At 46.3% G+C, this 72,089-nt stretch overlaps 1 protein-coding gene across 1 annotated transcript; it reads right to left on the bottom strand.

Moving 5' to 3' along the window:
* Positions 1 to 2,349: 2,349 nt before the first annotated feature.
* Positions 2,350 to 44,656, bottom strand: C11H12orf43 (chromosome 11 C12orf43 homolog). The gene is made up of 6 exons (XM_078667704.1): positions 44,505 to 44,656; positions 11,863 to 11,911; positions 11,360 to 11,458; positions 7,513 to 7,583; positions 5,378 to 5,468; positions 2,350 to 4,046 (listed from the first exon to the last, which is right to left on the bottom strand). Exons 1-6 carry the CDS (start codon positions 44,605 to 44,607, stop codon positions 3,713 to 3,715), a joined length of 747 nt encoding a protein of 248 aa, XP_078523830.1. The 5' UTR covers positions 44,608 to 44,656; the 3' UTR covers positions 2,350 to 3,712.
* Positions 44,657 to 72,089: the final 27,433 nt, after the last annotated feature.

Genomic DNA, 72,089 nt, shown 5'->3' on the forward strand with positions numbered 1-72,089 from the left:
ACGCTTGCGTGCCAGAAAGTGCTAGCTAATCCCCCAGATCATCGCATCGCATATTTGCGGGCTTGTCAAAGGCTCGCTAACCCCAGATCATCGCATTGAGATCATCGCATCACGACATCCCAGAGCGAGCGCCGTGCGTCCGCCATTTTCTTCGCACCGCACCTGGATCGTCGCTCCCTCGCGGGCGCCATTTTCTTTCGTCGCAACAAGATCGCACACGCAACAGGATCAGCGCATCATCCTCCCTCGCGGCGAGGATTCAACGCATTGCTGGCCTAGCGTGAAGAAGTCTGTCGCTTTGTCCCGCACGCACCCACAGACCGGCGCATCATACTCCCTCGTGGCAAGGATTCATACAGCTCGTTTGCGACATTTTGCTTGTTTTGCTACGAAATCCAGGTACTTTGTAAGTAAAAGGGTCGCAGAGACCCCTGCTTTGAACTGAATCCCTATTTGAACACTTTGAACTCTTTTTCCAGCTTTTCAAGAGTACCCCCCTTTTTCAGTATTGTGGCTTTCTACCGTTATTGGTCATGTGTTAAGTCTACATATAAAGATACTTATTTTTAGAACTACTTGTGTGGTGTCCCTTTGTAGTGTCCTTCACTGTGTTACTGTGTATGATCATAAATGCTTTACACATTGCCTCTGAGATAAGCCTAGCTGCTCGTGATACGTTACCACAGGGTTGAGCAGGGGTTATCAAAGGGTGTAGCCCCCTTACTCTGACTTAGGAAGAAGAGTCCCTACTTGAACTGTGGCCAGCCACTGCCAACTAGAGACCCCCATTTCTAACAGGTACGTTACAGCCAGTTTAGAGATAGCCATCTCGTAATGACGTATGGCCACTCTATGTATCGCGATTGCTGATGCACTTTCAACCCGGGAGAATGAACTCCGAAGGTTGTAGTGCAGTGAGCTCAGATATAAGGAAACGTATATCTGTCGTAAGTGATGCTAGCTCCAGCTAACACAGGATGCAATGGCAGGCCTGTAGTCTGAAATTGAGTGGTCTCCCATGGGTGGAATAATACACGCTTCAGCCCATGGAGGGCCCCTGGTCTACCTATGCCCTGGGTACCTTAGTACCATATACTAGGGACTTACAAGGGTACACCAGTAGCCAATCTGGAGTGTACCTTAGTACTCACCATGTCTAGTTTAGGGAAGAAGCACAGAGACTGGGGTCACGATTAGCAGAATCCCAGTCAGACTAGTCAGAAAAACAAAGCAACACCAGGCAAAATGTGGGGATAACCATGCAGAAGGACCCTACCTCCCTACAACAATTCAAATGGACCACATTTTTTCCCTCATGTGCGAAGGCCACACCTTGCTTCTGAACCCTAAACAACTTGACTTCCTTAATTTCTCAGTCTGAGGTTTGAATTCTTGTCCCTTTCGGTTCAGTAATATGTGGATGTAAATAATTATTTATATTACCTTAGAAGAAAGCCAGATGTCCAGGATGTGTCATGTGACAGTTATATGTGTAAACACAACCAATAGGAATGACTGATGGTGGTCATTTCCCGGCCACAAGAAAAATATCTCCAAAGAATTCAAGCACCTCTTGCATATCTTGGAGAGGTTTTTGCTATAGATAGTACAATACTCATTGATACTAAATGGCACACAGTTACCAGGTACGCCTCATGCACAAGCAAGCAAAGTGCACCAAACTATCAACAATTCACAGACCGGTAGAGCATGACTCATTGCCACCAAATCCTCCCTTGCTCTCACAGAAATATGTAATCCTGGTAGAGCGTGGCCACGGTCACTGACAATCTCGCAAACACATACACTTCTGGTCACATCTCTCTTTCATACCATCATACCACAGTCATAAAAATATGCAACTTGCCTTACACCCAGAAGTATCCAGACCACATCACTTAGAAGAACAAGATGACCCAATGACCCGTTATCAACCCATCAAACATATCAGTCCAATATGGTTTTGAGCCTGCCATTGAAAACATTCAGACAAGCCATCTCCCTCATACCACTGCATGGTCCCTTTACCTAGAGCATATTCACACACACTTTCTTTCTAAAACATTTGGGACTGCCAGCCAGCCATTTTTCAGTGACCACAGAATCTTTCTCAGAACATAGGGTTGGAGCCTCACTTTCCTGTGCTCTAAACTCTGACAGTAAAGTGTTGTCTAGATCATTACTCTAGCATAAATCATCACAGGTTGGAACAGGAAGCCAACAGAGGCAGCGCAATATGTCGGACATGCTCATCGTAATTCAGACTAGCCACTACTCAAGCTGGATTTTTTTGGTAGCCTCATGGAAACGTTCAGAAGCTCCAACAAGATTCAGTCAACAGTATTCAAGTCCAGATCCTTCTGTTGTTTATTGTATGATAGCTCTAATGTCTTCAGAACAAAATGGCTCAATCTTGACTAATTGGCAAATATAGAAACTGTATATCTTTCTATGGCATTTCGTATGTATTTCCAAATAGAAAACAAAACTGAAAAGACCCCTCTAAAGTCTTCACTCTCAAAGCAACAGTAGGCTTCCTCTGCCTTCATGTTTTGTTTTTTCAATGCTTTCCATGAATAGTTCTGTTTTACTGGCCCTGATCAAAAGAACCTCATCCCCTAGGCTGGAGAAAGCAGCAGAGTCAAGCTCAAAACAACTCCACCTCAAATCCTGTATGGAAAAACAGTGTTGCTTAGGACCATGAAATCCCATTCTAACAAACCAACTGGGAAATTGTGCCGAGTATGTAATCATGGAAAAAAAAAGAAGTGGGTAAGATGAATTTTCAATGTAAAACCAATATTACATACAGACATGCATTATTTAAAAAAAAAAAAAACAACATTACTGTGTTAAATCCCAGTCTTCTGTTTAACCAGGTCATGTCTTTACATTTAGAAATGTATAGTCGGCGAACACCTCTCTCACTTGAGTGCGTCAGAAAGGTTGGTGGCAAGAGCCAAAAGTTGTCACTTCCCACATGAAAGCTTGATGGTGGACCTACTACTGAAAGGATGAGTCAGTGCTCCCTGGTGTGGTTCAGTGCAAGCGTGAGTGGTGGAAACACGCCGACTGCCTTTCAGCAGGAGAAAAGTCACAATTTTCACTAAGTGCAAAGACTGGAACAATAAAATGGATTTTCTCTGCTGAGTACATCTGTGAGAAAGCATCATGGGTGCAGTATGTTCTGCTCTGTAGGATGAGGTTCCAGGTACCACACTGGACAAAGGTCATTATGTTTCCACTAGTAAAAACCTTAGGCTGCACTTTACGTTTGCCAGGAGGGGTTAAGTCAGAGAAAGAAAGAGCATCCAGTAGGCAGTAATTGAATACAATGCTCATAATCTGACATGCACTGAAAGGTGGGCCTCTAGGGCCAACTGGATACTTCCAAACTGCACAGTAACTCTGAAAGGCCGAAGAGCTGTAGTGTTTGTCTGACCCAGCTATTTGTTCTAGTTCTACTGGCCTTTCATCAGATGCAGTCCTCCTGCCATTCTCTTTCCTTCACTAGCCAAAAGTCTGACCATCAAATTGTCAACCTCCCACTGTTGTATTTGCATGATGGATATATTCAACATTTATATCGGACTGCTCACTCCTTCCACACAAGGAAGCGAAGTGCTGGCTAGAAACTGTGGATACAATTGTAGTGAGATTTAAGGCCACCACCACTATGGCAAGTCAGGAGCCATCAGAAGACAGACCTTCCTCAGATAGGAGCCAATAGCTTCTTCTTTTTTTTCTTTTTCTTCTTCTTCAGTTTGACTGCGTCCAAAGTGTCACAGTTCTGGGAACTGCAAACTTGCTGTTGCTGCTCTCTGGGGAATGTCTGCTCATCCACAGTGCTACTTGTCCCATTAACTTTGGCCTTCTTCTTCTTCTTCTTTTTCTTTTTCTTGGCCGGATTCTCGTTGCTGCACTCCCCACCCACGGCATCATGAGAGTCCTGTTTTGGGATGGGAATGGCACTGTGCTTTAAAATGTCCGTGCCGGATACTGCTGCCTCTCGGAATCTCTGCAGCTCTTCATCACTGTCTTGATCACTGCGGGGAGAGCCAGCAAGAGAAGGCATGTGTCAGAAAGCCCATAAGACATCTTCCTGGGATTCCTACTAAGCTGACTCCTGCAGCATTAGGATTCCCAGGTTTATGCAACCACTGCCCCAGTGTAGTCACATGCCCAACCCCTGCCAGTTACGCAGGCTCTTCTAGCATCAGTTCATAATGCGCTGTCCACACATTAATTCCTTCCCAACCCTTATTTCCTTACACCTGCTCTGATTATCTTATCTTCTTCACTCTTTGTAATCTTATGCTCTCCCAGAAGTCTGTTCTCTCTCTCATTAATACCCAATATTTGCCATCTAGGGATCTCCCTCTGTGGAACGTTCTGTCTGGATTATTCCCTGCACCAACACCTCCAGCATGTCAGTAATGTTTTGTTCTCTGCAGGACCTGGTTCTTAATGTGCAAAACTGCTATGCGCAATACATAATACAAAAGACCAATGTTGCCTTTGGAGTTCGTTTTGAGTATTTTTATGACTGTTTGGATTTTGATAATGGATCACAGATCAGATCTAGTAGAAAGATACCAGCTTTGTTATATAGTGGGCCTAATTAAACAGCAGGCAATAAAGAAGGGGAACACAGTAAAACTAATCAAGTTAGTTTATAAAGCCTATACAGTCATAATGCCAAATGTTCATTTCAAAAGCAAAATGAAGTCTGGCATTGCAAACCATGGACTGAACACCAACACCTCAAAAGGTGAGGTATATTTTCGTACAATGGAAGCCGTCAATGATTGACAACTTACGCTTTGTGAAATTTGACACAGTGACATAAAGGGGAGCAGGCAGCAGTGCATGCGACAAATTACATTATTCCACTCAATATTCGTTCACATTAAAACATTTTTCTTTTTAACTGTAGCTCCTTCCTTCAAGGGGCATGAGAAGCCACGTTGTCATACTATGGATGAGAATGCAGCAATGGAGATCTGCTGTCTGAGGCCCCAGGCCTACAACCATTCATTTTTAGGCTTATGCAAGAGCTTTTGAACTGAATCATGCCTCATTAATATTAATGGGACAAAGATTCTGTGACTTCTTTCAAATTTCAAGTTGCAGTATGGCGGATTAGTCACAAGGCAAAAACATTCTCTGGCTGCACTGCAGATGTGGCACAGAAATTGCAATGCGGACAAATACACTAAGCTCAAAATTCCTCAAACCTAACTCCTAAGGCAACATCGTTCTTTTGCTTTAAACAAACACACTTGGGTTACCTTTGGAAAACAGGCCAGCCCAATACCCCCAAAGATGTCTAGGTACAATTTATGTCACTTTTCCTGCCCCTGGTCCCACGTCTCACCCAGAACTCGATGACTGCCGACGCCTTCTAAGGGATGGAGGGTCAACATCCTCAGAGCACCCAGGAACCGACGAACAGAACAAGCGGAATCCTGTAGAGAGAAAACAGCCACAAATTAAAAATTCACCCAAAAATAAGAAAAACGTTTAATCGTAATAAGTACTCTAGGGTGTGCTCACTCTGATTGTGCCCAACACTGCTGAAGACACTCAGATGGGACCGTACTACTTGATTTGCTCTGGTAGGGGAATCAGCCGGTTTCGCTAGTACTCTCATGGAACTCTAGTTTAAGTGGACAATGTCCAAGTCATTTAGAATTGACACCAGAGCTGGGGAAAGGCCAAACTTCTGTAGCCCTTCAGGCTTGAACTTAAATTCTACTCTGACTGAGGAAGCCAAGACAATAAAGGTACATTTTCGAGCTCTTCTATTGGTTAATCATGCTACAGTTTCAAACCAAAGAATGTGCTCTCATCTGCACCAACCTCAGACCAGTTTGCTGGAGACCATGTGAGGCATGTACTAAATGCACATCCTCTTCCAGAAAGCTTATTCGCTCTCCCATGGCGAGCAAAAAGAAAATCCTCCTAATCACCAACCTGCACGTAGTTCATGATATTACCAAAACTATGTGCACGCCTATCAGCCTAATAATAGCAGATAGCTCAGAGGATTGTACGCAATACTCAAATTGGGTTGTCAAAACACACACCGGAGCAAAGGGATAACAATTTAAGTTTGCAAAGTACATGTCTTATGCAAGGGCTCTTTGAGATTAAATTCCTGCTGTGTCAACGAGCCTCTCTGTGTCAAGACATAGAACCAATTTGTGTGAAAACAAATTAAAAAGTGCATTTACTTAAAATTTACACTAATTTTAATGTTACATAATTCGAAAAAGTAATTGTAGGTTTTATCTGATCTATGGAAATCCACTTTTTTAGAATTTTTTATTCAATATAAAAAAGGAGGCAATACCATTGTGGTAATTTACGTGATTTAGTTGACATGCTTAAGTGCTTTTCTTTTCGTTTTAAAATGTTTTGATAAATGTGTAAAACTATTTTAAGAAACAATGTTAATTGTTTTATGCATTTTTTTTAAAGAATGTACATTTTGACCAGGTGCTAGAGTTTACAGATGGCTTTTGAGCAAATGCATGCCACTTTTTTCAGTTTTCATTTTTTTCATTTTTTTCCTCACACACTTTTCATCCTACAATATATTCAGAGAGACACCACAAACTGTAAAGACATCTTCAGTAGTAGAATTATCTGTTACTAAACCATGCTGTGATTCATGACCTCTTAAACAGTAACCGATAGGAGCTGAGCCCAGCCCACCGTACAAGGTCCGTGTTTCTTGGAGTCGCTGGATGTAGAACAGCCAGTAGTCTCCATACTGGGGCTCCAAAGTAGGCCTAAGAGAGACCAATCGGTTATAGATTTTCTGGATAACCCCTATGTTTTATTTAGAGTCACTGTATGTGCATTTATCTTATGAGAATGTCTTGAATCTAGACTTTCTTGGCTATCTTTCTTAGCTATATACTGTAGGAGCTGTCAACTACCTTCAACACCAAGCATCAATAAATTACTTTGGAGTGTTGTCTGAGCAGCAACGGTCATTGTTCTAAATTTTTCTTTCCAACCCCACACGATGAGTACTGGTGTCACTGAACAATCTCCGCTTTATACTGACTGGTAACACCTGAAAGAGGCAATCACTATCACAAAGCTATAGGATTTAGATAGCACGGTTAAGGATAGGCTGCTAGAAGCTCACACTGCCGGAGGAAGGTTGCACTTTGGGTTTCCACTTTGCTCACTGCTGGCAGAATTTAAAAACAGTACAGACTCAACTGCTCAGAAAGATGACAATGCTGAGGTCCAACAGACTTGATGGTTGACCCCTCAATTCTTACAGCACTGACTTGTTGCTCGCACTCATACTGGTTGAGTCGTGGGCCAGAGTCTTATAGCACTGACTCCGCACTGCCGGAAGAAGGTCACACCACTGAGCTCCTAAAACTCTAGCGAGTCACTGCTGGAGTCCAATGGAACCAAGAGTCAACTGGTGCACTGGTACCACATTTCAGGATAAACTCTGCCTAGTCCAAGATCAATCATACTCACCATCCTCCTCTTCATCCGCAGCCTGCTTCGTAATTGAGGCCTGTACTGCAGCATCTGAGACAAAAATGTAACTGAAAGACAATAGTATAACTGATCATCAACTGGAGCAACTAAAGCACTGCCTGGTTTGAGATTAAGTGCTGGAGTGAGACATGTCTAGCCAATGGGACTGGCAACATTCAGCTTTGAAAATTCTTAATGATACTAACATCCTTTCCTCCTTGCCACCCTTCTTATTAACCCTACTGCCCTTTTACCACGTTTATTTTTTCTCTCTCCTCTAATCAACACTCCCCTTCCTCTTCTCTCTGTGCTGGACTCACTGATATCGCCAACTGGATGCTGACTAACAAGCTTAAGCTGAACGGCGATAAAACAGAGCTTCTCCTGTTTGGGCCGGATTCCGCTCTCTGGGGCCCGCAACATTGGCCTCAGCAAATGGGACCTTTACCGGTCCCAGTAACGTCAGCACGCAATCTGGGGGTCCTCTTTGATAATCAGTTATCCATGAGACAACATGTGGTCAAGGTCTCGGCCACCTGTACCACCATCATCAGGTGGCTGAGGAAGATCACATGGATGCTGCCTCCAGATACCCAGAAGTCAGTGGTCCAGGCCCTAGTGACATCGCGGCTGGACTACGGCAACGTACTTCTTCTGGGTGCCTGTAAGGAGGTTACCAGGAAGCTCCAAGTAGTTCAGAACATGGCTGCCCGTCTACTCTGTAATCTCCCGAGAACAACCTCAGTCTCTTCTTCCCTGCGCAGCCTTCACTGGTTGCGCATAGAATCTAGGACCAAATTTAAAGCACTTTGCTTTATGCACCGCATCAAAGCTGGAAAAGCCCCCCACTATCTCTCCACCTTAGTCCAGCAATATTGTCCCTCTCGCACCCTTAGGTCTTCCACTCATTGCAGATTCTCTGTTCCCCGCTTTAAGCGTGCCAGAGTCGGCGGACGTTCGTTCTCCCACCTGGCACCTGCGCTCTGGAACTCACTTCCTATCCCTCTGCGGTCTGAAACATCTTACATCAAATTCCGCAAAGGTGTGAAAACCTGGTTATTTTCTCTGTAACCGATTCCTTATCTTCCGTTGTCCTCTCTTACTTCTGTTCGTTTAGCGCCGGGAAACCTACGGGTAGCTGAGCGCTCTACAAAATCAGATATAATAATAATAATAATAGCCTTGCAGGTTCTTAATAACCTTATTGCCCTTGCCCCACATTCAGTCTGGCCCCTTCTTGTTAACCCTACCACCCTTTTCCCACATGCAACATTTTATTAAACCCCATCACCCTTCCCTAAAAGACTCTAGATGGTTCCACTACGTCTCCTCCTCCTGACCCTTTCATAGGCTCATTCAATACTTCAGCATTGTTTTTCGAACAATTGACTCATGGCACTACTGTTGCTACATGCAGTTTCCAGACAATGTGTATCTAATACCAGCCCATGCAGGGGTCTTTCACATTCATTAAAAAAAAGGAAAACGATGCTGAAAGATTCCTTCACACCATTACTTTGGAAGAGGGGGAGACGAGAAGTTATCAACAAGAGAGGACGAGGCCAGGCTGTGTACAACCAGGGAATGTGTTTCTGGCTGTAAGAGATGCACAGTAATGGAGTTAGAGTGTTTTTCCTTTAAAGGGAGTGAATGGAGATATCGTCGCTGCCACCATTAAAATATTAGCAGACACATGTCAAGGAACTGCCAGAAGGGAGGTTGTAGAGAGCTCAGAGATCTTTACCCAGGTGCCAAATATGAAGAAGCACAAAAAAGGTTTGGGTTGGAAATAGGGCAATGTTTACATTATGCTTAACTAGCGAGTGGTGAGAGAATCCTGAACGAGTTTCCCACAAACATGTAATGCGAAGAAAATAATGGTGGCAAGACGTGGGACATGGAACAAACTTAACAGTCTAACCTCTAGAAATCAGATAAGATTAGAAAAGACTTAAAAGTAAGGCAGCAACAAGACACCCACATCCACAAACTGCTGACTGAAACAGAATGGAAAAAGGATTGTCTAAATGTAAAAAAAAAATTATAATACGCAGGAGCAATGCTAGATTCAAATTAGTACAATTACATTTCTTTCATAGAAACAATCTGACAGCCTCGAAGTAGAGTAAAATATACCAAGTCAAAACTAGTAACTGCCCCAAATGGCGAAAAACGGTCACTGATTTTGTACATATAATAAAGTCCTTTAGAATGGTCACAAAACAGCCCCACATCATGCGAAACCCTCCACAATTAGGAACTAAGCAATGTCTGCTAGGACTAATTCCCATAACCAAATGCAGTTAATTGAAAAGTAAATGTGTGGCCCTGGGTACACATCCGACTATGTGCATACATGCCAACAGATCGATTCAGGTGGGAGACTCCCGATTACTTAAGCCAGAAATTGCTTTATTTTAGCTGACTCCCACCTAAAATTGTCTTTGCCTCAATAGATGTCAATGGGAAAAATACATTCCCCTAATTATTTTTAAATACCCCCCTTCTTGTTCTAAAATGTTGGCATGTATGAAAGTACCGCATAGCCATACACTGGGAGGCTTGGGAGAAGGACTTTGTAGAGTGGATACTGGTGATGGACCCCAGATTAGGGTCCACTAGAACCAATATACGGTCCGAAGAAGACAGAATTGGATGGAAATAATTAGAAAACTGAAGCCAAAAGTCAGATGGTAGACCACCATGAGTCTAGGGTATATGCATGAAAAACATTTGAAACAGAACTGTAAGGAAACAGATTTGATTGATAGGAGAAAAACAAAGGGGGCGGGGGTTCAGGGGAAGCTGGAGTCCATCCTGCTGTGGGTCTGGGTACAAAAGAGTTTATTCATATACACACAGCATTGGTGAGGGTGTCTGGACAGCCTTTGTGTCTTTACGCAAAGCTTGGAACAGAGACGAAGGTTGGGACTTAAGAGAAGCAGAATGGATGAAAGTGTTAGGTTATCCGACAAACAGTGTTCACACATTCCTCCTGTGCCTCCAACTCCTCACCTCCTCCCAATCACAGACTACGCTCTCTCCAAATTTTCAAGACACACACTGTGTCCCTTCTCCAAGCCTCCTTCCCATCAAACAGGGACCTCTTCCATTCCTCCTTCAGTTATACTCTCTTCTCTACATTCAATCGTGTACATTTGGGGCCCGATTCACAAAGCCAAACTTACACACTTGTTCAAGTTTATGATTTTTAGCATTTCACAAAGGAATTTTATGAGTTGTATCTTTGCGACTGCCGAGTCAACTCAGCACATAAAAAGATAGGCAGTGTAACTTTACTTTTGCGAATCTGACCTTGTGTTCTCGCCAAAATTCTCAATCCTTCCCACTCCTCTTACACTTACAGATACAGCATCCTCAGTGCCATAGTTAAGCTGCCACCGGCCATCGTTCACGGAAGGGCCTTGGGCCCAAAGTTCATAGTTTGATAGTAGAAAACAGCTATAACTGAGGTGCAGAGGGCCCTTCGCACTTCTGGGCTCCAGTGCCACTCCACCCGCTACACTACTGATAGGTATGCCCCTGAACATTCTGGTGCTCACAGACTGCCCTCTACAGTGCTCTAACTCATGTACTCGGTCCTCTCCCCTCCATCTCATCAGACCTCATTCTCCATTAAGGGTCATTTGATGACAAGCACAGCACTACACAACAATAGATTGATGCCTCAAAGCACAAAGATAAAACTTGCAGTATGACAGCTTGACAGACCTTAAACATAAGTGGAGATTAGTACAGTGCAGGACTGATTGCGCCTAGATTGCCGGGCGCATTTGCGCGTAAAACTGAGCCAACAGTGCTCTCCACACATGGCAGGCATTACCTGTCTAGCATGGCACCCAGTTTCTTGGCCACGTGTGCTCGGAACTCGGGTGTGGTCTGGAGCTCGTTGCCATCCTGCTCATGCTCGTCGGCCTTAAATCTGTCAAGAGATGGGATAACTTCACAGTAGGACAGATGCATCAAACGGTTTATCCTCTGACATACTTCTCATCTGGACTAGTATAAATAACAAAACATGGCAAGTCAAAGCCTTAAATGATGGGGGATGATCGCCCCCCCTTTAAGCCACTGCTATCAATGGCGGGAGCCTTGGAAGGGTAAGCTGCACTATCAACAGTGCTAGCATAAAGGTGATCTTTTCCTTCTTTAGTGGATTACAGACTTCAGTGTCAGCAGCTCCTAAGAACTGACTACCTCCAATATCCCTTCTTTGAGACCAAAATAGTGGACAGTTTAATCTCTATAATATGTTATACAAGCCGACAGCAACACCTCTCACCGAGTGCAAACGCCTTTAGTACTTATTCGGTGGTCTGTACTCACCTAGTGCTAGGCTGTGCGCGACTGCAAGTGGAACCATCCTTTACAGGGGCTGAAAAGGAGGAAAAAAAAGAAATTAAAAGTGAGCACACCATAGGCTAAGATTATAGAGACACAGATGCTAAACACGGTCTCCTCCACAAAGAAAACCCTATTGTACATGTGAGAAGTACCGAATATAGAAACACATGAATTTCTACTTTTCAGATGATGAAGAAATAAAATGATGAGTAATAAACAAAGGAACGCTGACCTGGAGAACTTCAACACTTAAAATTATGATGTGATGCCCCTACTATCAAGCAACAGCGCTACTGGGAGGCCTACCTTGCCTTAGACAGACAAGTCAAAGCTGGCAGCAACCACTATTGTAAATGACTTCACCTTCACCGCAACACAGTCGCCAACATTTTGTTGCCTTCCACGTAATCCACATAATATAGTCATTTTTACCCAGTTGTCATACAAGTTGTCAAGATTGGAACTGAAAGGCAATATCAACCTCTATTTAGCCACTGTCAAAAGTCAAGCTTGCCAATTTCAAAAAGCATCACATCCACCATATTCTGAACAGATGAAGCGAAGGGTGAATTGGTGCAGCTTGCTCTGCAGAATATAGCACAGCTCCCTGGTTCTTTCATTGCATGTCTCTTGCCTGTCCATCACAACTCTTACTTAGTACACACTGGAGGAAAAGATAAGCTGCTGGTCAAAAATGGATTACTGGGGGCGTGGCTGGGCCGGCAAGCATGGCGATCACTCTGAACAGCTCCTCTCGAACAGCAGCTAATCAGTCTTTCTCCGCAACTCCACGGGGCCATCCGACCCAGGTCAAGCAGGGCTGTGGTGGTGATCCGAAGCGCCATCATGAACATGCCGGTCCGGCACGACTGACACCCCAGAGAGCCGGAATAGTCATCTTGCCCATGGCTACCATTTTACTCAGGCAGCAGTGATCGGTGGTGGCCTACCATAAAAGAGGAGCAGCAGGGCATGTTGAGATTCGTCCGTGGTGCTGCCGGTTCGCTAATTGTGCCTGTGGGGCCGACACCGTGGAGAGGTGGGGCCCGTTGGTCGCCATGGCAGTCTGCCCTAGGGTGCTGCTGGAGGCACCGGCGTACTGTTGGAGCATGACCACAATTGGGGAGCTGTCGAGTGAGGGAGGGAGCAGCAGCTGTGCCAAATTTGGCGAGGCGGGACTTGACAGCACCTTGCCCCTGCCACTGCTGGTGAATTTTCTTGGGGGGGGGGGGCGAGGGGCATTGTGGAGCTGGCATGGTGAGAGTCCGGAGGGCCACCCTACAGCTAGGGAGAAGGGGGGCCCCTGGACAAACACCCCCCCCCCCCCCACCCTCCAGTTGTACTGAAGCCACTGTTCCTGGAGACACGCCCCGGCTAAAATACGAGGTCTGGTGCTTGACCATTCGTAACTTGCCAGAGTGAGATGGTGTGAAGCCCTAGCTGGGACGGGCATTGTGGTGGCTGGAACATTTTCCAACATGCCCGTCTGGATCTGTTACACAAGACCTGGATAGACGAAGACTGCCCTGCTTGCACATAGGTCATGCCTTTGGCCTCCGGCGCGGTCGCTGCAGCTTTCTCTGAGGGAACTGAGGGGCATGGGGTCCTTCCAGGGATGCTGGAATGGACTTCGTTGGCGCTGGGGGTCACCTCCCCTGTGCCCCCTCCCCAGACATTGTGCCATTGAGGTTTCTGAAGGACACACGTTCTCTGAATGGTACCAGAGGTAACTTCGGATTGGGCCCCACTTAGACTTGATTGGTGCCTGCAGCATCGAGGGGAGTAACAACTGCTTGTAGTTCTTATCCTTCCCTCTGGATGGCTGATTCACCAAAGGATAGCTTTGCTGTGCGGGGGCCAGGGGTGTTGCTCGGGGTCCCAGTCACCCAACTTTGTAAGCTTGGCTCAGGATTATATCTGTGGGTTGGTGTGATACTCACATTTGGAGAGGGGGGGGTCCTGCCCTACCAGTTTTGGGGTGCCTGCGACGCTTCCTTCTGGTATCGTCGGAATGGTGCAAAAAGTGCTCAGGGCTTGGACTTCAAAATAGCCCAATGCAGAACTTCAGGAAAGCTCGGGAAGTAGGTGCACTTGCAAATGTGCATTGTGTTCAGGAGTTCCAGTCCCACGCCTCTCGTGATGGCTACAGGTCTCAGCTTTGCTGGGGACTCGTGTCGGCCTCGGAGATGTCTGGAAGTCTGTGTCCTGTGTCGCAGATTCTTCGGGATCCGGCGGGAGCCTCGAAAATGCAGACCGGCAAGATGCTTCTTTGTTGCCTGTTTGAACAGGGGAGATTTCTTCAGTCTTCTAGTCGATATAGAATGTCGAAAGTCCAAGATATATGTTGCAGAGTTTTGTTCAGGGTAATCTAAAGTCCTAGGGACTGGGTTCCTATACTTATACTAAGTTTAGGGGTTGGACTAACTCTAAGGTCCCACCTATTGGAGGACCTGGGGAGAGGGTGGTTACACCCCTTCCCCTTTGTCCAGTTTCGTGCCAGAGCAGGTGCTGAGCACCCCTGCAACCGGTTTGAACTGGGGTATGCACAGGGACACCTTGTGTTCCCCAGGCAGTGTCTGAAAAGTATTCACGGAATGCACCCACCCTGCCCCAATACACTAAAGCCTGTCTGGGGAGGTGGTTACACCTCCCTGGACAGGAAACCTATTGTCCAGGCCTCCCCTGCCGGAGTGTCGTTCAACAGCAGGAGGTTAGACTCGTGACTATGGCAGCAGCATCCATTTTGTAATGCTGGGGCTCTTTTGAACTATTACCGGGTAGACCAGTGTGTACATGTCTTCTCCCTCTAGAAGGGAGAAATGCTACCGCCGCCGGCGGGAGGGGGGGTAGTATTCCAAAGTGTTTGACACCAAATACGACATGTTTTGATGCAGCCATTCCAAAGTAAGCATTAACCGCAAGATTATAATGCACTTAAGAGTATATGGTATGGCTGTATCACAGAACAGCCATAAGGAAGTGATTCTGAAAGCTGCAGAGGGGCTCAGCTCATGCTTGGGCACCCTCGCACACAAATCCAAGCACCCTGCCTTCAGTATTGTCAAGGCCTGCCTCAGGAGGGACTTCTAGTATACCTATATATACAGACACATATAAGCCTATATCTTAGTAAGGGGTACTTACACCTCCTTACACAGGCTGCAAGAGCAGACCTGTGGTGCCATTTTGGAAGGGTTCCCAGGGGTGGCATAATTCATGCTTCAGCCCCTGGTAGGCCTCTGGGGTACCTATGCCCTTGGTACCTAAGGTGTCATATACTAGGGACTCACAAGGGTAACCCAGTAACCAATCTGGAGTGTACCTAATGTACATGGTGGAATCAATTTAGAGAGGAAGCAGCTAGGCTGGGGTCCTGGTTAGCAGGGCCCCAGCCAGACTAAAGTTGATAAATCAGTGAAACACAGTAAAAAGTGGGGTTAACCATAGTAAGCAGATCCTACTCTCCTACATGCTGTCCTTATGTTTTTGTTATTTCTGTGTCTGCAGCAGAAAGAAGCTGCTGCGCTCTATAATTACATGCTAGTATTCAGTAACACAAGAACGCATTTTTGCATTTTTCTACAACAATACTGCCTATCTGTATCATACTTGGAGTTCTGCATGCCACTCAACCAAAGAGCACACATACAAATCACGCCCGAAAAACATGCACTCGATTCTATTCCCTTGTGTGTGTCGATGTGCTGTGTGTGTGCTCGCGCTGTATAGCTTTACAGAAGTAGTTCAGCAGCGTGCCCTTTTGGTATGTACTACAGGGATAGGATAAGAAGAGCACCACACACTCAACTGAATAACCACAAACAAATGAACTTTACTTACTGTGTCTGTGTATGCTGCGGATATATGGATCTCTTGCAGCTGCTAAAAATGAAGGTGGGGAAAAAAGGCATGATGGGGCAGTATTGTAGTGCTTCAGAGACAGACTTTTAGTGCAGAATCTTAGGAAACTGCAGACGGGCTGGGGCCAAGTCAGTTCTTCTCTGCAGTCTCCTCTGCTGGACGTCTTCTTTAGTCCTTCACAGGTTGCGGGAATCTGCCTTCTTAGTTCATGGCTGCCCCCTAAATACTGTATTTAGGAGGGTTATAGGGGTCTCGAGACCAGTAGCCAATGAGCTACTGACCTTAGGGTGACTACACCCTTGCTGTGCTCACCCCACGTGGGCACAATCCATAATCCTGATTGCAGGCACTGAAGAGTGGGCTTCACCTCGCCTTCCCCACCTGAGAGTGGGGTTGGCAGAGGTAGGCACACCTTCTGGGCTGCACTAATTTTTCCCGCCTGTCTTGCCGCCGAAAAGGAGTGGAGACAGGAGGGGGCCTGCTCCTGATAGCAGGAGAGGATGGGGGTCGTGTTACAAAGTCAGCAAGGCCTTTGAAGCTCCCCAGCCACAGATGGCTCTTCCTGACCTGGGGGAGGTGTGAACACCTCCGCCCCGGAAAGGCTTTGTTTCTGGGCTCTCACCCCAGGGGTCCAGAAACATGTCTCATGGTGGCAGGCTGATGATTACCAGTCAGGAAACCCTTCAGAGGCTGGTCATTTTTCAGGGGGCATCTCGAAGATGCCCACTGAGTGCATTGTATTATAAATCCCACACTGGCATCAGTGTGGGTTTATTATGCTGAAAGGTTTGATACCAAATTTCCCAGAATTCAGTAAAGCCATTATGGCACTGTGGAGTTCGTAATGACAAACTCCCAGACCATAAACCCTTTTATGGCTTTACTGCATTTACAATGTCTACGAACGGACTTAGACACTGTAGGGATGCAACTGTACCCTCACCAGTGGTATAGTGCACCCAGCTAGATGGGTGTCCTAACCTATACCATAGCATGTGGGTTGCAGACATGTGTGCCATGTCGACTCTTCACTTTTCTATGCACCAAAACACACATCCTGCAATTGCAGAGTGTGGGGGCGTTAAGGTACAGGACCTCTAAGGGTGCCACAAAATGTGCTGCAGCCCTTAGAGGCCTTCAAAGGTCACAGTCACTGTTCCCTATAAGGTGCCCGCGCACCGAAGTCACCACAAGCACTCATTGTCTAGTTTTTAGCGCGCACATACCACACAAAGCACATCCTGAGACATTTTAAAAGCGGCAGCGCCAACTACGAGCGGCACAAAAAAAAGTCATATTAAGTGGCTCCTGCACTTGCTGCATATCTTTTTAGGGCTCGGGCCTATGTCACACTGCGTAGCAGTGTGGGCGGAGCCCAAGAGTCCTGTAGTTAGCGTCTCCGAAAAGCTACCTAAAAAATTCCTGGCTGCTCGTGAATTTTCGTCCTTTTTGCCAGCTGCATGGCAATTGGGCCTCGCATGCGTGTGTTTTTGCAAGAGAGCACGCAATAGGCCATAGGCGTTAGAGCAGCTCCGCCTAGTGCATATTCCGTGCAAACACGCGCAGCAGAAGGGCATATTTCTTCAATTACCAGCTGTCAGGGGCCGCGGTAATTGAAGACAGATGCTGGGTGCGCGTGCACCACTCTCCAGTTTGGTTTTTTTCAGCTGTGTGTGCGTGCATGCTGGTTTGTGTAGTGGAAAGCTGAGCACGATGACTGCGTGGCCACCCCTGTTGCACTCGCCCCAGGCCCCCCCTTGCTTACCTGGGCGCACGTGCACCACTCTCCAGTTTGATGCTGGTCGCAAGTTTGAAGCTGCGCTTTCTGCCCGTCGAACTGAATGCACAATACGTGTCCGGCTCTTCCGTGTGGTAGGTGTGAAAACATCCTGCGTGTGGTTACCGGACATGCACACAGGAAGTGGCTGTGTGTCAGGAGCCTGGGCCCGGACCGGCGCCGCTCTCGCTTCTGTGTTTGTCCCCAGCTGCGTAAATGACCGCGCTGCTGCTCGAGTGCCAAGCAGGGCGCATGTGGGCGCTTTGCTCCCTGCTACCAGGAGCCGTTTTTTCTTTTATGCAGCATCATGCACCATGAATAGATGTTTCAAAGGAACGGCAGTGCTTCTTTTCTCAAAGATGTAATCGAGGGCTGGACTGGCTATTTGTTCACACTCAGGATTTCTTTACTAGGGAATTCTTAATTCCTGTGGGACCGGAAATATTAGAGCCTGTGTTGTTGGGATCTGACACACGCAGCCAAAACCTTTGTGTGAAAATCTGCAGGTGAAATTAGGAAATACTTAGGGAATGGGACCAGAATCACCCGTTCCCCTGAAGGGGACCCTCATGGTCCAACTTGTAATGCCCCGGATTTTCATCATCCCTCGAGAATACTTCCGGTATCTCTGGAAGTTGGGGGCGTGAAAGCTGGACTCTTTTCCGGGCCCATTGTAATGAGGCCTCTGGCATTTGCCCGGCTTGCTGCAGGCTTAGCTGATCGCTTTCAGAGCAGGATGGACAGCCATGGCCCGGCTTTGCCCCAGTGCCAACTCTCTGCTCGTGGCCTCCTGCTGCGTGGGGCTGCTTTGAACATGTGTGAAGGGTTTCTAATCAGGCCAGAATTTTCGAAAGAAAATCTTATTCCGATTGTTTAACAGTTTGGAGGTTGCTTGCCCAAAACTGATAAAACAAAAGGACCAAGGCAGTAGACCAGGTCAAGCACTACGGATCATCTAGTTCTCAAATCAGGATGGTGCAATCTCTTCCCACACCCTCTGCCACAGGATGTACAGAATAATGAAAATACAAAAAGCAAAATGGAAGGTGCACCCAAATGAAGTCAAATAGAAGTAGTAATTTAAAGTGTCTTCTTCTTTATTCAAAAAATATTCGTGAAACATAGGCACAGCCAACGCGTTTCGTTCCTCTTGCCTCTTAGGAACTTCGTCAGGGCGGGTTCTGTAAGTGAAATCAACTTGAGTCAGAGGTGATCATATGGTGTTGAAACAAGGTAACCGTTTAAATTCGTCGGCAATCAGCGCCCAGTCAGGATTGGTAACGGATATAATGACCTCGTGCACTCCTCAACCCGGATTCTATAAAGGTTTGCGCGGCGTTGGAAGCGTTAGAGTGCCAACTCTCTGCTCGTGGCCTCCTGCTGCGTGGGGCTGCTTAGAACATGTGTGAAGGGTTTCTAATCAGGCCAGAATTTTCGAAAGAAAATCTTATTCCGATTGTTTAACAGTTTGGAGGTTGCTTGCCCAAAACTGTGATAACTGAGGGCGTATGTGGATTTCATTTGTAAAGCCAATCTTCATAACTCCTTTGCTTCTAGGCGCTCTGAGAGAGGGGTGATCTTGATGGGTGCGAGGTACAAATACCTGTGTTTAGATGTTCTCTAGTATTACATTTTCTGTTATGTTTTTGTTAAGGATAATGAGTGTGAGCGTTGTCAATTCCTTTGGATGTGGTTCGAGCACGGTTAGGCAGAAGAGGCAAGTCTATAATTTACCAGTGAAATCCATCACGAGCTGGGGATTGAAGTAAACTGGGGCAAACATGGTACAATTTAAGAAACTATATAAAAATTCTAGACAAACACAACTCCACAACTCTCCTAACGAGTAAATAGTTTAAACAAAATACAAGTTAGTGTCAACTTTACTCAAAACTACTCACTTCACGGCATATAGTTTAGTTTCCAAAAATACCTAATTAGCAGCAACAGTCTCTTGACGGAGTCATCCTTGGGTGGCACCAGCTTGGAACCCCCATCCGTCTCCGGATCCAGGCCAGGATGCAGCTGCAGCACAGGGGTGAAACTCATACCACACTCACTTCAACTTGGGCCCCTGTGTAGCTGCCATTTGTTTACATTCTTGATGACGCAATAAACAATTATTGGTCTATTACTTCTGCTCAAGGGGTGTGTGCCTTGTTGCGTGTAGAGTGAGTGCAGGTGCAGAGTGAGTGCAAAGTGAGTGCAGGCGCAGAGTGAGTTCAGAGTGAGTGCAGGTGCAGAGTGAGTTCATAGTGAGTGCAAGTGCAGAATGACTGCAAAGTGAGTGTGACTGCAGAGTGACTGCAGCGTGAGTGTGACTGCAGAGTGACTGCAGAGTGAGTGTGACAGGAGAGTGAGTGTAGAGTGAGTGCAGGTGCAGAGTGAGTGCAGAGTGAGTTCAGGTACAGAGTGAGTGCAGAGTGAGTGCGAGTGCAGAATGACTGCAGAGTGAGTGTGACTGCAGAGTGATTGCAGCGTGAGCGTGACTGCAGAGTAACAGTGACTGCAGAGTGACAGTGACTGCAGTGTGTGAGTGGGCAAGGTAAACAGTGTGTGAGTGTGCAGGGGCAACAGTGTGTGAGTGTGCAGGATGAACAGTGTGTGAGTGTGCAGGATGAACAGTGTGTGAGTGTGCAGGATGAACAGTGTGTGAGTGTGCAGGATGAACAGTGTGTGAGTGTGCAGGATGAACAGTGTGTGAGTGTGCAGGATGAACAGTGTGTGACTATGCAGGGTGAACAGTGTGAGTGTGCAGGGAGAGCAGTGTATGAGTGTGTAGGGGCACTGTGTGAGTGTGCAGGAGACGAAAACTCAAACTAAGTCCACCACACACATACATAAGACCACACACAAAACACCACACACACACCAGCCTCTCATCACCACTCCCCACCGCACACTCACCCCCACACACTCACCCCCACACACTCACCCCCACACACTCACCCCCACACACTCACCCCCACACACTCACCCCCACACACTCACCCCCACACACTCACCAGTACACACAACCACACACACACACACAACCACACACACAACCAGCCGTCAGTGCACGCTTTCACCAGGCGCAAACAGCACCAGACATCAATGTACGGTTTCATGAAGCACAAACACCACCAGGCGTCAGTGCAGGCTTCCACCACGCACACAACACCAAATGTCAGTGCATGCTTTCACCAAACACACACACACACACCCCCAGCCGTCAGTGCACACTTTCACCAGTCACACACAACACCAGCCGTCAGCGCACGCTTTCACTAGGCACACTCGCCACCAGCTGTCAGTGCACCCTTTCACTAAGCACACACACCACCAGCCATCTGTGCACGCTTTTAACAAGCACACACACCACCAGCCATCAGTGCACAATTTCTACAGTCACACACACCACCAACCATCAGTGCACACATCAATTGTTAACGCATCCACAATTAACTATTGTAGCAATCGCAATATGGTGCCCTTCACTTTTAAACATATTCATCTAAAGCGCAGCATGCCACCATTCCTACTATTCCAATCCAACACACATATTTCCACTACACACCACATTCATACACTCCAAAACACATGGCTAAAAGACATTGCCATTTACAATTCCATTAGCTCTAGCTCAAAAAAATCCGAGATCTATTGCATTTCTAATGCTTGTTCTAATAGTGAGCGGCAGCGGGGCTGTTGGCCTTTGAGAAAGTATTCATGTTAACATAATTCTTTCAGGAACTGAGCACTCCATTTGACAAAAATCTCACACTGGTCAGCAGAATTTGGCTTCGTAGGGCAAGTCACAGGTTCTAAAAGCAAAAGTCAACAGAAGAAAACACATTTTTCGCAGTACAGAATGCCGTATCCCTGGAATTCAACTTCAGGATAGGAGCTAGTGCTAGGAAAGCGAGGGTACAACCATTAACCTTGTGCCGTAATATTGTCAGAGCGACGTGGTTCCCAACAACAATATACCAACACATTCACATAGAAACAAGCAGAGTTAGACTGGGGAGAGAAAAGGGAACTAAGCAGTTCTCTATGCTGGAACGGCATGAAATAGATCGGAGTCATAACTGGAACATTGGTTGTGGTGTGAACCTGATAGTGTACCTGAGATGTATCACATATCCACAGGTGATCATCTCTGTACTACAGTGAAATAAGAAAGGCACTAAAGCACAAATGGCCTGCTCACTACAGATGTTATTAAGATTATCCACCTTGTGGCTGTCAGTATGTCATTATTAGTTCAGGTTTTACTCCTCCATCTCTGGTGTTGAGTTTCTAGGGACACAATCACTATTTGAGTATAAGTACTAAGATGCATAATTATGGCAGTACAATATTAATAGTAATTGGCATTCCCGCAATAGATCTGCCCCATGTATCCAAATAACATTTATATCATGACAGGGTGGCTGACTTGTACACTGATGCCTAATTATGGCACTCTCTGATAGTGTGATGGTTCACGCGTTCACCAGTGCCTGGTTACATCACTTCTTTTTGTGTAGTTAATTTTTCTAACGACCAGCGGGTGACAATGTTTAAAGTATTTCCAAAGACTCTGTTCAGTTTACTATCCAAACAGTGTACGTGTATATAGAACAACAAATGAATTAATTAGTAACTAAGTTAGTTTTTGCACTTGTTAAATAGTAGGCAAAAAAAGTTGGTAAACCACTAGCAAGGTTTACAATTAAATTGTGCCCAAAATAGCTACCACCCTCTCACATTAGTTGAAGCTGCAGTAGAGCACCTCCTTTTGAGGCCAAAATGCAGAAGAGCCGGAGTTTGTGGATTTTCAGAATGTGGAAGATCAAAGGAAAGTCTTTACTTACTAGGGCAGAGTAAGTTGGCAAAGCCGGACCATGGTTTATATATGAATTGTGCCCCAAATAGCTACCACCATCTTGCAGTAGTTGAAATCCCACAGCCAACACAACTGGACACTGCCAGACCTTACATCTGTCTCACCAAGGTAAAGGAAGATGTTCTCTGCCATATCATTTCATATGTTTGCCAAGATGTTAACCAAGATATGAAAACATTCTACTTTGTAAAAAGAATTTAAAAGACAAAGCGAAGAAAATATGTGCGGATACCAAAAGAGTATGAACAGATAGCAGAAATTGCTGCAAGATATTTTATGATTTTTGCCTTTTAACCCGCTCCCTGCTCCCGTCTGCCGACGGCCGACAGGAGCCCTCCCTCCCTGGTGCTGCGCACGACCGTTGGCCGAAGCAGCCCCGCCCCCCCTTCATAACGCCCGCACCACGGCAGAATGTTTGCCGCGATAAACGGGTTAAAAACTGGTGCTCGTTTCGGTCCAGTAAACGGCACATTTTAAATCAGTTTTTAAAAAACAGTTTGTTAGCCTTGTAGAGATTGAAACTTGTTACACACAGCTTATATGCTTCTGGGGGGGAACTTGTGACTACGAGGTGACTATGGGGCTTCTTAAACAAAGTTATGAACCTCAACCCACTGAGCTATTTTTTACAGCGGTCAATCGGTGATCTGTGAGTTGTATGATGTGCACTGATTAACATAAATTAAACACCCAAGTTATTGCCTGAGTTTTAAAAATAGCAACCAGAACTTCTTTGACATATATGTGTATCAGGTGCATTTTCCACCTGAGCTTTTTTTCCATTATTAAATCCTGAATTGTGCAGACTCAACATAAATCTCTAGAGCAGGTGCATTAACACCTTTTGCTATTTAGCCAGCAAATACACTTGGACAGCAGATACAGATAAGATTAAGCTAAGACAGCTCACTGAGTTGATATTTCTGCTGGGCTAACCCAAGAGCTACCAGAAGATCACAGGTTTGAATGTTGCTGTGGCCAGCTCAGCTTATCATCCAAGTTGAATACAATCAGTACCACCGAGTTGAATAACGATGATACAACTTACTAACATTGTGAGCGAGCTGTAGGACTGTGGTAGCAAGTGGCATTTAAATAAAATAGGTCTTTGTGTGTTTTGTTTTTAACAATCTGTGTCTGTGTTGCGTGTGAAATGGTTTGCTGCAGTCAAGCGTGTGATTTTCACATTGGCATGGCCCGAAGAAGAATTTGCTTGAAACAAAATGGTAGCCCTTCCCTCTGTGCCAACAGAAGAAAATGTTCTTTGTAAAGTGTTCTGTTACACTTTGGAGCCAAATGAACAAAAAGCATCAATATTGTAAAGGTAAATTTGAGAGCGGCCCTCTCTAGTCAAAAAGCAGAGTACTTTCCAAATGCAATTACAAAAGTAACCTGTATCAGTAATCCTGCCTCAATGGGAGGTGATTCAGAAAAGGGGCTGGTGATGAACAGAGTGCCTGAATTAAGCAGACCACTCTTACCCAGTCCAAAGATCAGGGCTTGATCCATCACCGTTTTTTAGCTCACTGCACCATCCCAGCTCAGAACTTGGCTATATGCAAATTAGTCTGTTCCTGTCCCAGTGCATGATGGGAACAGGGCAAACCAAACTACCAAGCCAATTCTTATACTGGGAAGGAAACAAGCTACCGGGGACCGGTTTCTGGCATTTCAGCCTCATCGGCCCGGCTTGCTTGAATCCTGATGGTGCAATGAGCAAGGGACTCACATCTGAGTATACCCTTCCACGCTTATGGTGGACAAAATGATTCAGAAAAGGGGCTGGTGATGAACAGAGTGCCTGAATTAAGCATACCACTCTTACCCAGTCCAAAGATCAGGGCTTGATCCATCACCGTTTTTTAGCTCACTGCACCATCCCAGCTCAGAACTTGGCTATATGCAAATTAGTCTGTTCCTGTCCCAGTGCATGATGGGAACAGGGCAAACCAAACTACCAAGCCAATTCTTATACTGGGAAGGAAACAAGCTACCGGGGACCGGTTTCTGGCATTTCAGCCTCATCAGCCCGGCTTGCTTGAATCCTGATGGTGCAATGAGCAAGGGACTCACATCTGAGTATACCGTTCCACGCTTATGGTGGACAGAACGTTCATCACCACCCCCTTTTCTGAATCGTTTTTGGCCACTATAGGTGTGGCAGGGTATACTCAGACATGAGTCCCTTTCTCACTGCTCCATCAGGATTCAAGCAAGCCGGGCCGAAGAGGCTGAAATGCCAGAAACCGGTCCCCGGTAGCTTGTCTCCTTTCTGGTGAAGAATTGGCTTGGTAGTTTGGTCTGCCCTGTTCCCATGATGCACTGGGCCAGGGACAGACTAATTTGCATATAGCCAGGTTCTGAGCTGGGATGGGGCAGTGAGATAAATAACGGTGATGGATCAAGCCCTGATCTTTGGACTGGGTAAGAGTGGTCTGCTTAATTCAGACACTCTGTTCATCACCACCCCCTTTTCTGAATCGTTTTTGGCCACTATAGGTGTGGCAGGGTATACTCAGACATGAGTCCCTTTCTCACTGCTCCATCAGGATTCAAGCAAGCCGGGCCGAAGAGGCTGAAATGCCAGAAACCGGTCCCCGGTAGCTTGTCTCCTTTCTGGTGAAGAATTGGCTTGGTAGTTTGGTCTGCCCTGTTCCCATGATGCACTGGGCCAGGGACAGACTAATTTGCATATAGCCAGGTTCTGAGCTGGGATGGGGCAGTGAGATAAATAACGGTGATGGATCAAGCCCTGATCTTTGGACTGGGTAAGAGTGGTCTGCTTAATTCAGACACTCTGTTCATCACCACCCCCTTTTCTGAATCGTTTTTGGCCACTATAGGTGTGGCAGGGTATACTCAGACATGAGTCCCTTTCTCACTGCTCCATCAGGATTCAAGCAAGCCGGGCCGAAGAGGCTGGAATGCCAGAAACCGGTCCCCGGTAGCTTGTCTCCTTTCTGGTGAAGAATTGGCTTGGTAGTTTGGTCTGCCCTGTTCCCATGATGCACTGGGCCAGGGACAGACTAATTTGCATATAGCCAGGTTCTGAGCTGGGATGGGGCAGTGAGATAAATAACGGTGATGGATCAAGCCCTGATCTTTGGACTGGGTAAGAGTGGTCTGCTTAATTCAGACAGTCTGTTCATCACCACCCCCTTTTCTGAATCGTTTTTGGCCACTATAGGTGTGGCAGGGTATACTCAGACATGAGTCCCTTTCTCACTGCTCCATCAGGATTCAAGCAAGCCGGGCCGAAGAGGCTGAAATGCCAGAAACCGGTCCCCGGTAGCTTGTCTCCTTTCTGGTGAAGAATTGGCTTGGTAGTTTGGTCTGCCCTGTTCCCATGATGCACTGGGCCAGGGACAGACTAATTTGCATATAGCCAGGTTCTGAGCTGGGATGGGGCAGTGAGATAAATAACGGTGATGGATCAAGCCCTGATCTTTGGACTGGGTAAGAGTGGTCTGCTTAATTCAGACACTCTGTTCATCACCACCCCCTTTTCTGAATCGTCAATGGGAGGTGGGCAGGATATTATATCCTGGAAGAAGATATCTACTGAGATCAAAACCATCCCCACGATGATGTCAATTAACTTTTCAAATTTTATAATTATTCAGCCGGGCTAAGGCCTTTGGCTATAAAGTATTATTTAAACAGAAAGGGAAGGGGAAAGTAAGGGAGAGAGGACAGTGAGAATTGATGAGGTCATGGTAAAGTGATTAAAATCCACACCCAAATTCATAACTGCTTCACACACGAAACGCTGAAATTAACATGAATACTATCTCAAAGTCCCACAATCAGCTGTGCACTATTAGGAAAAGGAATGAGCAAATCTGAAGCGCGTCCTGTGCTTCATAGCTGCCAAGGTTTCAGATTGCCATGTGTGACATTACTTTCAGGTGTTCGGATAGGAATTGTTGAGTTTTTGGCAATGTGTTGATGTGGGACTCAGTCATTCTATGTCTAACATCCCACACAGGGATGCATAACGATTTTGCAGGGTGAGGGTGGCAATAGGGCTGTTGGATTAATTTCAGACTAGAAGTAAGCTTGGTGCTTCCCTTGGCTGGAGGGGTTGATGAAGCAGAATGTCAGTAGAAGAAACCCATGGGAGAGGCATACATCTTATCGTGTTGGATCTATAGGTAGTCTAAATGATGTAACAGAGTTTAACAGCCCGGGATTAAAAATTGACCACTACCACTAAGCAAAAGCTTGGAGTGATATTTGGCGCTGCACCTACACACGCGGTCTGGTTCCCGGCACACATAGCCTTGGTTTCAGTGCACAGAGACCTTACAGAGTTACACAGCGCACACAAAGGAAAGAATTAGAGGGAACATTGGTCACAGTGCCAATGGTACCTTTTACAAGGGACTTACATGTGGCCAGAGAGGTGCCAATTAGGGGTACAATGGACAGTTTTGGCAAAAAACACAGGTCCTGGGAACCTGATAGGCAGAGACGCAGGGCACATCAATTCAAAGTGCACCAGAAATCTGGCAAAAGGTGGGGGATACTGCAACAGAAACCCAGCTTCCTAGACTTCCACGTTGTTTCTGCTCAGTTTCGCATTCCCTTTTGCTTCCCCCAACCCTCTTCCTTGGTGTTACTTCCACCACCCCTGCCATCCATGTTGCTTGTGGCACTTTGTGTTGCTTTTTCCCCACTTGGGACCATGGTACTACTTCCACCCTATGCCCTCTGTGTTGTTTCCCAAACCCACTTAAAAAAAGAAAGTTTTTTGCTGCTTTTTTTCTTTTTATTTAGATTCAAGGTGGGCAGCATAACTAAAAACCATTGCCAACGCCAATAGGGCTTTGCCAATGCTTGTTTTTATTAAAGCTCCACTTTCCTCTTCTAAAATGTTAGCGTGTATGTGTACACTAGATAGCACAGCAAGTGTATTATGATGACCTGAGAATAACCATAGCAATAAATTGAACTGGAGAAGTTGAAGCAAAATTTTTCAAAAGTGTGGAGAGGAATTAGAAAAGTTAACATTACCACTTCTTGGTGCTGTATCTCTGCCATCTGTCTTAAAGGTATTTAATTTAAAAAAAAAATGGATGTATACTGTGATATGGTTCAGTGGTTTACAGAGGAAATTCAATGAAATATTTAAAAGAACTGCAATGATAAAAAAAATATATTATATATATATATATATATATATATATATATATATATATTCTTGTACGTCACTCCATTCTCCTCAGGAGCATCACATGAGGCGCACACAAGGAGGTAGTTTCAATTATTTATTCCGCAAACAAATGTCCCGACAGACACGTTTCGGCTTCAAGCCTTTGTCAATGTCGGGGAGGTGATGGTTCAACACATTTTTATATACAAAATAAAGTTCATTACGTGAAAAAAAGAGGTTTGTTTCTTGAATGTCAGAATTCTTTGCAATCAATGAGGGACAATAAGGTCAAGCTTACATGGTCATCCTGTGGGGGCCATCTTGTAGTGTGTAGAGAGTGAAGGGAAGTATCATGTTACTCTACATTACATCATTGGTTCTAAATACACATGTCTTAGTGAAAGCAACTTATTGTACCAAAACCTAATTCATTGCAAGGTTTGTACTATTTGTGGATCAACAAACATTTTAGATTGGCTGAGTATTTCATGCATTACATGCATCGTGAACCACTGCCTCCAGTTATTGTAATCCTCGATTACTCTTCAAGCCCTGAATGGGCTAGCCAAGACTCTATGTAAACATTGGGGTAACCTTCCCTACTGGACGTGGCTAGCATATCTCTCCCTATTCTTATAATTTTCCTGTGCCCTCACATGTGTACAAGACCCTTGTGTGTCCCTACTCCTCATTGTGTGGCAGTACGTATTTTTAGGTAAAGACAAATATCTTTCTATCTGTTCGCGTAAGGTCTCCCATCCTGTCTCATCTTATGTGTGCCCATAGTTCTTCCTCATTGTTGAGTCCAGTAGGACTCTTTGACTGCATTTCTAGTATATACCTGGACTCTAGTTGTCGTAGCTTTCTTAGTCTATCACCCCCTCTCTCATCCTTAGGGATGCAGTCTACACAGAAATACCGCAAGAGTTTCGAATTGGACTTGTGGAATTCTTGAAAATGGCGTGCCGCTGGATATACCATGTCACGGTTTGATATGGCCCTCATGTGCTCGAGCACCCGCTTTTTAGCGGGATGGATAGTGCTCCCAATGTAATTGAGTCAGCATGGACATGTAAGGCAGTAGACTGCAAAGTCAGTATTGCAGTTCATTAGTTTATTGATTTTTCTTTTAGTTTTCCTGCCTGGAATTCTGAACTCTTTCCCTTTGTGGCCATTCCTGCATGCTTTGCAATTCATGCAAGGAAAGTATCCTGTGACTATCTCTTTTTTTTAGGATTTTTTGGAAAGTGGTTCCTCACTAGGTGGGTACTAAGTGTGGGCCCTTTTCTGTATGTCATCAGTGGTGTTTCTGGTAGATCCCTTCCTATGATGTTATCAAGTCTTAGGATTCTCCAGTTTTTACGGAAGATTTGGTAGATTTCAGAGGACTGAGCTGAATAGTCCGTAATCATTCTAAAGACATCTTTTTCTTTGCCTTTCTTATTTTTGGCTTCTCCCATCACCAGATTCGTCCTTTCTAAGCATTCGCCTTTCAATTCAGCTGCCCTTACAGTACCTTCCCTGTACCCTCTCTTTCGTAATCGTTGGAAAGATTCCTCTTTAGCTTTTTGGAATACCCTTTCTGCTGTGCAATTCCTTTTTATTCGCACCAGTTCACCAAAGGGAATTCCCTTGATAACATTGTCTGGATGAAAGCTGGACGCATGTAGCGTACTATTTCCAGCTGTGGGTTTACGAAAGAGGGCTGTGTTTATTTTGCCTTCCTCTATATATACTCTTAGGTCCAAGTATGCAACTTGCTTCTTGACTCATGCAGTCGGTAAATTTCAAATTATAATCATTGTTATTGAGGGCCGCCACATAGGACTTCGCATCTTTGGTGGATCCTTTCCAAATTATGAAGAGATCATCTATGTAGCGAGGCCACAAGACAATGTTGTCAAGCCACTTTTCGTGTTCCCCTGCCCATGCCACGCGCTTCTCCCACCAGCCTACGAAAAGATTCGCATAGCTGGGGGAGAAGCACGAACCCATTGAGGTCCCCTGCTCTTGTCGGTATAGTTCTCCTGCAAACAGAAAAATATTGTTTTGCAGACAGAACTCAATTAATTCCATCAGCATACAGTTATGCTCATAAAATTTTGCTTCACGTTTCTTCAAAAAGAACTCAATCGCCCGAAGGCCTTTTTCATGTTGAATACTCGTGTACAAACTCGTGACGTCTAACGTCACCAGGAGCATGTCTGGTTCCCACTGTATGTTGGCAATGAGTCTCAAAAAGTCTTTCGTATCTTTTACATATGAGCTCAAGTCACGGACCCATGGGTTAAGGAAACAGTCAATGTAGATCGAAGCTTTTTCCAATAAGCTGTTCAATGAGGAGACTATAGGTCTTCCTGGTGGATTCTTCGTGCTTTTATGCACTTTAGGTAAATGGTAGAACGTTGGTATCTCTGGTACCTCGCAACGGATATATTTATAATCTAAGTCTTTAAGGATGCCTTTATCATGCCATTTGTCTATTGTCTCATGAAAGTCCGTGACACTTTTCTCATAGATTGTTCTTGTGACCATTTTATAGCATTCTTGGTTTGAAAGTTGCCTCCATGCCTCCTTCTGATATTGTTTTCCATCCATAAGGACAATATTACCCCCTTTGTCCGAGGGCTTAATGATCAGATTCTCATCATTTTTGAGATCCATGATGGCCTTCCATTCTTCTTTGCTGATGTTCTCCTTCCTAAGATCTGGACCCTTAGCTTGTAATTTTTTGAGGTCCTCGATGACTAGGTCATGAAAAGTGTCTATGGAGTCATGTGCGGTTTGTGGGATGGTTCTCGATTTTAGCTTGATATTGCTTGAGGCCCCTGCTTCGTGCAGAGTTTTCGTAATGTCGGCTTGGGACAAGAGGGTACTCTCATACTCCAGATCTCTGAGTAATAATGTTTCCAGGTCGGCACTTGTAATGCCCCCTCCTGCTTGGGATTGAGTCTCCACAAGTGCACTTTGAGGAGACTTGGGATGCAATACGTGCAACTTCTTTAATTTCAATTTTCTAATAAATTTGTAAGCGTCAATGCGTACATTAGCATAATCAAATTGGGGCGTCGGGCAAAATGAGAGTCCCAGTTCTAGTACTCTTTTCTCAATTTCTGATAGTGATCGGTCTGTAAGATTCACAATCGTTTGTTTACGCTCATTCACTTGTTCCTGGCCCCTCGCTTGCTTCTTGTCATGTAGCCCACTGCCTGTGTCTTTGGTTTTCCTCCCCTTCCTACCCCTTCTTGTTCTCCGTCTCCTTTTGCTTTTACTGGTGGGTGGGTTCTTGCAGCTGGTCTTTGCTGCGCTTGTCTCAGTAGTTGGTATTCTTCAAAAAAAATTGGGTGTCACTTCTTTTTCTTGGCGTGGTGCCTGTTCCGCATCGGAGACCTCGGATTCTGAGGTTTCTCTAGATGAGGCCTCGTGTGTCTTTTGCTGCAATAATAGCTTCCTAGGGCCTTCGAATTTCTTTGCGAAGGTGAGAATTTTTCCTGATTCGTAGTCCTCTTCGTCACGAATAAATTTCATTTGCTTACGGCGTTTAATTACCCCTTCATAATCTGTGAGACGCCTCTTCATTTGCTCGTATAGTCCTTCCTTCGTCTTCTCGTCTTTCTCTAGTGCGATTTCAGCTTCTAACTTCTTGATCTCCTCTAGAAGCTCTTGTCTATCGATCCAAGCATACTTGATCAGCAATTTAACCATCCCACTCGCGCTCACATGGGTGTATTCCGCCCATTCTTGCAAAAGCTGGGGGTTTGGATTTTCATAGGCGGGGGTTGTGTATATTCGAAGCCCCCTGGGCACACGTTTGGCATCAACGTATCTCTGCAGAGAGGTAGCCTCCCACCATTTGCGCGTTTCTTTCTCATATGTTTTTTCTAGTTTTGCAAACAGCAATTTTAAATTGTTGGTTTCTTTTAATCCACTCGCACCAGCTTGTGATTCCCTAACATTCTTCTTCTGCCCTTTCGCAAACAGGTTATCTGCTGCCTCCTCCTTTTCACGATCTGTGAACATGCTCCGTAGTCCAAGGAATCCTCCTTTTTCAGAATGCAGAAATAGTATTAACTCTCGCTTCTTCCCCCAAACGTGCCTGTCACTGTGGTGTATAATGCAGCATATCAAATACATAAGATGGCTCCGCTTACCGGATTGGGTTTCCGACGAAAAAATATATTATATTTATATATATATATACACATATACACATATATATATATATATATATATATATATATATATATATATATATATCTCTCAAACAAAGGCCCGAAAGCTTGAAGTATGCATAAACAGCTGACGTGAGCCTTGCGGTTCTATTAAACACACGAAGACCAGCAATGACATTTCCAGGCTTCTTTATTACTGCCAACGCGTTTCGAAGCTCCAGCTTCTTCTTCTTGGGCAGCTGGTGAAATGCGGCATAGATTTTCCAAGCCTGCATGCCTCCTTTATGTAGATTAGCCCCCAGTGGGCCACGCTTTATGCGCTAATTTTCGAGATGCATGCTGGGATTTACAGTCCCTCATGGAAGTTCGTTTTACCCTTAGTAGGTCCCATACCACATTTCTTTTTTAAACAGCTTTCTTGTACATTAAAATACCTTTAGTAGGCCCCTTTCATGTCAGCCAGGTCCATATTTTCGTCATCAGCTGTGCTGTCTGCTGTGTTGGTAGGAATCCATTTCCGCACAGCTTTTCATATTTCCTTTCGAAATGGTGCACACTTCCACGGCAGGGCAGCCGTGTATATTCATATATATACATACACTGAAGATTAGAATGTGCATCCTTTAGGCGGTAATCTGACTTAAAATGGTACATGTTGCTGCTATGGTGAAGGCAGCTGTAAACTTGTTAAAATATCTTTTCGTTCGAAAAGAGGGCTATTCTTGATCATCAACAAAACATTAAGCAAATTCTGTGGGAAGAAAGCAATAAGCAGGGCCACTGGAATTATGGGATTGCATCAATGTTTGCATATTTATAGATTTGCAACATAGCTCATCATCTGCAGATTTTAAAAACAAATTTGTTTCTAGCTCAAACGGTTCAAAAGTTGCTAAAATCGTAGCGACACATCTTGCAACACAGTGAAAGGTCCTTAGCAAAGCTGGACTACTCACTTTTTGATTATTCATCGCTATATTTGAGTATGAAACTGGTCCTAATGAGGTGCATCCAATGCGCAGATGGTGTTACAAAATTTGACAAGCATTGGCAAAGCCAATAGGTCTCTGCAATTCTCATGGTATTGGCCTTGTCAATGTGAAGATCTTTTAGCCATGTTGCCTAGCAGCACACATCTGCTGTTCAGCATGGCTGAAAGTTACTGAAAGCCCAGATTACCGCTTTTTCCAGTGAGTTTCAATCATGAGGAACAGCAGAAGTGCTGCTAGGTGGTATAGCTTAAAGATATTCACATTGACAAGGCCAACAACTCGAGCATTGCCAAGATCTATTGGCTTTGCCAATACTTGTTCGGTGTTGACGGGGTCTTGCTGAACAAATGTGGAAGTGATAAGTGAGAAACAGTTGAGGAGTTTTGAACTAAAGCAAGGATGTGGCGTAACGGCCAGAGCTGCCAACAGGGAAACTGGGGAACCAGGTATGAATCTCAGACTCAGCTGAACAATTTGGGCAAATCACTTAAGCTTCCCCCTGCCTACGACAATAAATGTGTCAAGTAACTGATGAGCACTTAAATCGTTCCAATACCATCATATTGTATATATAGCGGACTCACGGGCTGGCAAAAGCTGGGGCATCACTGTATGCACGGACCAATCACTGCATTGGAGTTCGCGATGGGAGACCGTGACCATGCAATTTACTTTGTGTGGGACCCTTACTGACTTTGGGACTTCAGGTACCAGCATGCATAGCGAATACTGCCCACAGAGGAAAAAACTTATGCCTGTGATTGGATGCATTGGCACCAATGGAAACATCGGGAGCAGTATGAAAAGTCCCTGCCTACACCAACATGTTTTTTTAAAACATGAAGCTGGCAATGAATAAGGCACACGCCGAAACGCGTCTGCCAGGTGTTTTAATCTTTACCTGTCGGGATGGTGGCAAAATAAATCTCCCTGAGCTTTCCAAAACGCATGTGTCTGACCCATTTCTTGGCTAAGGAGTGGGAGTGGTGGAGGAATTATATATATATATATATATATTCAACAAGTTTGCTTAAATACACCAAGCAGCAAGCAGCTTTGAAATGCTCGAACTTACCTGCAGCACCCAGCAACCGAGCCTATGAGGAGGAGTAGAGGACTTCGAAACCGGTCAGGCGGAAAACATCTTTCAGGATTGTAAACACTGGTTTCCTCTAATAAATGTTCGTGATGAACAGCTGCTGTTGGAGTGCTTCCCATGCTTTTGGGCAAATTTGTTGAACATTTTATACGGCCGTCCAAGCCGTAGGGAATGCACCACCGAAGGTTTGAATACCAGGGACCACTGGGCTCACACTGAAGAAAGCCCGATGAGTGGAACAGCAGCACAACAAAACAAACCATGCTTTTATTCTCCTGGAGCCCACCAGAGAGATTAGAGAATACCAGGGACCACTGGGCTCACACTGAAGAAAGCCCGACGAGTGGAACAGCAGCGCAACAAAACAAACCATGTTTTTATTCTCCTGGAGCCCACCAGAGTGATTTGAATGGAACGAAATAGACTGGTCTAATGCGGGACCCACCAGAGGGGAAGAATTGAATTTCGAGCAAACTACAAAGCCCAGCTTGCAATGCAGAACAAAGCGCACCAGAGTGACTCAGGGATTAGCTTAAATACACCAATCAGCAACCAGCTTTGAAATGCTCGAACTTACCTGTAGCACCCAGCAACCCAGCCTATGATTAAGGAGTAGAGGACTCCGAAACCGGTCAGGCGGAAAACATCTTTCAGGATTGTAAACACTGGTTTCCTCTAATAAAGGTTTGTGATGAACAGCTGCTGTGGAGTGCTTCCCATGCTTTTGGGCAAAACTTGTTGAACATACACACATACACATACATACACATACATACATACAGCAGCAGCGTCGAGGGAGGTAGTTGGGCACAGGTCAAGCAGGAGGAGCTGGGCATGCATCAAGGGGAGAGAGCGGGAGCTAGCATTCCAATACCATTGGCTTGTGTTTGCGCTATGGCAAGACGTAGGACGGGGAGAGTGCGCCAATACCATCGGATCGCACACGCAAAAGAAAAAACACATGCTGTTTGAGCTTTAACATCTTTTTAAGAAATTCATATGTTTATGTACCCAAGAAGGCATTTTAGTGGTATGTGTACAAGGAAGACGGCCTGAAAACACAAGTACTCCTCTGGAGTGCTTGACAGGTACATGTACAAGGAAGATGGTCTGAAAACACAAGTACTCCTCTGGAGTGCTTGAAAGAAAAGATAAAATAGCTCAGCAAACTGGGAGCAGTGTAAGGAGACATGTACTTGGTCCATGCGCTATGGGGGGGCCGAACACAAGAAGAGGGCATGATACCCGAATGCCATGACAAATGACATAAAAGAAGATGAGAGCGACACTAAAGTTTACCAGTGGTAGGAGATAGGTGGCCTATAAGCCCACAGGTAGTATACAACATGTCTCTTCAAGACAGAGCATGCGCTGTCTATCCAAAAACTAAAATTTACGAAATAATTAAGCAATACTATTACAAAATGAAAAGCATTATGGCATATAATTTGTGTTTTCTGGTAGCATAATTACTCAACCCTGCGGCATAATTTGGCCCGCTCCCGACTCATAATTCCATTGGACCTAGCAATAAGAAATGGGTCTTGTCCATAGAGTGCTATTATGATCTTAGTGATAAAGAATTGAAGTTAGCTAGTAGTTGGGACAAATACCAAAACCAGCCACAAATTTTTTTTTTTTTTTTTTTTTTTTTAATATCTGCTTCGAATTAGACACACCTACTTATTTTTACAGTTGGTACTACAGATGCCTCTCGTACAAAAGCAACTGAGCTTAAAATATTACATATTCATCCCAAAACATGTGACCTATAATGCGCACAGCTACCCCATGCGGGTAGCTGTGCGCATTATAAGTTTAATTACAATACAATACAATGTATTAGTAAAAACCTGCGCTAATGAAAGTTTTAATTAAGCCCCATTAGAGTTTGAAAACTGCATTTTCTTTCTTAAAAAATAAACTTACTTACAGGCTTTGGCTTTACGTAGAAACATGTCTGCAAAGAGTTCTGCCAGAGAATGCATGTATGATGGTAAATGCAACAAAATTGATCTCCAATGTTTTGGCCTCTGGAATCGCTAAAAGGAATATAGCTCGGGCATGGGGAGAGAGAGTGGACTGCCACAAATTACGGTTTGGGAATCTGATTTAGACTGGTGGTAAAAGGTTGATTATGAGGTGTATCAGAGCTGGGGCTGCCCCAAAAAAATGGGAGGTGTAGGAGAATTGGCTCAGATACAGGGATTAGCAGGTGCAGTTAGGAACCAACCGGTTTACCAGTACTTTGGGTATGGACCTGGAGATACTACAGAACCAAAGTCCTTGTGTATGGATTACTGCTGTTTGCACACTTCTTATTTCAATGTATCCTAACTGTCAGGCTGCCTGTACTATAACATGTACTTTTACGATGTCTATTCTGCATTAGATAATACATTTATGCTCAATGTACACTGAGCAACTGCTCAATAAAAAGACTATAAAAAAGTAATCTCCAGTCCTCTTAATTTCTAGAAAACATTTGTATACTAGGTCCATCAAATTGTCATTTTAAGTACGCATTTCCTTGGTTCCTCTTGATAGGGCTAGAGCTGCTTCATCATTAAATGTCTTCACATCATTTTAATAAACAAAATCGTAAATGCAGGAGTAGGAATCTAAAACACAGCGACAACAATTTTACAAGTTAGAAGTATATTTTACTAAATAACATTTCTACTCTTCTGCAAGAGTTGCCATAACCTGAGCCTGCCCTCCTGGGTCACGTCACAGGTCATAAAACACCTTGATGACATGAAAAACTTCAATTTTCTTTTTGGGATTCACAAGACACTGGAGAAATCTTGTTTGCAAGGGGGTGAGTTGGGCATTCAAGCAGGGAAACAAGCACCTGAAGGGTGTTGAATGCGACATGTCCTGGAAGGGGAAGCATGGATACCTGGAGTGAGAGTCAGGCCCACCTGCAAGGAGAATGTCAGATAGAGAGCTGCCTAGCACGACTGAGGGATGTGAGTGAGATCTGCGGAGTGAGGCCATGCTTTCAGAGAGGCAGATTCATTCAAAGGTTCTGGATCAGAGATGCCTTCAGGGGGAGAGTTGAACCTGGCTGGTTTTAGTGCAGCACATCTCCAGGAAGTGAGTGAGGCACACCAGCTAGGATAGAATCAGCCACTCCCACGGGGAGTGTATCAGGGACTCTTACAGTCAGAGAGAGAGAAAGCGATTAGCAAAGAGTAAAGAGTACAGCACCCTGGCAAGAGTCATGCACACACTTTATGCATCTATATACCTTCGATGCACCTATGGATCTATATATGTATTACTTTTCTCTAATTCAGCATATCCAATGCACTACTCTATTTCTCCCACTCTCAATATATTTATTTAATATAAAGTTATATATAGCGTTAGCTAGACCCGTGGGTATCAGAGCGCTTTACATACACAAAGGAAAAAAAATTGCATTGCGTCGCAGGACATGAGGATGCATAAAGATATAAGCAAAGACATAATACTTCTGTATCCAATGAGGGAAGAAAGACACAGGTGGTTTACACAGTCAGATAATCACCATCCTTGAAGGTCAGACTGAGGGGGGAGTTCAATATGTTATCCTCTACCTCAGGGGTACTCATAGTACGGCCCGCGGGCCGGTGGCGGCCCGCCTGGCCTTAATTGGCGGCCCGCGGACCCTGTGCATGGATAAACTTGAACATTAAACAGAGAAGATGGCCGCAGGCGCATACGTTGTGAATACGTATTGAATACGTATTCACAATGTTTGCTCGTGCGGCCATCCTCTTTACTTTTGATTGCCTTTCATTGGACTGCGCCCCTGTGACGTCAGCCCCGGCACCCGGCGCGAAGCACAGGCCCTTTAAAGTCAGCTGTAACTAGCGCTGTTACAGCTGACTTTTAAAGGAGCTTCCTGTGTCCGTGGTGACGTCGACGGCCCTCTCTGCAGCAGCCCCCTTGCTGCCGTAAAGTCTTTTGCTTTGATTGGTGAGTGAACCATAGTCATATTGTGTGAGGGGTGGGCTCGGTGAGGGGCACCTCAAGGTGTGAGGCCCGTGCATGAAGGAGTGTGTTGTCGAGGGTGGGGGCGGGGGGCACCCCTCAGCTTTATTTAGTTACTTAGTTATTTCTTTATGCATTGTTTTCTCGCGCGGACTTTACCCGAAGGTGTCAGAGGCCTCACAATATGAACAGAGCTGATACATGAGCACACTTACGTGTGAACAAATTATAAAAGCAAACGTTACATTACATGAGGCAAAAGTGACAATAGCGAGCAAACAAAATACAAGAGGTAGGAAACGGTGCAATACAGGAGGAAAAAGTGACATGTGTGAAGGTTACAAAAGCGTACAAAGTACACGTCACGGTATAATACTGCAATAAATGGAGGACTTTCAAACACAAGGCAATGACAATGAGGCATTACATGAGACAATGGTGGCACTTGTGCAAGTATGGAAAGCAAACAAAATGTGAGAGGTAGCAAACAGTGTGTTACAAGAGAAAAGTGGTGTGTGCATGTTGGAGGGGCCCTGGGAGGAGACGTGCGTTTTGGAAGCTTCCTTTGTCCTGGGGCCTGCAGGTTACCTACTGGGGGTGGGCGTGGGCTACACCTGAGCTCGGGGGACTGAAAGCAAAACGTGCTTAATTTGTGCCGGCACAGCAATGAAGTACGCTGAACAGGGGTCCGAGAAGCAAATAGAAAGTGAGTGGGAGACAAGGGGGGGAGAGAAAGAGATATGGGGAGAGGCGATGGAAAGGGAGGGGAGGTGACTGGGGAGGGATGGAAAGAGAGGCGAGGGAACGGAATGGAAGTGAAGATGGGGCAGTGAAATGAAGAAGGGGCAGTGAAATGAAGATGGGGCAGGGACGTGGAGATGAGGCAGGGACGTGAAGATGAGGCAGGGAAATGAAGATGGGGCAGTGAAATGAAGAAGGGGCAGTGAAATGAAGATGGGGCAGGGACGTGGAGATGAGGCAGGGACGTGAAGATGAGGCAGGGAAATGAAGATGAGGCAGGGAAATGAAGAAGGGGAAGGGAACCTTAAACTGCAATCCACCTTGGGTGCCCCGATACCTCCAACTCCCGCAGAACCACCTGAACACATTTCCATGAAGGTGGATTCACCAAAGTGGCAGGGTAGAATGGGTGACATAACTGACAATGACCTCACTTAAATGACATGGATTGAAAAGGGGTGAACACCTGTTTTGCAGTATGTATTGATTTGTTCTTGGGGAAGGACTGGCTTTTGCAGCAGGGACTTAGGTTGAAGGTGTTTGACAATTGCAAGGTTCTGTACTGAAAAACACTGTCATTAAGACCGCCTTACGTCCTTTCCGCATTCCCACAGCCCACGATGTCCCAGACATACTGCCATGATGTGCTCCTCTGCCACCTGCCCTACCCAAAATTATTTTAATTAAAATGCCCTGTGTAAAAGAACAATATGTTTCCTTTTTTTAAAGATTTGCATTTCAGATAATACTAGCCAAAAACTGAAAACTTGTTTCAGGGTTTCTGATGGGAAGTTTTTCTTTTGTCAAATTGTGTTTAATTAAAAAAATAGAGATGCAGTAGCATTTGCTTCATTCTAGGGGAGGAATCATACGGAGTGGATCACAATAAGGAACTGTGAAAGGGGATTGTTTTATTGTCAAGTTAAGTGCTAAACCAGATCAAAACAGGAACTCACATATGAGAAATGGGAGTGGAGTCACAGACATTACTTGCAGTAATATTAGTGAGCTACTGCTGTGCTACAATATTGAAAACAGTTACTAGCCATGATTATAAAATGTAAACACATTGAGAATTTAGGCGAGTGCACCTGTGCACTTTCAGTGACTGGGCCAAAGACGGCATCAGGCTCTCAATTCATTGCAATCTTGCCAAGGCTAGACCTTTTGGATTTGCTAATGCTTGCTTCCTTGTTTGTACTTTCAGCTAGCTGGAGATATTTAAGAAGCTGCATTGTTGAATTATATAACGTAATAAGCTGTAACTGGGCAATGAAATGCCAAACAATTACTAACAATTGCCATTCAATCCCACTTAAGATTGCTCTGTCTGCTAATAAAAAAATACTATAAATATGTGTTGCATGTAGTTAAATCTGCTTTGGAAATACAGCACTGTCTAGTAATGTTTTGAAACGGCAGTGGTCTTTTTTTACCCCCTCTAGCCCCGCCCCCAAATGACCCTGCCCCCAAATGACCCCGCCCCCACCGATGCGGCCCTCGGCCACAAACCACACTGTAATTTCGGCCCCCGAGAGAAAGTTTGTGAGTACCCATGCTCTACCTCAACTCGAACTCACCTCACACCTCTTTCTACTACTGTTTCCAATGCACTACCATATTTTTCACCCTATACCTTTATCAATATATCCTCTACCACCACTCTCTCATTCATTACAAACCCCAGGGCCGGCGCTAGGCATGGGCAGCATGGGCGGCTGCCCAGGGCCCCGAGCTCAGCCCATCAACAGGGGGCCTCGCAAAAGTGTTTCCACACCAGCCTCGCACCTGTGGTGAGCACTGCGTGGCCCAGGGAAGGACTGCCTCTCCTCTGGGCTTCGCAAGCATGTGTAAGAATGGGAGAAGAGGCCCCCCTCCCCTGTGCCTCGCAGCACTGGTTAATGGCTGTTAACCCCCAGGGAGGGGGGCCCTTTTCCCCAGGGCTGTGCAGCCCACATGTAGTGCGAGGCCCATCTGCATTTGCAGCTTTGACCATTAATTGGGGACAGGGTCGGGTTGCGAAGGCAAGCAGTGCTGAAAGGTGTTAAAGGGCCTCAGCTTCATTCCTGCCTCCCAGGCCATCACACTTCTGGCTATGGTGTGCGGGGGGGGGGGGGGGGGCGAAGGTGTTAAGTGTGGCAATCTGCCTTAAGTGTGGCAATCTGCCTTAATTGTGGCCAGGTGTTGCTCTAAGTGTTGTGTAATTCTCCCCTCAGCCCCCCCATTGGTGCCGCAATGAAGCGTCTTGCCCCAGACCGCTCCCCTGCCAGCCAATGGTGGGTGGGGGAAGGTGGGAATATGCAGGGGCGTCACACATTTTAAGCACAGGTAGTTATGCCCTCATCTAGCAATGGAAATGTACTTGATGGTTCAGTTTTCACACATGGCAAACAGATGTGTATGCATTGTACGTGTAACAACCTCTTCCTTGTACATTGATAACTTTTTGTTAGACAAAGCACTATTCCCAGTGTAGCATCAACCTTGAGAGTTACCTCCAAACACCAGAACAAGAACATCATATCTCACCTCCTAGTGTTCTATTGCCTTCCGGAGCGGAACTCTGCAAAATACCATTAAATCTTAGTCGCTGAAACTCATACATACCATTAGTGCATCCGGGGTGCGAATATCTCAGTCACATGGTAACAATGTCACGTTGTGAGACCTATATACAAACTACAGAAAGATACAATTTTCCATACAGTTTCTGAAGCTTTTGATACAAACAGCTGCTTGAATTTGTGTTGGAAGGTATATTTTACAGCAACATCATAATTATCCCCCTCTGTACTTAAACACTGCATTTGCTTTACCTTTGACCCGTTCAAGACTTCAAATTGTTAAAATGATGACACTGAGTCTTGCACCTGAGAAAGAAAACGCTGGAGCCTGCAAAATGACCTTTCCTCCTTAGCATACCTTGAAGGAGGTTTAAACAATCTAAGGGGTTAAATCAACACATATTATCCGAGTACGAAGCCTCTAGCTCAGTGTATGTCTTTTCAAGAGTACTTGGTTCATGATGACAATTACAACATATTTTCCTCAGCATCTTACAAGGAATCCAATTCAGAATAAGGAAAAATATATTATAAAACATTAACAAAACTGATTTTGAGGGTGCTAAATAAAAAACAAACTGTTTGATGAGGGTTACAAAGAAAGCAAACTTTTTTATTGGAAACCCTTAACAATCAGTTTCTTTACTGAAAAAAAATTAGTTACGGGATAAGATAATATCCTGTCGAAAAAAAACACAGATCTCTGAAATGATATAATAGCACAGCCTCCCCCTTCACAGGGAGAAATTGCTCTAAGAGGATAGGAATTACAACGAACTGGAGCCGTGGACTTCACACGTTGATGTGATGACTCCATTTCTTGCATAGTTGGCAATGCAGCGCGCGTAAGGTACATTGTTTTATTTATTTAAGTACTTACCTAACTCCTGTCCGTCATATGTCGGACTCCACTACCCCCCACCCTGCCTCTTCCCCGCCCCACCCATGGTCTTGTGGGGTTATGTGTCCAATGCACCCAAATTATGGCTGTATTTTACTGCTCAGTCAGTGACCAGAGGGTAGTGGGGAGTCATAATTTGCCTTGCTTGCACGATGGCTGGCCTGCTCTCCTACACCTTGCAGCCATGATCCTGTTCTGCGATGTCCAAATGTCGTTCTCTACCTTGGGCCTTATGTTTTTTACTATATGCGTTGTGTTTTACACAACATAATTCTGGCGAGTAAAGAGCCTACACACAAAAAAGATTGTCCTACGTCTCTTAGCATGTGCGTGTGGGATACTAGTGAGAGAGAGGATTAATGTTAAAACAAATTACGAGGTATTAATGTCATCCTAAGGTAGCACAATAATGGCACATAAAGATAAGGGAGCCTTTTGAAATGTGCAATTATATCCATGGTGAGTGAGGTTTTCTCTTGTGTCATTTTATATTTTGAATGATACCCCCCTCATTGCCTCACAGGATTGCCCCCCTTTATGAGGCAGAACTGGAAATTGTATCATGCACTCATCTGGAAACAATCAGTTAACGAGGAGTAAATAATATACATCTTTGTGAGACCTGCACCTAGCTTTTCCATCCAATGTGACACATTTAATCCATTTAATAAGGTTTGAAAATATATGGACTTATTTAATTTGTATATTTATTTTTTTGTCAGTGTTACTGCTATCCATGTTAGGTTTCTTCAGAGATGCCAAATAAGATCAATAGTCCTGCGGTATAACTTTCTGTTATGCCACTTCGTGTGATGTTACTAAGGGTGGCTCCTCCACTAGGGCGGATGAGCGTCACCCCACTGCTTTCTCGCAGAGCGAGAAGCAGAAATATAAAATGCAAAAACGACCATTTTATGTTTCTGCTACTCACACTGCGAGAAAGCAGAAGTGTTTGGTAGGCGTGTCTGCTTTATGGCAGGGGAGGAGTGCCTTGCCCCCTGCTAAGGGCCCTGACTGTTTGGTCGGCCCTCCGGGACCGACCTAACCAGTCATGCACACTCTGGCCTTCGTCCATGTAGGCACCAATGCACCCTACATGGAGAAAACGGCCTCCCCATAGGCGCCTGGCGGTCGGCGTCCCAACCAATCACAATGCTGCCTTTGGGGAGGAAGGCTGCCTGCTTCCTTTTCCTGCTAGAGGCAGGAAAGAAAGAGAGCAGGTCAGGAGCAGAGATGACGCGAGACCTGGGAAGGTAAGTTTATTTTAATTTTTAAATAACCCCTGCGAGACCTCCCACCCGTGAATCGTGCTAGCCGCGACTGGATTTTACATGCAAATTAGAGGGGCCTCACATCTTCCCTTTCGCCCGGGGCCCCAGAAGTTCTAGGACCGGCCCTGACAAACCCTATACCACTACTATGGTCCCCAAAATAGCCCTTTGTAGACTCTTCCCTACTCTTCCTCTCCTTGCATCATCTAATACCTCTTTTACTATTCCAATCCCACAAAACAAGTGTTTCAAACCCTTCCCCTGGACTCTTCCCCCTCCACCTCCCTTGTACTCATCCCAAGCTTCCTCGTACTTCTATGAGCTCCAAAACATCCCTCCACTATCCTTTTCAGTCCAAATAACAGACTAATATATCCAACATTCAAAATTAATTTCATATTTCACTATACTAATTCACCACTAATCCTTTATGGGTTCTGGAGTAGCGTGCTACTGACCGAAAAAGCGCTTTGACCCCCTCATCAGGGGTAGTAAGCGCTATATAAATGCAATTACAATACAATACTTGTACTCGCATTCTGTAGAGAACATAAACCTTCGTGCAATCAAAGGTAAGGGTTAATTCAAAGTTCCTGAACGTTTCTTTTGCAACATGTTTTGTCCAAAAAAAAAGAACAAAAAAAATCTGTTCATCACGTAACTCATTCAACGATCACGAAGTCCACATCTTCCTAAACATTATCTGTGACTTTGCATCACTCCAAGATGGCCGCCAGGCAACATTAACTACACCAGCTAAAAGGACAGCATTCTCTTGTTGACAGAGCGGTCCATCTAGTATTAGCAGGACGTGGACATTTAAAAAAGTAAAATAAAACGAACTATAAGATATGCAAGTAGTTAATTAGCATTCTTCTCCACTCCAAGCACGTAAACACGTGTTAACATTCAACTTTTTGAATGTAAATGTACGACCACCACTGTTCTGCGGCCGTAAGCAATATTTTGCATCAATTATTACGCTCATTAACACATCACGGTCACACCCCCTTGACTAATTCATGAAACTCCAAAACGGTCGTCAAATAAGCAGTCCATTCCAGCCTGGTCGCTTCCATTATTTCCCACAATAAGACGCAACCAGCCGCAGTCGGTTGACATAGATTAACCCTCTGTATCTTTGCCTGCAACTCAGGTCCTTTCTCAGTTTCAACACTTGAAAGCGCCGTACAAACACATCCACCTTTTCTATGCACCCCTTGTCTCCCCACGATACCTCTCACCGGTGCCACCACCCACGTCGCTTCTCGAAAACGTTGCAGGTCCTCGCTGCTGTCAGAGTCCGAGTCCACATGAGGGCCACGCGCAGGAGCTGCCATTTTAGCACTGGCTGCCTACCGTGCCCCGTAGATATAAAAAGAGGGCTTAAGAAGTAAGATTCCCCAACTAGGTGGTTTGGACCTCGGTATCAAGAACCGATCCAAGATGGCCGACCGTGCAGGAGTGTTTCTCTGATTTGCAAGGACAGCAACAGACGGCGATATTTTTATTGCTTTATTTTTTTTAAACAAAATGAGTTCTGGTGCTACGTACGTTTAATTATGATATTCCGAGCGTTTATTTATGCGTTTTTATATAGCGCGGACTTTATGCAAAGGCGTCAGAGCGCTTCACAATAGGAACAGAAAATATACAGGTGAACAACTTACAAAAGCAGACGTTAAGTTACATGAGGTAAAAGTGACAATTGTGAGCAAACTAAATACATGAGGTAGCAAACAGTGCATATTACAGGAGGAAAAAGTGACAAGTGTGCAGGTTACAAGAGAAAACAAAGTACATTAGAGGTAAAGTACTGCAATATATGCTAGACACTCAGGCACAAGAACAAACGTTACGAAGGCAATGGTGGCACTTGTGCAAGTATCAAAGGCAAACAACATGTGAGAGGTAGCAAACAGTGTGTTACAAGAGAAAAGTGGCGTGTGCATGTTACAAAAGAGTACTAAACACAGGTACAAGGATAATACTGCAATAAATGGCAAACACTCCAACAACAAGAACACACTGGGAAGGCACTTCCATAGTCATGGAGAATAGAGTTTTCAGTAATGGGAGGTCTTCCTTCAGATAATAGAGAGGGCGTGAATTACTTTTCGAGGTGTCTTTGGAGGAGGAGAACTTTGAGGTCCATTTTGAAGGCCTGGGAGGAGGTGGTGGTCCGGAGCTGAGGCGGAAGTGAGTTCCAAATTCTCACCGCGTTGCCTGAAAAGGATTGGGCCATCGATCTTTCCTTCTTGAAAGTGGGAGGTTCAAGCAGTAGATGTTCCGCATTACGTGATGGTCTAGAGCCTCCAGGGAGTTTCAGTTTATTCGCCAGGTAGCGAGGAGAGGAGAAGTGCAAGGCTTTGTGGGTGATACAGGCAGTCTTGTAGATAGCTCTAGCCGCGATGGGAAGCCAGCGGAGGGTGGATAACATCGGTGTGATGTGGTCGCTTCTTTTGGCCCCATAAATGAAACGAGCTGCTGAATGGAGAACAGATCTAAGGGGGGACAAGTGGGATTTGGGGAGGCCAGTAAGAAGAGAATTGCAGTAGTCCAGTCTGGAGAGGACCAGCGATTGCACCAGGGTTTTAAGGTCCTGCTCCTGGAAAAAGCGACAAATTCCCCAAAGAAGGATCAGTTTGTATTGAGCAGACTTTGCAGTGGAATTGTGATTAGATTGAGTTTTTTTGTCGAGTATGACACCAAGGAATTTTGCGCACTCGACAATGATGGGTTTATTGTTAAGTAGATTCATCTGATCCATCCATGATTGAACCGGGGGAGGAGAGAGTGAGGAGGAGAGGAGGAGGAATTCAGTTTTGGAGGGATTCAGAATCAGTTGATGAGTTGACATCCAGTTTTGAATGGAGTTAAGAGTAAAGCTTAGGATGGAGAGATCGTGAGTGGAGGCAACCATGAGGTAGATTTGCGTGTCGTCTGCATAGAGATGATAGTGGATCCCGGATTTACTTAGGAGATTTCTCAGTGGTTCTAAATAGAGATTGAACAATGTGGGTGCAAGTATAGAGCCTTGAGGAACACCTTGACCTACCGCCACAGGAGATGAAAGACTGTTCGCTATTTTAATCATTTGGGATCTATCTGAGAGGAAGGAAGCAAACCATTTAAGCACAGTGCCCTCCATGCCCATTCTCTGTTGAAGAGTGTTGAGGAGGGTGTTGTGATTGACAGTGTCAAAGGCTGCAGAAAGGTCAAGGAGAATTAGAAGACAGGACCCCCCCGAATCGAGTATCCTCAGCACGTCATCAACCACTTGCAGTAGGGCTGTTTCAGTGCTGCAGTTTTGGATGAAGCCGGACTGACAATTGTCAAGAAGATCATTGTCCTTGATATGACGCGAGAGTTGTTTCGCTACACATCTTTCTGTGATCTTCGCAAGAAAGGTTAGGTTAGTGATGGGGTAGAAGTTGTTGAGGTCATTCGCATCAGCAGTGGGGTTTTTAGGTCAAGGAATTTATTGCTCGAAACCTATTACTTGTGACCAAACTCTCTAGAACAAGGCGGATTTATTACAATGCATGTTAACTCTTGAAGTGTGACGCTTCTCCAGCACGCGCTTGGCCCGTTCCCTCCCACTCGCTCGCATCCCGCCCCCCCACCAGGCTCTTGAAGCGCGATGCTTCGACAGCGCTTCCCTCCCACTCGCTCACTCCCCGCCGACTTGTTTTTTTTATAGCAGAGACTTCGCCTCACTCCTCCTTTGCCATATCTCCGCTCACCAATCACTGTGTATTAGAATTTAATGTATTATTTTCATCTCTTGCTCCAGCGCGTCTTTTGTTTTCCAAACCTTTTCCCATTATCGCACCCATCTCTCCTGCGCTCTGCACACTTCCTCATTTCTCTCCTTAACCCACATCTTTCCTGATTCTTTCCCAGCTCCTCTACTTGTTAGGCTCATTTGCTCATAGAATCCCTTTTCTCTCTTTTCCCACTCACAATCATATGTATTTTCTTCCTGTTTCTCCACATCTCTTCATTCGTCTGCGCCCTTGCCCCTAGCCTCTATCAGTATCTCTTTTTACCACGTTTCTCTGCATCACCTCGACCTGTACTCCCCTCTCGCGAGCATCTTTTCAGTTGCATGGACTCCTACTTCACACGACTTTCTTTCCATAGCCCTTTCGTCACTCACTGCTTCCTATCAGCCATCTTCTCATACCACTCCCTTTCCCTGTTCTTTCATGTGTAATTTTTGCCACATATTATGCTCTCCAAAGTCTACCACGTGTTTTCAGTTTTCCACCTACTTCTACACGCTATTGTGTTTATATCCTGACTCAGTTCAGACCCTACCGCCAGATACCCCCGCCTTTCTTCCTGCCTCTGCCACATCCCTACTGTAAATCTGGCTTCACATTCTCAATCTTCTTTTACATTTTATGTCCAGCTGTTGGTGAGCTGGAAGCAGGGTGATATTTTTTGAGCGGGCAGTGCTTTAAGACTGTCTTATCAGGGCTACAATCCAAGATGTTTGCTTGTTTCTGAAAGCTTGTGGTTGCGAACAGTCTTAATAGAACTCTGAAAGATTGTATAAATGGCCAGTGGTAATGGAGAGAAGGCGTAATTAATTATAACCCAGTCCAAACGGATGAGTGTTTAACAGTGTACACATAAAATGTAGAAGACCGTGCAGTCCAGCCTCTAACAAAGACAGCTTTATTCAACTGTGGGAGATGCAAGGCTATCCAATCTTTTCACAAAGCCGATGAATACATGCCCCACAACACATACAGGGGCACACCGCTGAGTTGTCAGTGTAAAATGTGTGATCTCAAAGTATTTTACATTGGTTGCTCCACTGTTTATTTTTGTGTCTTTTGACACCCCTTAGTACAACAGTTGAAGTGCAGACAGAAGGCTACCGAAAATACATATGGTGTATTTTATTTATAGCAAAGACACTAAGATTGCTCATTGATTTTGTTGAAGGAACCAGAGCAGTGCATTCATACCTAAATTGCGGATGGCCCAGGACTCAATTTACAATAAGAATTGATTCATAAGTTGTCGTACATCCTTCGATACAGGGCTCAAAAGCCAGATTCTGTATAGGTGTGGCGCTGCACGGGGACGCCCCTAGGGCAGCACAGAGACATTTCTCTCATCTATAACACACAGTTCCCTCACTTCTAATTCATGTTTTCCCACCTCTGCTTCATGCTGTGAATACTTGCTGGGCTTCTCTTCTGTGCACTCAGTCTTGTCCAGTTTCAATATGGCACCATTCTGTGCTTCAACTCCTCATTACGCCGAGTGCATGTGCCCGTGCACACGCTTGCCGTTTGCTCCCCGAGCCGCCTGCATTATCGCATCAAACCCGCCACAGCAATGCCGAGAGCTTCACACTTCAAAGGAATGCTCTCCCCCGCCCCCCTCTGCGCGGTGCCTCTTCTCTCACCCTTTCGCTATCTCCCCCGCCCTCCCACCTTCAGCCTCTTCCTCTGCAGTGCACTCTCTCCCACCTCCCTCCTCCTTACCCCAACATTTGTCTCTCACACCACAGGCTGCTGCTCCCCCGCCCACCCAGCAATGCCGAGAGCTATTACCTCCCACTTACTGGCTCCCCTGCTCCCCACCCGACTTGAAAGGAAGCCTCGCACACCACGACCAGGAAAACACACACACACACATTTACAGCAAGATTTTTGTGTGTTTTAAACGCTCGCTGCTGACATCTTCAGTTATGTAATAAAGGTAATCAGTTCACATCCTGGCAGGGCCAACTCACACATGTGCTATTTAGTGCTAATTCTTTCACACACATGCACGCACGCACACACACACTCACAGCAAGATTTTTCTGTGTTTTAAACGCTCGCTGCTGACATCTTCAGTTATGTAATAAAGGTCTTCAGTTCACATCCTGGCAGGACCAACTCACACATGTGCTATTTAGTGCTAATTCTTTCACACACATACACACGCACACACACACATACGCCCACACACACATTCACAGCAAGATTTTTCTGTGTTTTAACCGGTCGCTGCTGACATCCTCAGTTATGTAATAAAGGTCATCAGTTCACACACATGCACGCACGTACACACACACTCACAGCAAGATTTTTCTGTGTTTTAAACGCTCGCTGCTGACATCTTCAGTTATGTAATAAAGGTCATCAGTTCACATCCTGGCAGGACCAACTCACACACGTGCTATTTAGTGCTCTATCTATCTATCGCCCTCCCTCTATCTATCTATCGCACTCAGTCTATCGCATCCCCACAGCATCACTCAGCACCACCACAGCATCACTCAGCACCACCACAGCATCACTCAGGGGCACCACATCACTACTATGCGCTACCACAGCATCACTGAAAGCCACAGCATCACTCGTCGCAACCACAACATCACTCAGCGCCACCACAGCATCAATCTGTGCAACCATTCAACAACAACTGGTTCAAATATGTTCTCTCAATGTTTCAAGCTTTATTACAAATGTCACAAAAAGATGTTAATATTTCACTTCTGTTCTTGGATTTTAGTCACAATAAAATACACTGAACATAATCTTCACAAAAGTTATTTACCAAAGTTTAAGCTATTACCATTATAAATTACAATAACTTTTATTTAAGTATTAATTATTAAAAATATATTAAAGCCATTGTTATTTGTAATATCAATACATCTAAGTCACGTTAATACAATACATATTGCATTACAAATGCTATAGGTGTCACATTTGCGAAAGTTAAAACTATTGGCATTGTAAATTTCAAAGCTATTAATTTCGCTATTTTCAAAACCAACACATAAATAACAAATTTGTCATTTACAATACCAATAGCTCAAACTTTCCTAATGCGAGACCTATTGCATTGCAAATGCTTGTTTAAGCAGAGGGGTGACCTGCCCAGTTTTGAAGGAGACAGGAAGGGAGCCTTGACAGAGTGAGAGGTTGACCAGAGTGGTCCAATAGGAAAGGGAATGGGTATAGAAGTCAATGGCAATGGCACTGGGGATGGGGTCCAGAGAATGGTTGGAGGGTTTTGTTTCGAGGATGCTCTTGAGAAGGGCATCTTCAGATATGGGGTCAAAGTTCTGCCAAATGGCTGAGGATTTGCGCTCCTCTGGAGGGGTAGGATGAGCGACCTGATCCACAAGTGATTTCACTTTTTCATCAAAGAATTTAGCGAAATCCGCTGCTTTCTTTGTAGAATCCTCTAACATGGAGGTTGGGGGAGAGCGGTTAGGAATCTTGATGAGATCGAATAGTTTTTTGGGTCTATTTTTGGCTGAGTCATGGAGGGTTTTGAAGTGCAACGCTTTTTCAAGGAAGATGTGCTTGTGGTACTTGGATCTTGCTGAACGAAGCATGGCCAAATTATTGGTGGAGGGCACTTGCCTCCATTGTTTCTCCAGGAATCTTAGCTGCTTTCTTTCTTCATAGAGGGATTTGTTGAACCAAGGTGCTGAGGGAGTGGGCCTTATCTTTTTGCTTTTGAGTGGAGCGACGTTATGGATGTCGGCTGCAAGGACTGTGAGGCATTGGGAGGTGAGTTCGTCAACATCTAGGTTCGGGTCTAGCCTTGGAAGTGATAACAAAGCTGATTCACAGAGGGGACCGACATCAATATTTTTAGCATCACGGAACCAGGAGGTAGCCCTCTTCGGTTGGCCAAGAGTTATAGAGTGTGATAGGTGAAGATAGAATGGGATGAGGAGGTGGTCAGACCAGTCTACATGAATAGGGGTAGTGATAGAAAGCATGCCTGCTTTAGAAATAACAAAGTCCAGGATTGAGCCCTTAGAGTGTGTTGATTCTGTGTAGTGTTGGATAAGATCGTTTGCAGAGAGGAAGGTGGCCAGCGAGTTTGCAGAAGAGTCTTGCGGTACGCCCCGGTGGAGATTGAAGTCACCCACGAAGGTCTGATTGTCACTTTGCGAGTATTGGTCGCTGATGAAGTCAGTGAGTTCCTCCATAAACGAAGGGCCACTACAAGGCAGGCGGTAAATGACATGGAATCTGAGGGGTGAGCGGTGGTGCAATTGAAGCTCTCAAGAGAAAGGCATTCAAAGGTGTGGAAGGAGCTGATAGGAGAAGCCTTAAGTTGAAGGGAGTTTCTAAAGATGACTGCAACACCTTCCCCAATGTTGTCAGTTCTGTCATTCCTAAATTGTCACGATACCATAGCGCCTCGATAGAACGGGAACTGTCTGTCTGCAACGGTGGCGAGGCGTTTGACTACATGTCCCAGAAGGCCTAGCGCATGAGGATGGGCGGCGCTATTAAAGACTACACTTCCTGTTCTCCTTGTCGGATATTCTTGATCTTGACCGTGTCTTTGCCCCTTCGGACCCGGATGCACTGTGGGGCTGTTTCCAGACCTTCGTTGGACCGTTGTTGTCAGAGCTCCGTGTGGTGCGACGAAGTTTCGTTTTGGCATACCGCCAGCTGGTGGGTGCTGTGTGGGAGTTCCTCCGTTGGCGAGCCTTCTTGCTCCGGCTCATGCGGAGGACAACAGTGTTCTCTGCCTGTCTTGTTTCACCTTTTGCCCTCCGTTGGTGAGCCTCATTTTCCGAGGTTCGTGCGGAGGACGATAACTCTTCACGATTCGGCTTATATCCTACCAGGCTTGGTAGGATTGTTTTTGGTACCGTCTTCGAGTCTGCGACTTGCGACTCGCTCTGGGAATAGATACTATATTCTTCGTGGAACAGGTACTGTTACATTTTCGATATCTATGGGTGATGTAACCCTTTCTCTTCATTGTTTGTGCTATCGTGTGCCACAGAACACGGAGTACTGAAGAAGCTGTGCTAGATCTTACCCTATCTTCGTTACAGTAGTCTAACACTGGGGAGGGGAGACATAGCTTCGCTTCATTTCATTCCAGAGAGCAGATGAATAAGAGGCGCATTGAACAGTACAGATTCATGACCTTAGTTCTCTTTCAGATCTCCCTCCCCGCTGTTCCCTTCCTTTCCCTGCCTTTTTCCCTTTTGCCCTCGCTTGATCTTTCCTTCACCCACGGCTATCACAGCATTCTGGGTGCGGTTATATCAGGAGGTGGCCTTGTTTTACCAACACCCTGATCCCGAGGAGTACGAGGATAACATAAATATAGATTAGCCTGTGGGTAATAGGAGATCAAACATAGAGTGAGAGGTATCGTTGAACCAGGTCTCTGTGAGGAAGATCATGTCAATATTGTGAAGGGTGATGGTATCGGAGATTTCAAGTTTGTGTTTTACTGCAGATCTGCAGTTGTGGAGCAGACAGCGCAGCTCTGTCAAGACTGTTTTGGTGACGGGGGCACTTGGGCTCTGAAGGGTGATCGGGATATTGTACTTATGCGGGGGTGCTCGGGAAGGTTTAGGTAGATGCCTGGTTCTGACCGGAGATGGTCGGAATAGTGTAGATAGTAGGGTTACTAGGGAATGCAGGTTGAAGAAGGGTGGCGTTCAAGGGCTTGTGTGAGTTAACGAAGTTTGCAGACGACAGGTTGAACTTGGCTTGTGATCCGGTCCCGCTTTTACCCCCGCCAGGACTACAAACCCCTAGAAACTCACCGGTATCCAGGGCGCCAAATACCAGCCCTTACATTCACTCACCCGTGTCTCACAACAGTGCCAGAGCGGTACCCGTGACCCGAAGTACCCCACCCCTCTCTCTGTTACAGGAACCAACCAGCGGCCGCCGCCAGCAGGAAGCACTCTGTATCGACCCCGGAAGTCCCGCCCCTACAACAGCGACAGCACCTGTGAAAAACGAAGCCATCGAGCAGAACGCCGTCGGAGCATCGTGGCAGGATACCCAGACTGGCGGAGGAGACGGAGAAGAAGAGAAACCCGAAGAAGACGTATGGTCGGAGGATTGGTGGAGGCCCTGAGGAGGTGGCTGAAGAGCGGCCGTAGCTCACTGGAGGGCTACGGCGGACCGCGTGAGTACCTAGAACCCCTTTCTGGGTACGCTAGGCACTCAGTGTATATAGTGTACATTTCTCTCTCTCCCTTAGACAAGGAGCACGTTAAGGTTCTCACTGTGTAAAGTGTACAGCACCCTCACGGTATTGCCCCCGTTTCCCCACACGCACCCTTCGGACACTCTTGCTGTTCCCTCCCCCTTCTTCGCCCTCCTTCCTTCTATTCTCGAGAGCCCCCTTTTCCTCACTACGCCGTCCTATCTCGTTCCCCCACATCCCGGTGTTGGTGACAGGACACTCGCGGACTCCAAGTCCAGAACTAACGGTCCTTCTTTTCTCTTGTTGCCCTCCGAGGTGTCTCCCCGAGGACATCCCCGACCTGAAGGCCAACCAGACGGTACCCGGAGATAAAGCGAAGGACCCCGAACCGAAACCGACCCGACGGAAGGAAAAGACCCGAAACACTCCCCCCCCCCCCCCCCCCCCCCCCCCCGGAACCATACTTCTTGGTGTTACTGGACATTTGTGTGTATAAATAAAACCGGCATAGCCCACTACATCCGGCCTCCTTGCCTGCTATTTCAGCCCGCGACACGCCCACCATCACATGGCTGTATTGGGGTGAGGGGACGAGGTGCATCTCGTGGGAAGTTGGGAAGGAGTAGAGGTGCATGGAAAGGTGGAAATCTTGGAGCTTAAAAGTGAAATGGCAGCTACAAGCTGGGAGATGGAGGTGATAAGAGAGCCTAGCTTATTTAACGGAGAGAGCAAGGCAGTGCACGGAAGGTTGGGTGGCTCGATGGAAACAGGAGGGGGTGGAATTGGTGGTGGAAGGCAGGGAGAGGTGGAGGGACAGAATGTGAGTTGGGGTATAGGGTTCAAGAGTGGGGAAAGGTGGAGGCTGAGAGCGGGAGTTGGTGAAACGGAGGTGAAGGGAGAGTTGTCTTTGTTGGCGTTGCAAGAGGGAGAGGAATTAAGGACATATTTAGGAGGAGATGGGTGCGGAACAAGGCGGTAAGGTGGAAGGAGAGGGGAGGACTGTGTGGAGACATGGGAATGTAGGAGGTTTGGGAGGGAAAGACGCGAGGTGGTTGTAGAGGTCCTGTCAGCTAGGAGAGGTGGCTGTGAGGGAACGGGCATCTGGTAGAGTGAGGGGGATGAGAAAAAGGGAACTTGAGGAAAGGAAGTGGTTCTGCTGGGCCAGAGGGAGGGAAATGGAAAGGGTTACCAAGGGGGGGAACGGGAGTAGCACAGCATTGCTGGAGGAGTGGGAGGGAGGAGAGAGATGCAGTGGGTTTGTGGAGAAATCAGGGTGAAAAATGAGGGAGGAGGGGGTAGAAAAGAGGGGGTGAGGGAGGAATAAGTGGAGCGTAGGTAAAGTTAACTGGGGGAGAAGGTTGGAGGAGAGGGAGGAGGGGGATAGTGGCTGGACTGGGGGTCTCAGTGGAGGCCGCCCCCGGGGGAGCAGAGCCCGAATACCAATGTACAGGATTGGTGAGAGATAAGGAAAGGGAGAGAGACTAGGAAAGAGCGGGACCACCAGATAATAGGGCTGGGCCAGCTCAGCCGTAAATCTAGGGTTAGGAATGTGGGAGGGAGGAAAGGGTATTTAAAGGTGGGCACCAGGCACAAGGCCCTCTTTCACCGGGGAATCTTGTCAGGAGAAGACCCGCCCACCCAACCGCTTAGGAACAAGATTCAAGGGGGGGGGACATTTGTCGCAGAGGTATAGCGGACTTGCAAGAGGTCCTTTGAGTCAGAAGGACGGACAGCAACGTAGCAAAAAAAAAAAAAGCGATCCAAGAGGAATACATAAAAGCAGTTTGTGAAGCGGGCACACACCACAAACTGGGCAGTCAGGACCCAGGGGGTCACTGGCAAGCTCCCCAAGGCCCTTGGTTCAGGTGAACCGGAAGTAAACAATTAATGACGCAGCTGAGGGCCGAGCCTGTGGCAGGGAGGAAGTGGGTACCGGTCACCGGGTCACCTTCGCAGAGATGGGTGGGGGAACAGTAGGCACCTGGCGGGGGTGGGGAACAAATGCCTACCCGGAAGGAAATGCGTGGGCCCCGGAAGTGAAAAGGTCACCCGGCCGGGTGGGAACCGGCTGGTTACCCGGGAGTGTGTGGACACCGGAAGCAAAAGGTTACCCGGTCGGGCTGGAAGCAAAAACCTTGCCCGGAGTGAAAGGGAAGGGTTGCATCCCCGGATAGGTCACCTGGACAAAGAGAGCTGCACTGAATGTAGGGCACAGTGCAGAGCGAAACAGGCCCAACGGACAAACAATCATGGTGTGTAAAGTATCGCTTGTAAGTTGGAAATGCCTAATAAACTGCAGTCTCAATTCTTCCATAAAACAGAAATTTGTGTGGTCTGAATTTATTGGGATTCGGGTGGTGTGACCATGTGGGGGGTGCCTCTGCTGTGTGTTATGGAGGTTTGTATAGCGGTCTTTCATATCCTGGTGTCTAGCCAAACCAAAGGCCTAGTTGGAAAAGCCAGGGCTTCAGCTTGTTGCCGAGTTCAAGAAGTGAGGAGATGGCACTTATGTGTAGCGGGAGGTTATTCCATGTTTTAGGAATGATGTAGGACAGGGATACTGTATGGCTGGGGGCTGCATGCAGCCCTCCTGTCCTTTACTTCTGGCAACGTGGTCAACAGCAGCAATGGACTCGACTCAGCAGGAACAGTAAAGAGATGTTAAACAAATAGGCAAGCATTCATTTAAAGGTTAATTTAAATTAAAGCAAAAAAGTAACTGGGCTATCCTGCACCACTTAGATTTATAAACTCCTTAGTTTTTTAAGACATCTTGCAGCTAAAGTGTAAAAGTGATAAAGTCTGTCAAAATTCAAAAAGTGTTTATCATTAACATGCACAACTTTTTCACCGTAGTACATCAGATTATATCAGTTCATTCAGAAGTATTTTTCTAAAAAGTGATAGTTTTATAACATGATTTTAGAAACTTTCATTCTTCCTCACCACCCACGCTGATAACAATGGCAATAATGAAATAGGAGGCAAGTCAGTTGTTATGTGCACTCTTTGGGTAGGCTGGGGTTATATAATACATTAACTACATTATGGTTTATTAAATCAAAAACAGAAGAAAGTTTTGTACAGCACACATTCTGAAGTCATGTATTTCAAGATCTTCATATGTGATAATGAAAAAGGAGGCAAAGTGAAATAAAACAATTGCACAGGGTTACACAATTAAGCTAAGTGAAGAAACCAGTATTAATCCCACGTTTTTTGTTTCACATGGTGCAATTCAGACACTAGATGTATATGTTTCTCTTGTCCTACACACACCTTACTGCCAGCTCCCCCCAACCTAAACTGCCACTCTGCGGTCATCAATGCGGCCCTCCATAACATAACAGACCAAACTTTGTGGCCCCTGTGATGTAGGAGAAGGCTCGACCGCCAGATCTGGTTTTCCGTATGTGCTGGATATGTGCAAATCAGGTCCAGATGAGCAGAGGTGGCTGGAAGGTCTGTGAAAGCAAATATGATCAAGGTATGCAGGGCCAGCGTTATGTAGTGCCTTGAAAGTAGGGGTGAAGAGTCTGAATTTTGCTTGTTTGTATATTGGGAGCCAGTGGGTCTCCTTCAGGTGCAGTGTGATGTGAGTGCGGCGTGGAAAGTTGAGACTGTTTCTGTTCGCTGATTTCTGAGCAGTCTGCAGCCTTCGGGTGAGTTTTTTGTTGATCTCAACATAGAGGAGATTCTTAGTCTAGTTTGCTTGTCACAAAGGTGTGCATGGAGTTTTCCGGGTGCTGATAAGGGACTTTTGGAAATCTTCCTCAGTATCTTCAGGGTATGGAAGCATGAGGCAATGACAGTGTTTACTTTACCAGTCATGTTGAGTTTGATGATGATCCTGAGGTTCTTGGTGTGGGGGTGGATGTCCACCCCAGCTGTAAAAGCCACTAGGAAGAGTCCCACAGTAAAGTGCTCTTCCCAAAGACTACAATTTTGGTCTTATCGGTGTTCAGCTTCAGGCAGTTAGTCTTCATCCAGAAGGCGATTTCAGTTGTGCTGGCGCTAAACTTGATCTGGGTACTTGGTGTCTTGTTTGTGAGGATAACGTCTGGTTCAACAGTTTAGAAGAGGACCCTGATGTTGTGAGAGTGGATGATACTGGCTGGAGGGATCATGTATGCGTTGAAGAGGGTTGGGCTCAGGGAGGACTCTTGCGGGATTTGTAAATCGTGAAAAGGTTTTTGGGGTCAAGACTGCATTATAAAACTTAAGCAACACAAACACAAAACCTCCATGAATGTGGTCGTAATTATCAGATCAATATTCTCCTGCTTTGGAAAGACTTTTTAACTTCTACTCTGAGAGTCGGCACCTGTATAAAATAAATCTGAGAAACGTTCCATATGGCTAGCTGTGTGCAGTAGAAATACTATATGCATACAAAAGTAATGGCCTGCAACAGTGCCATACTTTGCATTCAGATAAGCTTAACAACTTGGGCTGCTACCCTCACACTCCTGACTCACTGGGGCATGCCTTACTTTGAAGTACAGAGCATTATCTGAAGCAGTTTTACATGGTCTTGCTACATTAAACAAATTCAGAAACCAAGAAGCAGCCCTACCTGGTGCCGTGACTTGCGCATTTCAATGCTTTGATTCTCATTACCACACTGAAATTAACACTTCTGCTAGCCTTTCACAATGTTCAATGCACTCTAGCATGCTGTTTATTTTATAGCCAGAAGGAGCTGTCAGCATGGCTGCCCTGGATAGCCCGCGGTGAGGAGCAGTTATAGGTTATCATGGATACCAACATGGGACTGCTATGTTTTTCTTGTGGTTGGGGCATTGGGTTAAGCCCCCCATTGTCCACTAGTCTGTACTTCTTCCTATGCTCTGATAGCCAATCGCCAGTCAGGAGCCCTGATTACATAGTAGTTTCATTCAGGCTGCCTTAACACTGCCATGGAACTGGTAGTTGGGTATTTCTACCAGTGAAGTCTTTCATGTGCTTTTGGTGAACTGTTGAGCTCTGTGGCCTGTACAATATAGCACAAGCTGAGCCACTGCTGAAGCAGATAAACAGGTTAGCTCTTCGATCCCTTGTCATGAGAGATGGTGAGTTTTGAAGAAGCCCCTTCTAAAAACTAGCATTGTCAATGTCAATAGGGCTTTAAATAAATGTTATATGGTAATGTGACGCATTAGAAGTAGACAACTTGGGAATGGATATGTATTTGTGTGGAAGCAAAAAACTTTGGAATAATATTAGTGTAGGTTAAAAGGACAGGTGACAGTTGCACTGTCAAGCCAGACCTAAAAATCTGTGTAGGTTAATCACTGCCCTTCACCCATCTGTGCTGCTACCAGAAAAAATCACCATTAAGTATCTAGTTGTCTATACTCCCAAGGGCGGAGGTCCCGCGGTCAACACCCCCCCTGCTCCGCATAGCGGTTGAACACTGGAGGCGAGCAGTGAAATACACTTCCTCCACGTCAACTTACGCCCCCACGATACCGCTACTAGGACTACCAGCCGGACTGAGAACACTTTCGAACCATATGCTTACAAACTGGCATGACTTGGGAGTGACGCAAGTAGGGGATTTCTTTAATGATGGCAGGATGATGACATTCCAAGACTTTCGCACCACACACCACACACCTGGAGGGTCGTTCCTGCTACATGCAGGAGTGAAATGTTACATAGCACAGGTATGGGCCCCGGATGGGATAGAGCCACCCACAAACTCGCTACTCACGATGCAGTATCTGATGGGGTCTGGTGGCCATCTGACCAGATGGATAACACACGGTATAAGAGAGGGCAGGGCTATTTCACTGCAACCCATACGGGATAAGTGGGAGCACGACATTGGGAGACCGCTCAGGGATAAGGAATGGGACCGGATTTTGAAATATCCTAAAACTGTATCGAGAAACCAGAAGTTCAAATTCATACAGCTCATTCTCCTGCACAGAGCATATCTGACTCCCCACCGCCTACACACTATGTTCCCTGATACTCCCAATACATGCCTAAGATGCGGGGCGGAGGATGCCCGACTAGTACACATGTTATGGGCTTGCCCCAAACTAGGGTATTACTGGACTACGGTACAGAACGACCTGGCTAGACTAGTCCCCGCCAAACCATACACCACATTGGAATATACCCTTCTGGGATTGGGCCCTGTGGAGCGGAAAAAGAGTGTAGGCACACGATTCACAGATCTAGCCATGAAGTCACCCAGGCCACCAGACCCTGAGATATGGAGGGCGGAGTTGGTGAGATGGGGGAAGGCTGAGAGTGCGACATTGCAACGCGAGGAACGTAGAGGGCTCAGGAAGCACCCCATCTCCCTGGAATGGAATGCGTTGCTGGGGTCCTTTGAGTCAGGGAATGACACAGACTCAGATCACACCATAGATATGGGACAACAGGAATGAAGACAAATCCAAATAATACAACAACCTTCATGAAGCTTACACCACATAGGATGGGCCCGTTGCACGCAACTACAGGTGCGCGAATAGTATCTAATAAAAGTGTCACATCCTATATGCCTCTAGTACGGCTATAGCAGGGTTATCACACGCAATGTCAATGTGTAAGAGTGTCTGGCACCATGAGAGGATGTAACTATGAGTAGGATCGTGCCAGGGGGGGAGGGAGAGGGAGGGGGAGTTCAGGTTGGGAGATTTTTCAAAATAATGGTAAAATGGAAATGTATATATCCTGTCAGTAAGATCACAACATACAAATGTGCAACCTATGTATTGTGAATAACCTGCACTGTTGGCTGCAAATTCATCTATCCTGTTAATAAAGAAATTTTCAACAAAAAAAAAGTATCTAGTTGTCTAAGACTCCGTAAGAGCTTTACAATGGCATGTGTGTGCCCCTTAAAGTTCAAGCATAGGGTGTTGGATAAATTAACAAAATGATCACAGCTGTGTGAAGGGCAAGCACAGTCAGTGGTTTGGCACTCAAAGCATGAAGCTACTTTACCAAGCTCCCAGGTCTTGTTTAGCACTATTCCTGGTCACTATATCAGTCACCCAGCACTTATTGCACTCACAACTGTATTTGGGTTCTATACAAACGATATGTGGACTTTGTGCTGCGTTTTAACTTCTGAATACCATTTCACCGCCTGCCCTCGTTAAACAACGCAGAAGGCAAGCAGTCAAATGCGATAACATGGTGGCATAATGGCGCAGGGATTGAGGGTAAGGGGGTACACCTACTTCACCCCAAAAAGAGGAACGTTTCCCTGCAGAATGCAGGGAACACCATGGTAAAAACAAGCATTTGCAATGCAATAGGTCTCGCATTAGGAAAGTTTGAGCTATTGGTCTTGTAAATGACAAATTTTTAGGACTCGGTTAGCGTAGGCTGCGCTTGCGCAGTCTCGCTGGCGAGATTTTATGTCTCTAGTACGGGGCTTAAACAAGCCAGCCCTTCTCCATTGGCTGGCTTCCTAAACGGCGGCCAGCCATTGGAGAAGAGCTTTGTCTGTCACTTTAAGCCCCATCCGTTTCGGATTGAGGGGCGTGTTTTTTCCTGTCCTTTCTCTCTGTGACATCTTCAGGAAAAAACACGCCCCCCCAGTCTGAAAAGGACGGGGCTTAAATGCACGCATGCTCGCCTCCTGGAGTATCTATCCTGTCTGCACTCGCTGCTTGTTTAATGAATGAGAGGGGGAAGCTGTGAATGCAGCTGCCGTGTTCATGCGGTGATTGGCTGCGACGCAGGCCGCCCAGGCGAGCCCTACGCTCCCATTGGCTCAGGCATCCTGCACACGGGTTTCCATTCACAAAGTCTGTTCAGACAAAGGGCGGGGGGCAGAGGAGGGAAAGATAAACAAACAGACCAATCCCGGCAGGCTCAGCTCTCCCGGGCCAAGAAGTGGCTGAAGGAGCGAGAAAAACAAGTCCGGCCGCCGAGAGCTCTTCCAGCCTGCAGAGGGACCCGGGTGAGGGGGGGGCCGGAGCGGGAGCTTTGCGCACGCTACAGACGTTGGGGAGCAAGAGGGTACCCCGCATGGTTAATGTTGCTTCTACATGGCCTGCCCCGTCCGACCCGCGCCTGGTGCCCCTTTCTTAGCTGCACTGGAAGTTGGCGCGACTGTGCTGGGCTCACACAGGCCCAGGGCAGCGCAGGCTGCAGTGGCGGGGAGAGAGTTTGAGGGGCGCGCGCGTGGCTCAGATATCGGGAAAGGAGCACAGTGCATTGCAAATTAAGCACAGCTGCGACGTTCCCAGGAGATGGTGCATTTAAAATTGGAGGCGTGGAGGGGGTGCGAGAAACCTCAGAGGTCCTGCAAAATGGGGTATCTAAGAATCGGGGGCACTTTAGCAGGACTGGAGCATGTAATTCGTAATGTAAAGAAAGTAGTCGAGAAGCTTGAAAAGAAGCTTAGAATGCACATAGGGTGGTGGCGCTTATAAACTTTAGAAGGACGCTTTACGAAGGAAATGGAAGCGAGTGATACAAGTTTTGTGCAAGTTGGGGCCAATTGAACATCAGCGGGGGCCCACCGCAGTTTTCGAGGACGTGGTGGGGTACACTCGGGCTCGGGGCAATCCTATGAAATAAGGGCACTCAGCAGACAAAATCAGAGGTGACGTCGCGTGTGGCGCATGCCAAGAGCATGAAGAAAGCGCATAAAATGTGCCCCCAACCCACCAAAAAAAAGACTTAGGTGGACAATTTCTCTTGGAGAAGGGGAAATTAACACGCCTCAGGGCGCCCCCCCATGTAGACCCCGGCGGCTGTCAGCCTCTGGCACGAGGTGGAGAAGGGCGGCGGGCAGGCGACAGGGTGCCCGGACCCGCTGCAGTCCAAGCCCTGGTGCAGGAGCACCTCCGTTGTGAAGGAGGCCAGCCCCGGGGTCCAGGCCTGCGAGGGCACCGCGCTGGAGAGCCTGCGGGAGACATGCGAGGGGGCCGGCATCCGCCTGGAGATGCTGCCCTTCGGCAAGCTGGACTTCGGGGAGACCGGCGTGCTGGACCGCTTCTACAATGCAGGTGAGAGGCCCGCGGGCGAGCCACCACCGGCCCTGGCGTCTGATAACTACCATGCTCCTTATATACCATGCAAGCCTCCATGGAGCTTAGGTAGCGTGCTAACAACCTATCGTGCATAGGTGTCGAGACTCAGGGCCCTAGCGCCCGCGGAGCCATGATTGTTGTTGTATCTTTATTACCCAGCCAGCTGTCAGGTGGCCTATTTCATTACCTGCACGGGGCCGTTGGCACCTTACAAAGCCTTTTAGCCACACTTCTCAACTGCCAACCAGCCACCAGTTCCCTGCAGCCTCTGCCTACCTGCAGCCACACTGCTCCTCATGTATGCCTCCAACCAAGCTGCCCAGACACCTGCCCTGCATCCTGTTCCCTAACTAGAGCCTGTTATCCACTGTGTCCTGACCCCCGCTTCCTGGGTGTGCCACGCCAATCGCTTGCCATGCAACGTGCATCCTGCCCGAGTACCCTACCCAGCCTAAATGTCAGTTCTGCCTGCACCCTACCTACACTTCAGCAGCTCTGCAGCTTGTGCCATGCCACTTCCTTCCCAGAACACTCTCTTGTTGCATGTGCCCCATAATATTGCTTGCTTTATTGTTATATATCTGGCTGCAACAATAGAAACAGCAAAATGCCAGATGGGCAGCACACTATGCTATGCACAGATTTTTAGCTTGGGTGCTTTTAAGCCACACCCTTAATTACATCGGCCACAGCCCTTGAAGAGACCCTCCCAGTGGGTTCATCCCACTTAAAGCCCTGGCGTACAGTGCGCTGGCTCCGGTGAGACTGGCTCCCTCACCCCCTTCAGTTTACAGCAAAGACCTGGGCCGAGGACAGTCTGCGTGGAATGTAAACAGCATTGCTCCCTTAGGAGGGACTACTATCGGTAGGGCACCCCCTCAGTTTCTGCAGAGTACCCTGGCTGAGGTCAGTGTGCGTGGGATGTAGCGAGCTGGCTCCGGTGTCACTGGCTCGCTTGCACTCTTCAGTTTACAGCAAAGACCTGGCACCGGTTTTCCTCGATTGGGGCTGCCATTGAGATGCAGTGAGGTGCCCTCCCCCACTGGTACCACCGGGTTTATCGGCATTTGGAACACTGGCTGCCTCTGTGTGTGTGTGGCTCTGTGTGTGTGGCTCCGTGTGTGTGTATGGCTCTGTGTGTGTGTGGCTCTGTGTGTGTGGCTCCGTGTGTGTGGCTCCGTGAGTGTGTGTGGCTCAGTGTGTGTGTGTGGCTCGATGTGTGTGTGTGGCTCGATGTGTGTGTGTGGCTCGGTGTGTGTGTGTGGCTCGGTGTGTGTGTGTGGCTCGGTGTGTGTGTGGCTCGGTGTGTGTGTGTGGCTCGGTGTATGTGTGTGGCTCGGTGTGTGTGGCTCTGTGCGTGTGGCTCTGTGTGTGTGGCTCTCTGTGTGTGTGTGGCTCTGTGTGTGTGTGGCTGTGTGTGTGGCTCTGTGTGTGTGGCTCTGTGTGTGTGTGGCTCTGTGTGTGTGTGTGGCTCTGTGTGTGACTGTGTGTGTGTGGCTCTGTGTGTGTGTGTGGCTGTGTGTGTGTGTGGCTCTGTGTGTGTGGCTCTCTGGGTGTGGGTGCACATGCAATAGGTCTTGTATTTGCGAGAGATTAAGCTATTGGGATTGTAAATGACAATACCATTCATTTATCTGTTTTCAAAACCAACACATAAATAAAAAGTTTGTCGTGTACAATGCCAATAGCTCTAACTTTTTCGAAGGCGAGACCGTTGCATTGTAAATGCTTGTTTATTTATGTATTGGTTTTGAAAATAGCGAAATTAATAGCTTTGTCATATACAATGGCAATACTTTTAATTTTTGCAAATGTGACACCTATAGCATTTGTAATGCAACATGTTTTGTATTTACGTGACTTAGCTGTATTGATATTACAAATAATAATGGCTTTTAGTTTTTTAAAATAATTAATACTTAAATAAAAGTTATTGTAATTTATAATGGCAATAGCTTAAACTTTTGTAAATAACTTTTGTGAAGATTATGTTCAGTGTATTTTATTGTGACGAAAATCCAAGAACAGAAGTGAAATATTAACATCTTTTTGTGACATTTGTAATAAAGCTTGAAACATTGAGAGAACATATTTGAACCAGTTGTTGTTGAATGGTTGCACAGATTGATGCTGTGGTGGCGCGGAGTGATGTTGTGGTGGCAACGAGTGATGCTGTGGCATTCAGTGATGCTGTGGTAGCGCATAGTGATGCTGTGGTGCCCCTGAGTGATGCTGTGGTGCCCCTGAGTGATGCTGTAGTGCCCCTGAGTGATGCTGTGGTGCCCCTGAGTGATGCTGTAGTGGTGCGATAGATAGATAGCTAGAGGGAGGGCCACAAATGATAAGTGGACTTTGTGCTGCGTTTTAACTTCTGAATACCTGAGTGGGCTAAAGAATGGTGATGGATTAAACCCAGATCAGTTGACTGGGGGTGAGTGTTTGATTTGCTCAAACGCTCCGTCCATCATCCCCTTTTGTATCGCTTTGTTCGCCCTAAGTGTGGCAGGGTATGCTCAGACGTGAGTCCCTTGCTCACTTGGCCACTGGATTCAAGATAGCCTGGCTGATGAGGATTATGAATCCGAAACCGGTCCCAGGATGCTTGTTTCCGGTCCATGGAAGACATGGCTTGGCAGTCCGGGCTGGACTGTTCCCATGAGGCACAGGGTCAGACTGATTTGCATATAGCCATGTCTGAAATGGGGTGGCTGAGTGGGCTAAAGAATGGTGATGGATTAAACCCAGATCAGTTGACTGGGGGTGAGTGTTTGATTTGCTCAAACGCTCCGTCCATCATCCCCTTTTGTATCGCTTTGTTCGCCCTAAGTGTGGCAGGGTATGCTCAGACGTGAGTCCCTTGCTCACTTGGCCACTGGATTCAAGATAGCCTGGCTGATGAGGATTAAGAATCCGAAACCGGTCCCAGGATGCTTGTTTCCGGTCCATGGAAGATATGGCTTGGCAGTTCGGGCTGGACTGTTGCCATGAGGCACAGGGTCAGACTGATTTGCATATAGCCATGTCTGAAATGGGGTGGCTGAGTGGGCTAAAGAATGGTGATGGATTAAACCCAGTTCAGGTGACTGGGGGTGAGTGTTTGATTTGCTCAAACGCCCCGTCCATCATCCCCTTTTGTACTGCCCTCGTTAAACAACGCAGAAGGTAAGCAGTCAAATGCTATAACATGGTGGCGTAATGGAGCAGGGATTGAGGGTAAGGGGGTAAACCTACTTCACCCCGAAAAGAGGAACGGTTCCCTGCAGAATGCAGGGAACACCATGGTAAAAACAAGCATTTGCAATGCAATAGGTCTCGCATTAGGAAAGTTTGAGCTATTGGTCTTGTAAATGACACATTTTTTATTTATGTGTTGGTTTTGAAAAGTGTGGTGGCGTGGAGTGATGTGGTGGTGACGAGTGATGCTGTGGTAGAGCATAGTGATGTTGTGGTGCCCCTGAGTGATGCTGTGGTGCCCCTGAGTGATGCTGTGGTGCCCCTGAGTGATGCTGTGGTGGTGCAATAGATAGCTAGCTAGAGGGAGGGCGAAAGATAGAGTGAGGGCGATAGATAAATAGAGTGAGGGCGATAGATAGATAAATAGAGTGACGGCGATAGAAAGATAGAGTGTGGGCGATAGATAGAATGATGGCGATAGATAGAGTGAGTGCGATAGACAGATAGAGTGAGGGCGATAGATAGATAGATAGACAGATAGAGTGAGGGAGATAGATAGATAGATAGATAGATAGATATATAAATAGATAGAGTGAGGGCGATAGATAGAGTGAGGGCGATAGATAGATAGATAGCTAGATAGATAGATAGAGTGAGGGCGATAGATTGATAGAGTGAGGGCGATAGAGTGAGTGCGATAGAGTGAGGGTGATAGATAGAGTGAGGGCGATAGAGCAAGGGCGATAGATAGAGTGAGGGCGATAGATAGAGTGAGGGCGATAGATAGAGTGAGGGCGATAGATAGAGTGAGGGCGATAGATAGATAGAGTGAGGGCGATAGATAGATAGAGTGAGGGCGATAGATAGATAGAGTGAGGGCGATAGATAGATAGAGTGAGGGCGACAGATAGAGTGAGGGCGATAGATAGAGTGAGTGCGATAGATAGATAGAGTGAGTGCGATAGATAGATAGATAGAGTGAGTGTGATAGATAGATAGATAGAGTGAGGGCGATAGAGTGAGGGCGATAGATAGATAGAGTGAGGGCGATCGATCGATAGATAGATTGATAGATAGACAGAGAGTGAGGGCGACAGATAGATAGAGTGAGGGCGATAGATAGAGTGAGGGCGATAGATAAATGTGTGTGGTGTTGTGTGTGTGTGGTTGTGTGTGGTTGTGTGTGTGTGGTTGTGTGTGGTGTGTGTGGTTGTGTGTGTGTGGTTGTGCATGAGTGTGTGGTTGTGTGTGCGTGTGTGGTTGTGTGTGTGGTGGTGTGTGTGTGGTGGTGTGTGTGTGGTTGTGTGTGTGTGGTTGTGTGAGTGTGTGTGGTTATGTGTGGTTGTGTGTGTGTGGTTGTGTGAGTGTGTGTGTGGTTGTGTGTGTGAGTGTGTGTGTGGTTGTGTGTGTGTGGTTGTGTGTGGTAGTGGGTGTGGTTGTGTGTGGTTGTGTGTGTGGTTGTGTGGTTGTGGTTGTGTGTGGTTGTGGTTGTGTGTGTGTGGTTGTGTGCGTGTGGGGTTGTGTGTGGGGTGTTGTGTGTTGGGTTGTGTGTGGGGTTGTGTGTGTGGTTGGGTGTGGGGTGTTGTGTGATTGTGTGTGCGTGTGTGGTTGTGTGTGTGGTTGTGTGTGAGATTGTGTGTGGTGTGGTTGTGTGTGTTTGTGTGGTTGTGTGTGTGTGGTTGTATGTGTGTGTGTGCATGGTTGTATGTATGTGTGTGTGCGGTTAGAGAAGGATGTATGTGGAAGAGCGCAGCAGATCAGCACAGCAGAAGAGAACAGGGAGTTAAAGAAGGAGGTGGGGTGGAAGAGAGCAGCAGATCAGCACAGGAGAATTGAAGAGAACAGGGAGTTAGAGAAGGAGGTGAGGTGGAAGAGAGCAGCAGATCAGCAGAAGTTAACAGGGAGTTAAAGAAGGAGGCCGGGTGGAAGAGAGCAACAGGTCAGCACAGGAGAAAAGAAGAGAACAGGGAGTCAGAGAAAGAGGCGGGTGGAAGAGAATAGCAGATTAGCAGAGGAGAATAGAACAGGGAGTTAAAGAAGGAGGCGGGTGGAAGAGAGCAGCAGATCAGCACGGGAGAAGAAAACAGGGAGTTAGAGAAGGAGGCGGGGAAGGGAACCGCAGATCAGCACGGGAGAAGAGAGCAGGGAGTTGGAGAAGGGGGCGGGGTGGAAGAGAGCAGCAAATCAGCATGGGAGAACAGAACAGGGAGTTAAAGAAGGAAGCGGGTGGAAGAGAGCAGCATATCAGCACATGAGAAAAGAAGAGAACAGGGAGTTAAAGAAGGTGGTGGGGTGGAAGAGAGCCGCAGATCAGCACAGGAGAAGAGAACAGGGAGTTAAAGAAGGAAGCGGGTGGAATAGAACAGTAGATCAGCAGGTGAGAAAAGAACAGGGAGTTAAAGAAGGAGGCGGGTGGAAGAGAGCAGCAGATCAGCACGGGAGAAAAGAACAGGGAGTTAAAGAAGGAGGCGGGTGGAAGAGAGAAGCAGATCAGCATAGGAGAAAAGAACAGGGAGTTAAAGAAGAAGGCGAGTGGAAGAGAACAGCAGATCGGCACAGGAGAAGAGAACTGGGAGTTAGAGAAAGAGGCGGGTGGAAGAGAGGAACAGATCAGCACAGCAGAAGAGAACAAGGAGTTAAAGAAGGATGTGGGGTGAAAGAGAGCAGCAGATCAGCACAGCAGAAGAGAATAGAACAGGGAGTTAGAGAAGGAGGTGAGGTAGTAGAGAGCAGCAGATCCGCAGAAATTAACAGGAAGTTAAAGAAGGAGGCGGGGTGGAAGAGAGCAACAGATCAGCACAGAAGAAGAGAAGAGAACAGTGGTTGTATGAATTGTGGACTTCAGAAGGCAAGTCTAACAATGTATCCCGCACCTCACTAAGGAACCTTCCCCACAACCCCGCTCCCCAATCTCTCTCAGGGACCCGGTGGGAAGACATGGCTACCTCATAGGCTCTGAACCACTGACCAATATCATCATTTTTGTAAAACTCCTTCACCACATCCTTGGGAATATACACTCTACTTTCTGTATGTACTGACGGTATGCTGCCACCAGAGCGAGTAACTTCTAAACTTTAGGTTTTAAACTCCAACTCCCTCAAAGCTTTTTCATGCTCAAACTGCATTTTCTTTTCGTCAAGATCTAATCTTCTATTTTCTAATTCCAGCTGCCTATTCACTTTGAACTTGGTCATCTCCATTTCATGCCTTTTTGATCTCTCTCTGTCCTCCAACTCCTCTGGAGACAGACTCTTGTTAGAAGCATTGCTACCTGCAGGGGAAGGTACTCTACTTCCTCCTAGGCCCACTGGCCCTTCCTGTTGCACAATTGCTGGGTCAACCTCCTCAATCACAGGAGTTTTCCTTGCTTCTACCCAGGCCCTCAGCACCTCGTAGAACTCTTCCTTCGTTTTGAATCCAGCAGTGGAAACATTGAACTTTTGCAAAAGAACTTCAGGTGTGCAACTTTGTAGCTTTCTAATTTCTCTTCTTCCCATTCAAGATCAACAGAGGCTACGGATTCTGCTCTCTCTACTACGACTGAATCAGGCATCTTTCAAAAATAAAACAAAAATCCAAAAAGGAATTTACCAAAAAGTATGTGGTATCCTTATGGTCTGCACTCACTAAGTAGTGTTCACCAGTCACTGTACATGAGTCACAAATGCAAATTTCGAATCCTTCCGCTGCCACCAATGTTAGATTTGGGGGTCTCTAGTTGGCACAGGTAGGTACTTGTGACAAATAGGGATCCTCTCCTCTAGTCAGGATAAGGGGATTACACTCCTAAAATAACCCCTGCTCACCCACTCGGTAGCTTGGCACGAGCAGAAGGGCTTTACTTCAGAGGCGTTGTAAGTTAAGCAGTTGTGACCACATACAGTAACCCAATGACAACACTACAAATGGACTCCACACAGGTTTTATGTAAAAAATAATTAGACTTTATATAGAGTTACCACAAGACCATACACGACAAAAATACACACTATGATTACTTTAAGATGGTAGATTTAAGCTTAGTTCAGTTAATTATTTAGATGCGACACTCTGCATCAATGTACCTTAAGTTGCGTTGCGCTTCCATGACAAGCAATGTTGCAGCGATGGGAAATGCGGCAAAGTTCATATACAAAGAAATAAAGACGTGAAGATCTTCCAGATGCGGCACGCTTCTCTGGGATGCGAAAATTCTCGGTTCGATGCATGGACTGCAGCGGCGACACCCTTACAATGCGATGACAACAGCTCCAGCGGTGACGCTCTTCTCCCACGATGCGTGAAGCTTCCGCTCGATGTGACAACTACAGTGGCGACATCCAAGATGCGACGCCAGCAGCTCCGACGGCGGCGCGCTTCTCGGGGATGCGAGGTGCTCTTGGTCGATGTGGTCCAATGCAACAGTTCCAGCGGCGACACCCTCCTTCGGAGTTGCAACGGCAGGCACAGCGACGACGACACGCTCCGACCTCGTTGCGAGATTCTTCTGCTGATGCGGTGCAGTGTGACAACTACAGAGGCGACACCCTCCTTCGGAGTTGCGACGGCAGCAACAGCGATGGCGACAAGCTTCCTCTTTATTGCGGCAAGCTTCTCTCCGATGCCATGCAGTGCGACAGTTCCAGCGGCGACACCCTCCTTCAGAGTTGCGACGGCAGGCATAGCGATGGCAACACGCTTCTTCTCGTTGAGTCGCGTTTCCAGCTCCTTGCGACACGCAGTTCCTCAGAAGGCCCAAAACAGCAGCAGACACTTCCAAAAGAACTCTGGGGAGCTGGGGGCTGAAGTCTGTTGTCCCTGAGACCTCAGCAGGAGGCAAGCTCTTTTTTAAGCCTTTGGAGATCCTTCACAAGTTGAAAGCAAAGTACACAAAGTTCCTTTCTCCTTCCTTTGGCAGTAAGGCAACCACTGCAGGCCAATCCCCCAAGCAGCACTTCAGCTTGGGAATAGTCTCTCCTCAGTTTCTTCAGGTTCCTCTCCTCAGTAAAGGTTTCTTCTTGTAGTCTAAAGTGATCTAATTTCATGGGATCAGGATCCCAATATTTATACCCCAAAATCCTTTGTTCTCGGAGGGGAGAGGGGCCTTTGCTCAGTCCAAACCACTTCTGAAGCACTCTGTATACCAGACTTCTCCTTTCCTTTCACAGTACAGGGCATGCACATCAGACGCTCCGCAGGAGGTGGAGCCAGCATTGTGGAAGTCAAGTACAGTCCTGGAGCACTTTGTTTACAGGACTCCTTTTCTTCTTTCAGTGTGCAGGGCAGAGACATCAGCCGCTCTTCTAGAGGTGGAGCCAGCATTGTGGAAGGCAGGCACAGGCCCATTCAAGGTCAGGTGCAACTCCTCCCTCCCATCTAGATGCAGATCTCTCTATTCGCCACCGGGTGACTCAGCCTGTCTCCTGGAATTCCCCAGCCCTGTCACTCACAAAACCAGACATAGGAATACACAACCTAGCAGAGGCAGGTTTGAATGGTTAGACAAGCAAATACCTACTTTCTAAAAGTGGTATTTGTAAACACAGAATATTAAAATAAACTTTACTAAAATATGTATTTTATTATTCTGAGTTCAGGCATACTAAACTCGAATTTCTACCATGTTCTCTGAAACAGTTAGGATTATAAAATGTAATAACTCTAACAGCCCATTCTGGCCTATGGAGAACAGGTAGCCTTGCAATAGTGAAAAATGAAAATGGCTGTAATTCATTATTAGGACATGCCACACACATCAGGGCTTGTCCTACCTTATGCTTACAATGCACCCTGCCCTTGGGCTTACCATAGGGGTGACTGATATGAAGAAAAGGGAAGGTTTAGGGACTGGCAAGTGGGTGCACTTGCCCAGTCAGCATGACAGTACCAGACTGCATGCAGGTTCTGCATTGGCAGACCTTAGACACATTTTACAAGGCTGCTTCTGTGGTTGGCACAACTAGTGCTGCAGGCCCACCAGCAGCATTTGGATTTACACGCCCTGGGCACACGCAGCGCACTAGACTAGGGTCTGACAAGTAAACCAAATAGCCAAACATGGAACCACTGATTAATACATCAAATTACAGTAGGGAGCATTTGCACTGTGGCACTGGATAGCAGTGGCACAGTGCCCAAAGCATATAACACCAGCAAAAATACATGAGGCAACAGCAAAAATGGAAGGGAGACCCACGCCAATGGTGCCAGGTCTAACAATATACGTATATAACGTTTAGTGGGGTCAAGCCGAAACACAATTTGGTAGAATCTATAGAGATGGCCCCTGCTCCTCAAGATAAGGAGCAACTTAGATCATTCCTTGGGCTTGCGGAATACTACGTCAAATGTGTACATTATTTTGCTGAGAGAGTGCATGCTTTACGTGATCTGATGAAAAAAGGTGTGACGTACTCTTGGATAGAAGAATGTCAAGACGGGTTTGATGTATAAAAAAAGAGATTGCGAAGCAGTGACACTTAAACCATTTGATCCTGCTGACAAAACCACAACAGTCACCGATGCCAGTGGTTATGGTGTGGGTGCAGTTTTGATGCAAGAGCACCATGGTAAGTAAGGTTCATTGCATTTGCTTCAAGGACCCTTACAGGGGCAAATACATCTTACTCAGTCATAGAAAAGGAAGCCCTCGCACATTGGTGGGGGTGCAACATTTCTGAATTTTTGTTTGGGGTATTCGATTTTAA

The sequence above is a fragment of the Lissotriton helveticus genome, chromosome 11 (assembly GCF_964261635.1).
Source record: "Lissotriton helveticus chromosome 11, aLisHel1.1, whole genome shotgun sequence".
Taxonomy (NCBI): Eukaryota; Metazoa; Chordata; class Amphibia; order Caudata; family Salamandridae; genus Lissotriton; species Lissotriton helveticus.

What these genes read in the sequence shown, in the direction of transcription:
- C11H12orf43 (XM_078667704.1), bottom strand. Translation starts at nt 44,607, where the DNA reads ATGGCAGCTCCTGCGCGTGGCCCTCATGTGGACTCGGACTCTGACAGC. An exon ending in CGCGCACAGCCTAGCACTAG is followed by an intron (nt 11,459 to 11,862) that starts GTGAGTACAGAC and finishes ATCTCTTGACAG; the next exon opens with ATTTAAGGCCGACGAGCATG. An exon ending in CTGGGTGCCATGCTAGACAG is followed by an intron (nt 7,584 to 11,359) that starts GTAATGCCTGCC and finishes ATTGTCTTTCAG; the next exon opens with TTACATTTTTGTCTCAGATG.